Source organism: Protomyctophum parallelum (assembly GCF_964188405.1).
Source record: "Protomyctophum parallelum genome assembly, chromosome: 14".
In the NCBI taxonomy this organism is placed as follows: domain Eukaryota; kingdom Metazoa; phylum Chordata; class Actinopteri; order Myctophiformes; family Myctophidae; genus Protomyctophum; species Protomyctophum parallelum.
In genome coordinates this window covers 24,478,606-24,550,694 of record NC_139709.1, presented here as the reverse complement: position 1 = coordinate 24,550,694, position 72,089 = coordinate 24,478,606, and the positions used below count along the sequence as shown (strand labels likewise).

General features: G+C 39.2%; 2 protein-coding genes across 2 annotated transcripts in view; one reads left to right on the top strand and one right to left on the bottom strand.

Moving 5' to 3' along the window:
- Positions 1 to 25,892: 25,892 nt before the first annotated feature.
- On the bottom strand, positions 25,893 to 49,528 carry paxip1 (PAX interacting (with transcription-activation domain) protein 1). Its single transcript, XM_083782914.1, has 24 exons — positions 49,332 to 49,528; positions 47,395 to 47,529; positions 46,439 to 46,482; positions 45,482 to 45,545; positions 44,910 to 45,020; positions 44,703 to 44,778; positions 43,392 to 43,943; positions 42,671 to 42,786; positions 40,989 to 41,336; positions 39,124 to 39,691; positions 37,851 to 37,945; positions 37,277 to 37,372; positions 35,572 to 35,709; positions 34,690 to 34,811; positions 34,041 to 34,225; positions 32,681 to 32,724; positions 32,207 to 32,274; positions 31,974 to 32,076; positions 29,918 to 30,086; positions 29,663 to 29,763; positions 29,112 to 29,246; positions 28,606 to 28,681; positions 26,749 to 26,808; positions 25,893 to 26,272 (listed from the first exon to the last, which is right to left on the bottom strand). The coding sequence occupies exons 1-24, from the start codon at positions 49,410 to 49,412 to the stop codon at positions 26,256 to 26,258; spliced, it is 3,504 nt and encodes a 1,167-aa protein (XP_083639040.1). The 5' UTR covers positions 49,413 to 49,528; the 3' UTR covers positions 25,893 to 26,255.
- Positions 49,529 to 71,080: 21,552 nt separating this feature from the next.
- Positions 71,081 to 72,089, top strand: part of en2b (engrailed homeobox 2b) — a gene marked incomplete at both ends in the record, with an annotated part of 3,216 nt that continues 2,207 nt past the window's right edge. The window contains one exon of the mRNA XM_083782687.1: positions 71,081 to 71,633. Within this exon, the coding sequence (XP_083638813.1) occupies positions 71,081 to 71,633 (553 nt within the window). The remainder of the gene's footprint in view (positions 71,634 to 72,089) is intronic.

Genomic DNA, 72,089 nt, shown 5'->3' with positions numbered 1-72,089 from the left:
TTTTTCAAATCCTCAAAAATGATGAAAAACGGCGTGCTATAGTATGCCGTACGGTAGGGGCTATAGCCCATGTTCAAAAATGATGAAAAACGAGGATAACATTTTTTTCAAAAAATCAAAAAACGATGGGCTATAACCCATGTTTTTTTAATTTTTTTTTTTTTCAAATCCTCAAAGATGATGAAAAACGGCGTGCTATAGTATGCCGTACGGTAGGGGCTATAGCCCATGTTAAAAGATTATGAAAAACGAGGACAACATTTTTTTTTTTAATTCAAAAAACGATGGGCTATAACCCATGTTTTTGAATTTTTGATTTTTTTTCAAATCCTCAAAAATGATGAAAAACGGCGTGCTATAGTATTCCGTACGGTAGGGGCTATAGCCCATGTTCAAAAATGATGAAAAACGAGGATAACATTTTTTTCAAAATTTCAAAAAACGATGGGCTATAACCCATGTTTTTTTAATTTTTTAATTTTTTTCAAATCCCCAAAATGATGAAAAACGGCGTGCTATAGTATGCCGTACGGTAGGGGCTATAGCCCATGTTCAAAAATGATGAAAAACGAGCATAACACTTTTTTTCAAAAATAAAAAAAACGATGGGCTATAACCCATGTTTTTTTTATTTTTTTCAAATCCTCAAAAATGATGAAAAACGGCGTGCTATAGTATGCCGTACGGTAGGGGCTATAGCCCATGTTAAAAAATGATGAAAAACGAGGATAACATTTTTTTCAAAAATTAAAAAAACGATGGGCTATAACCCATGTTTTTTAATTTTTTAATTTTTTTCAAATCCCCAAAAATTATGAAAAACGGCGTGCTATAGTATGCCGTACGGTAGGGGCTATAGCCCATGTTCAAAAATGATGAAAAACGAGCATAACACTTTTTTTCAAAAATTAAAAAAACGATGGGCTATAACCCATGTTTTTTTAATTTTTTTCAAATCCTCAAAAATGATGAAAAACGGCGTGCTATAGTATGCCGTACGGTAGGGGCTATAGCCCATGTTCAAAAATGATTAAAAACGAGGATAACATTTTTTTCAAAAATTAAAAAAACGATGGGCTATAACCCATGTTTTTTAATTTTTTTATTTTTTTCAAATCCCCAAAAATTATGAAAAACGGCGTGCTATAGTATGTCGTACGGTAGGGGCTATAGCCCATGTTCAAAAATGATGAAAAACGAGCATAACACTTTTTTTCAAAAATTAAAAAAACGATGGGCTATAACCCATGTTTTTTTAATTTTTTTCAAATCCTCAAAAATGATGAAAAACGGCGTGCTATAGTATGCCGTACGGTAGGGGCTATAGCCCATGTTCAAAAATGATTAAAAACGAGGATAACATTTTTTTCAAAAATTAAAAAAACGATGGGCTATAACCCATGTTTTTGAATTTTTGTTTTTTTTTCAAATCCTCAAAAATGATGAAAAACGGCGTGCTATAGTATGCCGTACGGTAGGGGCTATAGCCCATGTTCAAAAATGATGAAAAACGAGGATAACATTTTTTTCAAAAATTCAAAAAACGATGGGCTATAACCCATGTTTTTGAATTTTTGAATTTTTTTCAAATCCTCAAAAATGATGAAAAACGGCGTGCTATAGTATGCCGTACGGTAGGGGCTATAGCCCATGTTCAAAAATGATGAAAAACGAGGATAACAATTTTTTCAAAAATTAAAAAAACGATGGGCTATAACCCATGTTTTTTGAATTTTAGATTTTTTTTCAAATCCTCAAAAATGATGAAAAACGGCGTGCTATAGTATGCCGTACGGTAGGGGCTATAGCCCATGTTAAAAAATGATGAAAAACGAGGATAACATTTTTTTCAAAAATTCAAAAAACGATGGGCTATAACCCATGTTTTTTTTATTTTAATTTTTTTTTCAAATCCTCAAAGATGATGAAAAACGGCGTGCTATAGTATGCCGTACGGTAGGGGCTATAGCCCATGTTAAAAGATTATGAAAAACGAGTACAACATTTTTTTTTTAAATTCAAAAAACGATGGGCTATAACCCATGTTTTTGAATTTTTGTTTTTTTTTCAAATCCTCAAAAATGATGAAAAACGGCGTGCTATAGTATTCCGTACGGTAGGGGCTATAGCCCATGTTCAAAAATGATGAAAAACGAGGATAACATTTTTTTCAAAATTTCAAAAAACGATGGGCTATAACCCATGTTTTTTTAATTTTTTAATTTTTTTCAAATCCCCAAAAATGATGAAAAACGGCGTGCTATAGTATGCCGTACGGTAGGGGCTATAGCCCATGTTCAAAAATGATGAAAAACGAGCATAACACTTTTTTTCAAAAATTAAAAAAACGATGGGCTATAACCCATGTTTTTTTAATTTTTTTCAAATCCTCAAAAATGATGAAAAACGGCGTGCTATAGTATGCCGTACGGTAGGGGCTATAGCCCATGTTAAAAAATGATGAAAAACGAGGATAACATTTTTTTACAAAAATTCAAAAAACGATGGGCTATAACCCATGTTTTTTAATTTTTTAATTTTTTTCAAATCCTCAAAAATGATGAAAAACGGCGTGCTATAGTATGCCGTACGGTAGGGGCTATAGCCCATGTTCAAAAATGATGAAAAACGAGGATAACATTTTTTTCAAAAATTCAAAAAACGATGGGCTATAACCCATGTTTTTTAATTTTTGATTTTTTTTTCAAATCCTCAAAAATGATGAAAAACGGCGTGCTATAGTATGCCGTACGGTAGGGGCTATAGCCCATGTTCAAAAATGATGAAAAACGAGGATAACATTTTTTTCAAAAATTCAAAAAACGATGGGCTATAACCCATGTTTTTTGAATTTTTGATTTTTTTTCAAATCCTCAAAAATGATGAAAAACGGCGTGCTATAGTATGCCGTACGGTAGGGGCTATAGCCCATGTTAAAAAATGATGAAAAACGAGGATAACATTTTTTTCAAAAATTTAAAAAACGATGGGCTATAACCCATGTTTTTTGATTTTTTTTTTTTTTTTCAAATCTTCAAAAATGATGAAAAACGGCGTGCTATAGTATGCCGTACGGTAGGGGCTATAGCCCATGTTCAAAGATGATGAAAAACGAGGATAACATTTTTTTCAAAATTTCAAAAAAACGATGGGCTATAACCCATGTTTTTTGAATTTTTTTAAAAATTTCAAATCTTCAAAAATGATGAAAAACGGCGTGCTATAGTATGCCGTACGGTAGGGGCTATAGCCCATGTTCAAAGATGATGAAAAACGAGGATAACATTTTTTTCAAAATTTCAAAAAAACGATGGGCTATAACCCATGTTTTTTGAATTTTTGAATTTTTTTCAAATCCTCAAAAATGATGAAAAACGGTGTGCTATAGTATGCCGTACGGTAGGGGCTATAGCCCATGTTCAAAAATGATGAAAAACGAGGATAACATTTTTTTCAAAAATTAAAAAAACGATGGGCTATAACCCATGTTTTTTGAATTTTTGATTTTTTTTCAAATCCTCAAAAATGATGAAAAACGGCGTGCTATAGTATGCCGTACGGTAGGGGCTATAGCCCATGTTCAAAAATGATGAAAAACGAGGATAACATTTTTTTCAAAAATTCAAAAAACGATGGGCTATAACCCATGTTTTTTTAATTTTAATTTTTTTTTCAAATCCTCAAAGATGATGAAAAACGGCGTGCTATAGTATGCCGTACGGTAGGGGCTATAGCCCATGTTAAAAGATTATGAAAAACGAGGACAACATTTTTTTTTTTTAATTCAAAAAACGATGGGCTATAACCCATGTTTTTTGATTTTTTTTTTTTTTTCAAATCTTCAAGAATGATGAAAAACGGCGTGCTATAGTATGCCGTACGGTAGGGGCTATAGCCCATGTTCAAAGATGATGAAAAACGAGGATAACATTTTTTTCAAAATTTCAAAAAAACGATGGGCTATAACCCATGTTTTTTGAATTTTTTTAAAAATTTCAAATCTTCAAAAATGATGAAAAACGGCGTGCTATAGTATGCCGTACGGTAGGGGCTATAGCCCATGTTCAAAGATGATGAAAAACGAGGATAACATTTTTTTCAAAATTTCAAAAAAACGATGGGCTATAACCCATGTTTTTTGAATTTTTGAATTTTTTTCAAATCCTCAAAAATGATGAAAAACGGTGTGCTATAGTATGCCGTACGGTAGGGGCTATAGCCCATGTTCAAAAATGATGAAAAACGAGGATAACATTTTTTTCAAAAATTAAAAAAACGATGGGCTATAACCCATGTTTTTTGAATTTTTGATTTTTTTTCAAATCCTCAAAAATGATGAAAAACGGCGTGCTATAGTATGCCGTACGGTAGGGGCTATAGCCCATGTTCAAAAATGATGAAAAACGAGGATAACATTTTTTTCAAAAATTCAAAAAACGATGGGCTATAACCCATGTTTTTTTAATTTTAATTTTTTTTTCAAATCCTCAAAGATGATGAAAAACGGCGTGCTATAGTATGCCGTACGGTAGGGGCTATAGCCCATGTTAAAAGATTATGAAAAACGAGGACAACATTTTTTTTTTTAAGTTCAAAAAACGATGGGCTATAACCCATGTTTTTGAATTTTTGATTTTTTTTCAAATCCTCAAAAATGATGAAAAACGGCGTGCTATAGTATTCCGTACGGTAGGGGCTATAGCCCATGTTCAAAAATGATGAAAAACGAGGATAACATTTTTTTCAAAATTTCAAAAAACGATGGGCTATAACCCATGTTTTTTTAATTTTTACATTTTTTTCAAATCCCCAAAAATGATGAAAAACGGCGTGCTATAGTATGCCGTACGGTAGGGGCTATAGCCCATGTTAAAAGATTATGAAAAACGAGGACAACATTTTTTTTTTAAATTCAAAAAACGATGGGCTATAACCCATGTTTTTGAATTTTTGATTTTTTTTCAAATCCTCAAAAATGATGAAAAACGGCGTGCTATAGTATTCCGTACGGTAGGGGCTATAGCCCATGTTCAAAAATGATGAAAAACGAGGATAACATTTTTTTCAAAATTTCAAAAAACGATGGGCTATAACCCATGTTTTTTTAATTTTTTATTTTTTTTCAAATCCCCAAAAATGATGAAAAACGGCGTGCTATAGTATGCCGTACGGTAGGGGCTATAGCCCATGTTCAAAAATGATGAAAAACGAGCATAACACTTTTTTTCAAAAATTAAAAAAACGATGGGCTATAACCCATGTTTTTTTTATTTTTTTCAAATCCTCAAAAATGATGAAAAACGGCGTGCTATAGTATGCCGTACGGTAGGGGCTATAGCCCATGTTAAAAAATGATGAAAAACGAGGATAACATTTTTTTCAAAAATTCAAAAAACGATGGGCTATAACCCATGTTTTTTTAATTTTTTTTTTTTTTCAAATCCTCAAAGATGATGAAAAACGGCGTGCTATAGTATGCCGTACGGTAGGGGCTATAGCCCATGTTAAAAGATTATGAAAAACGAGGACAACATTTTTTTTTTAAATTCAAAAAACGATGGGCTATAACCCATGTTTTTGAATTTTTGATTTTTTTTCAAATCCTCAAAAATGATGAAAAACGGCGTGCTATAGTATTCCGTACGGTAGGGGCTATAGCCCATGTTCAAAAATGATGAAAAACGAGGATAACATTTTTTTCAAAATTTCAAAAAACGATGGGCTATAACCCATGTTTTTTTAATTTTTTAATTTTTTTCAAATCCCCAAAAATGATGAAAAACGGCGTGCTATAGTATGCCGTACGGTAGGGGCTATAGCCCATGTTCAAAAATGATGAAAAACGAGCATAACACTTTTTTTCAAAAATTAAAAAAACGATGGGCTATAACCCATGTTTTTCTAATTTTTTTCAAATCCTCAAAAATGATGAAAAACGGCGTGCTATAGTATGCCGTACGGTAGGGGCTATAGCCCATGTTAAAAAATGATGAAAAACGAGGATAACATTTTTTTACAAAAATTCAAAAAACGATGGGCTATAACCCATGTTTTTTAATTTTTTAATTTTTTTCAAATCCTCAAAAATGATGAAAAACGGCGTGCTATAGTATGCCGTACGGTAGGGGCTATAGCCCATGTTCAAAAATGATGAAAAACGAGGATAACATTTTTTTCAAAAATTCAAAAAACGATGGGCTATAACCCATGTTTTTTAATTTTTTATTTTTTTTCAAATCCTCAAAAATGATGAAAAACGGCGTGCTATAGTATGCCGTACGGTAGGGGCTATAGCCCATGTTCAAAAATGATGAAAAACGAGGATAACATTTTTTTCAAAAATTCAAAAAACGATGGGCTATAACCCATGTTTTTTTCATTTTTTTCAAATCCTCAAAAATGATGAAAAACGACATGCTATAGTATAAAAAACGAAGGCACTGGTTGTGGTACTTCTGGTTTACCGGAACAGGGTTCAAGTCCCTGCAGTGCTCTGCTCAATGTGTTGTATTTACATGGTTCATTTTCATTTTCTGCTCATCGTGTTGCCTTCTTTTTTTTTTTACGTCTATTTTTAGACGTGTTTTAGACGTCTATTTTTAGACGTTTTTATCCTATTTTTAGACGCTCGTTTAATAGCCCCTATCATATGGCACGCCGTTTTTCATCATTTGAGGATTTGAAAATAATGAAAAAAGAACGATGGGTTATAGCCCATCGTTTTTTGAATTTTAGATTTTTTTTTTATCCTAACTTTTCATCATTTTTGACCATGGGCTATAGCCCACACCGTACGGCATACTATAGCACGCCGTTTTTCATCATTTTTGAGGATTTAAAAAAACGATGGGTTATCGCCCATCGTTTTTAGATTTTTTTATTATTCTTTTTATCCTCGTTTTTTGATTTTTTGACCATCCCACTGAGCAATAGCCAGCCGGTTATTAGACGTGCGTCTAAAAATGGGATAAAAATGTCTAAAAATAGACGTCTAAAACACGTCTAAAAATAGACGTGTTTTAGACTTCTATTTTTAGACGTTTTTTATCCCATTTTTGACCATGGGCTATAGCCCATACTGTACGGCATACTATAGCAAGCCGTTTTTCATCATTTTTGAGGATTTGAAAAAAAAATAAAAAAAAACGATGGGCTATAACCCATCGTTTTTTTCATTTTTTTCAAATCCTCAAAAATGATGAAAAACGGCATGCTATAGTATGCCGTACGGTAGGGGCTATAGCCCATGTAAAAAAATGATGAAAAACGAGGATAACATTCTTTTCAAAAATTCAAAAAACGATGGGCTATAACCCATGTTTTTTGAATTTTTGATTTTTTTTCAAATCCTCAAAAATGATGAAAAACGGCGTGCTATAGTATGCCGTACGGTAGGGGCTATAGCCCATGTTCAAAAATGATGAAAAACGAGGATAACATTTTTTTCAAAAATTCAAAAAACGATGGGCTATAACCCATGTTTTTTTTTTTTTTTAATTTTTTTCAAATCCTCAAAAATGATGAAAAACGGCGTGCTATAGTATGCCGTACGGTAGGGGCTATAGCCCATGTTAAAAGATTATGAAAAACGAGGACAACATTTTTTTCAAAAATTCAAAAAACGATGGGCTATAACCCATGTTTTTGAATTTTTGATTTTTTTTCAAATCCCCAAAAATGATGAAAAACGGCGTGCTATAGTATGCCGTACGGTAGGGGCTATAGCCCATGTTCAAAAATGATGAAAAACGAGCATAACACTTTTTTTCAAAAATTAAAAAAACGATGGGCTATAACCCATGTTTTTTTTTTTTTTTTTTTATCCTCAAAAATGATGAAAAACTGCGTGCTATAGTATGCCGTACGGTAGGGGCTATAGCCCATGTTAAAAAATGATGAAAAACGAGGATAACATTTTTTTCAAAAATTAAAAAAACGATGGGCTAAAACCCATGTTTTTGAATTTTTGATTTTTTTTCAAATCCTCAAAAATGATGAAAAACGGCATGCTATAGTATGCCGTACGGTAGGGGCTATAGCCCATGTTAAAAAATGATGAAAAACGAGGATAACATTCTTTTCAAAAATTCAAAAAACGATGGGCTAAAACCCATGTTTTTGAATTTTTTATTTTTTTTCAAATCCTCAAAAATGATGAAAAATGGCGTGCTATAGTATGCCGTACGGTAGGGGCTATAGCCCATGTTAAAAAATGATGAAAAACGAGGATAATTTTTTTTTCAAAAATTCAAAAAACGATGGGCTATAACCCATGTTTTTTAAATTTAAAAAAAAAATTCAAATCCTCAAAAATGATGGAAAACGGCGTGCTATAGTATGCCGTACGGTAGGGGCTATAGCCCATGTTCAAAGATGATGAAAAACGAGGATAACATTTTTTTCAAATTTTCAAAAAAACGATGGGCTATAACCAATGTTTAAAAAAAAAAATTCAAATCCTCAAAAATGATGAAAAACGGTGTGCTATAGTATGCCGTACGGTAGGGGCTATAGCCCATGTTCAAAAATGATGAAAAACGAGGATAACATTTTTTTCAAAAATTAAAAAAACGATGGGCTATAACCCATGTTTTTGAATTTTTTTTTTTTTTTCAAATCCTCAAAAATGATGAAAAACGGCATGCTATAGTATGCCGTACGATAGGGGCTATAGCCCATGTTCAAAAATGATAAAAAACGAGGATAACATTATTTTCAAAAATTCAAAAAACGATGGGCTATAACCCATGTTTTGTTTTTTTTTTTTTTTTTTTCAAATCCTCAAAAATGATGAAAAATGGCGTGCTATAGTATGCCGTACGGTAGGGGCTATAGCCCATGTTCAAAAATGATGAAAAACGAGGATAACATTTTTTTCAAAAATTCAAAAAACGATGGGCTATAACCCATGTTTTTGAATTTTTGAATTTTTTTCAAATCCTCAAAAATGATGAAAAACGGCGTGCTATAGTATGCCGTACGGTAGGGGCTATAGCCCATGTTCAAAAATGATGAAAAACGAGGATAACATTTTTTTCAAAAATTCAAAAAACGATGGGCTATAACCCATGTTTTTTAAATTTTTTAAAAATTTTCAAATCCTCAAAAATGATGAAAAACGGCGTGCTATAGTATGCCGTACGGTAGGGGCTATAGCCCATGTTCAAAGATGATGAAAAACGAGGATAACATTTTTTTCAAAAATTCAAAAAACGATGGGCTAAAACCCATGTTTTTGAATTTTTGATTTTTTTTCAAATCCTCAAAAATGATGAAAAACGGCATGCTATAGTATGCCGTACGGTAGGGGCTATAGCCCATGTTAAAAAATGATGAAAAACGAGGATAACATTCTTTTCAAAAATTCAAAAAACGATGGGCTAAAACCCATGTTTTTGAATTTTTTATTTTTTTTCAAATCCTCAAAAATGATGAAAAATGGCGTGCTATAGTATGCCGTACGGTAGGGGCTATAGCCCATGTTAAAAAATGATGAAAAACGAGGATAATTTTTTTTTCAAAAATTCAAAAAACGATGGGCTATAACCCATGTTTTTTAAATTTAAAAAAAAAATTCAAATCCTCAAAAATGATGGAAAACGGCGTGCTATAGTATGCCGTACGGTAGGGGCTATAGCCCATGTTCAAAGATGATGAAAAACGAGGATAACATTTTTTTCAAATTTTCAAAAAAACGATGGGCTATAACCAATGTTTAAAAAAAAAAATTCAAATCCTCAAAAATGATGAAAAACGGTGTGCTATAGTATGCCGTACGGTAGGGGCTATAGCCCATGTTCAAAAATGATGAAAAACGAGGATAACATTTTTTTCAAAAATTAAAAAAACGATGGGCTATAACCCATGTTTTTGAATTTTTTTTTTTTTTTCAAATCCTCAAAAATGATGAAAAACGGCATGCTATAGTATGCCGTACGATAGGGGCTATAGCCCATGTTCAAAAATGATAAAAAACGAGGATAACATTATTTTCAAAAATTCAAAAAACGATGGGCTATAACCCATGTTTTTTTTTTTTTTTTTTTTTTTCAAATCCTCAAAAATGATGAAAAATGGCGTGCTATAGTATGCCGTACGGTAGGGGCTATAGCCCATGTTCAAAAATGATGAAAAACGAGGATAACATTTTTTTCAAAAATTCAAAAAACGATGGGCTATAACCCATGTTTTTGAATTTTTGAATTTTTTTCAAATCCTCAAAAATGATGAAAAACGGCGTGCTATAGTATGCCGTACGGTAGGGGCTATAGCCCATGTTCAAAAATGATGAAAAACGAGGATAACATTTTTTTCAAAAATTCAAAAAACGATGGGCTATAACCCATGTTTTTTAAATTTTTTAAAAATTTTCAAATCCTCAAAAATGATGAAAAACGGCGTGCTATAGTATGCCGTACGGTAGGGGCTATAGCCCATGTTCAAAGATGATGAAAAACGAGGATAACATTTTTTTCAAATTTTCAAAAAAACGATGGGCTATAACCAATGTTTAAAAAAAAAAATTCAAATCCTCAAAAATGATGAAAAACGGTGTGCTATAGTATGCCGTACGGTAGGGGCTATAGCCCATGTTCAAAAATGATGAAAAACGAGGATAACATTTTTTTCAAAAATTAAAAAAACGATGGGCTATAACCCATGTTTTTGAATTTTTAATTTTTTTTCAAATCCTCAAAAATGATGAAAAACGGCATGCTATAGTATGCCGTACGATAGGGGCTATAGCCCATGTTCAAAAATGATAAAAAACGAGGATAACATTATTTTCAAAAATTCAAAAAACGATGGGCTATAACCCATGTTTTTTTTTTTTTTTTTTTTTTTTTCAAATCCTCAAAAATGATGAAAAATGGCGTGCTATAGTATGCCGTACGGTAGGGGCTATAGCCCATGTTCAAAAATGATGAAAAACGAGGATAACATTTTTTTCAAAAATTCAAAAAACGATGGGCTATAACCCATGTTTTTTGAATTTTTGATTTTTTTTCAAATCCTCAAAAATGATGAAAAACGGCGTGCTATAGTATGCCGTACGGTAGGGGCTATAGCCCATGTTAAAAAATGATGAAAAACGAGGATAACATTTTTTTCAAAAATTTAAAAAACGATGGGCTATAACCCATGTTTTTTTAATTTTTTTTTTTTTTTCAAATCTTCAAAAATGATGAAAAACGGCGTGCTATAGTATGCCGTACGGTAGGGGCTATAGCCCATGTTCAAAGATGATGAAAAACGAGGATAACATTTTTTTCAAAATTTCAAAAAAACGATGGGCTATAACCCATGTTTTTTTAATTTAAAAAAAAATTTCAAATCTTCAAAAATGATGAAAAACGGCGTGCTATAGTATGCCGTACGGTAGGGGCTATAGCCCATGTTCAAAGATGATGAAAAACGAGGATAACATTTTTTTCAAATTTTCAAAAAAACGATGGGCTATAACCCATGTTTTTTGAATTTTTGAATTTTTTTCAAATCCTCAAAAATGATGAAAAACGGTGTGCTATAGTATGCCGTACGGTAGGGGCTATAGCCCATGTTCAAAAATGATGAAAAACGAGGATAACATTTTTTTCAAAAATTCAAAAAACGATGGGCTATAACCCATGTTTTTTTAATTTAATTTTTTTTTTCAAATCCTCAAAGATGATGAAAAACGGCGTGCTATAGTATGCCGTACGGTAGGGGCTATAGCCCATGTTAAAAGATTATGAAAAACGAGGACAACATTTTTTTTTTAAATTCAAAAAACGATGGGCTATAACCCATGTTTTTGAATTTTTGATTTTTTTTCAAATCCTCAAAAATGATGAAAAACGGCGTGCTATAGTATTCCGTACGGTAGGGGCTATAGCCCATGTTCAAAAATGATGAAAAACGAGGATAACATTTTTTTCAAAATTTCAAAAAACGATGGGCCATGTTTTTTTAATTTTTTAATTTTTTTCAAATCCCCAAAAATGATGAAAAACGGCGTGCTATAGTATGCCGTACGGTAGGGGCTATAGCCCATGTTCAAAAATGATGAAAAACGAGCATAACACTTTTTTTCAAAAATTAAAAAAACGATGGGCTATAACCCATGTTTTTTTAATTTTTTTCAAATCCTCAAAAATGATGAAAAACGGCGTGCTATAGTATGCCGTACGGTAGGGGCTATAGCCCATGTTAAAAAATGATGAAAAACGAGGATAACATTTTTTTCAAAAATTCAAAAAACGATGGGCTATAACCCATGTTTTTTTATTTTTTTATTTTTTTCAAATCCCCAAAAATTATGAAAAACGGCGTGCTATAGTATGCCGTACGGTAGGGGCTATAGCCCATGTTCAAAAATGATGAAAAACGAGCATAACACTTTTTTTCAAAAATTAAAAAAACGATGGGCTATAACCCATGTTTTTTTTTTTTAATTTCAAATCCTCAAAAATGATGAAAAACGGCGTGCTATAGTATGCCGTACGGTAGGGGCTATAGCCCATGTTCAAAAATGATGAAAAACGAGGATAACATTTTTTTCAAAAATTCAAAAAACGATGGGCTATAACCCATGTTTTTGAATTTTTGAATTTTTTTCAAATCCTCAAAAATTATGAAAAACGGCGTGCTATAGTATGCCGTACGGTAGGGGCTATAGCCCATGTTCAAAAATGATGAAAAACGAGGATAACATTTTTTTCAAAAATAAAAAAAACGATGGGCTATAACCCATGTTTTTTGATTTTTTGATTTTTTTTCAAATCCTCAAAAATTATGAAAAACGGCGTGCTATAGTATGCCGTACGGCAGGGGCTATAGCCCATGTTCAAAAATGATGAAAAACGAGGATAACATTTTTTTCAAAAATTCAAAAAACGATGGGCTATAACCCATGTTTTTTTCATTTTAATTTTTTTTTCAAATCCTCAAAGATGATGAAAAACGGCGTGCTATAGTATGCCGTACGGTAGGGGCTATAGCCCATGTTAAAAGATTATGAAAAACGAGGACAACATTTTTTTTTTTAATTCAAAAAACGATGGGCTATAACCCATGTTTTTGAATTTTTGATTTTTTTTCAAATCCTCAAAAATTATGAAAAACGGCGTGCTATAGTATTCCGTACGGTAGGGGCTATAGCCCATGTTCAAAAATGATGAAAAACGAGGATAAATTTTTTTTCAAAATACGATGGGCTATAACCCATGTTTTTTTTATTTTTTTATTTTTTTCAAATCCCCAAAAATGATGAAAAACGGCGTGCTATAGTATGCCGTACGGTAGGGGCTATAGCCCATGTTCAAAAATGATGAAAAACGAGCATAACACTTTTTTTCAAAAATTAAAAAAACGATGGGCTATAACCCATGTTTTTTTAATTTTTTTCAAATCCTCAAAAATTATGAAAAACGGCGTGCTATAGTATGCCGTACGGTAGGGGCTATAGCCCATGTTAAAAAATGATGAAAAACGAGGATAACATTTTTTTCAAAAATTCAAAAAACGATGGGCTATAACCCATGTTTTTTAATTTTTGAATTTTTTTCAAATCCCCAAAAATTATGAAAAACGGCGTGCTATAGTATGCCGTACGGTAGGGGCTATAGCCCATGTTCAAAAATGATGAAAAACGAGCATAACACTTTTTTTCAAAAATTAAAAAAACGATGGGCTATAACCCATGTTTTTTTAATTTTTTTCAAATCCTCAAAAATGATGAAAAACGGCGTGCTATAGTATGCCGTACGGTAGGGGCTATAGCCCATGTTCAAAAATGATGAAAAACGAGGATAACATTTTTTTCAAAAATTAAAAAAACGATGGGTTATAACCCATGTTTTTGAATTTTTTTTTTTTTTTTCAAATCCTCAAAAATGATGAAAAACGGCGTGCTATAGTATGCCGTACGGTAGGGGCTATAGCCCATGTTAAAAAATGATGAAAAACGAGGATAACATTTTTTTCAAAAATTCAAAAAACGATGGGCTATAACCCATGTTTTTTTAATTTTTTTCAAATCCTCAAAAATGATGAAAAACGGCGTGCTATAGTATGCCGTACGGTAGGGGCTATAGCCCATGTTCAAAGATGATGAAAAACGAGGATAACATTTTCTTCAAAATTTCAAAAAAACGATGGGCTATAACCCATGTTTTTTTAATTTTAGATTTTTTTTCAAATCCTCAAAAATGATGAAAAACGGCGTGTTATAGTATGCCGTACGGTAGGGGCTATAGCCCATGTTCAAAAATGATGAAAAACGAGGATAACATTTTTTTCAAATAATTAAAAAACGATGGGCTATAACCCATGTTTTTTTAATTTTTAATTTTTTTTCAAATCCTCAAAAATGATTAAAAACGGCGTGCTATAGTATGCCGTACGGTAGGGGCTATAGCCCATGTTAAAAGATTATGAAAAACGAGGATAATTCTTTTTTTCAAAAATTCAAAAAACGATGGGCTATAACCCATGTTTTTGAATTTTGTATTATTTTTTAAATCCTCAAAAATGATGAAAAACGGCGTGCTATAGTATGCCGTACGGTAGGGGCTATAGCCCATGTTAAAAAATGATGAAAAACGAGGATAACATTTTTTTCAAAAATTCAAAAAACGATGGGCTATAACCCATGTTTTTTAATTTTTGAATTTTTTTCAAATCCCCAAAAATTATGAAAAACGGCGTGCTATAGTATGCCGTACGGTAGGGGCTATAGCCCATGTTCAAAAATGATGAAAAACGAGCATAACACTTTTTTTCAAAAATTAAAAAAACGATGGGCTATAACCCATGTTTTTTTAATTTTTTTCAAATCCTCAAAAATGATGAAAAACGGCGTGCTATAGTATGCCGTACGGTAGGGGCTATAGCCCATGTTCAAAAATGATGAAAAACGAGGATAACATTTTTTTCAAAAATTAAAAAAACGATGGGCTATAACCCATGTTTTTGAATTTTTGTTTTTTTTTCAAATCCTCAAAAATGATGAAAAACGGCGTGCTATAGTATGCCGTACGGTAGGGGCTATAGCCCATGTTCAAAGATGATGAAAAACGAGGATAACATTTTTTTCAAAAATTCAAAAAACGATGGGCTATAACCCATGTTTTTTGAATTTTTGAAAAAATTTCAAATCCTCAAAAATGATGAAAAACGGCGTGCTATAGTATGCCGTACGGTAGGGGCTATAGCCCATGTTCAAAGATGATGAAAAACGAGGATAACATTTTTTTCAAAATTTCAAAAAAACGATGGGCTATAACCCATGTTTTTTGAATTTTAGATTTTTTTTCAAATCCTCAAAAATGATGAAAAACGGCGTGTTATAGTATGCCGTACGGTAGGGGCTATAGCCCATGTTCAAAAATGATGAAAAACGAGGATAACATTTTTTTCAAAAATTTAAAAAACGATGGGCTATAACCCATGTTTTTTTAATTTTTAATTTTTTTTCAAATCCTCAAAAATGATTAAAAACGGCGTGCTATAGTATGCCGTACGGTAGGGGCTATAGCCCATGTTAAAAGATTATGAAAAACGAGGATAACATTTTTTTCAAAAATTCAAAAAACGATGGGCTATAACCCATGTTTTTGAATTTTGTATTATTTTTTAAATCCTCAAAAATGATGAAAAACGGCGTGCTATAGTATGCCGTACGGTAGGGGCTATAGCCCATGTTCAAAAATGATGAAAAACGAGGATAACATTTTTTTCAAAAATTTAAAAAACGATGGGCTATAACCCATGTTTTTGAATTTTTGATTTTTTTTCAATTCCTCAAAAATGATGAAAAACGGCATGCTATAGTATGCCGTACGGTAGGGGCTATAGCCCATGTTCAAAAATGATGAAAAACGAGGATAACATTTTTTTCAAAAATTCAAAAAACGATGGGCTATAACCCATGTTTTTTAATTTTTGATTTTTTTTCAAATCCTCAAAAATGATGAAAAACGGCGTGCTATAGTATGCCGTACGGTAGGGGCTATAGCCCATGTTCAAAAATGATGAAAAACGAGGATAACATTTTTTTCAAAAATTCAAAAAACGATGGGCTATAACCCATGTTTTTTGAATTTTTGATTTTTTTTCAAATCCTCAAAAATGATGAAAAACGGCATGCTATAGTATGCCGTACGGTAGGGGCTATAGCCCATGTTCAAAAATGATGAAAAACGAGGATAACATTTTTTTCAAAAATTCAAAAAACGATGGGCTATAACCCATGTTTTTTAATTTTTGATTTTTTTTTCAAATCCTCAAAAATGATGAAAAACGGCGTGCTATAGTATGCCGTACGGTAGGGGCTATAGCCCATGTTCAAAAATGATGAAAAACGAGGATAACATTTTTTTCAAAAATTCAAAAAACGATGGGCTATAACCCATGTTTTTTGAATTTTTGATTTTTTTTCAAATCCTCAAAAATGATGAAAAACGGCATGCTATAGTATGCCGTACGGTAGGGGCTATAGCCCATGTTAAAAAATGATGAAAAACGAGGATAACATTCTTTTCAAAAATTCAAAAAACGATGGGCTATAACCCATGTTTTTTTTATTTTTTATTTTTTTTCAAATCCTCAAAAATGATGAAAAATGGCGTGCTATAGTATGCCGTACGGTAGGGGCTATAGCCCATGTTAAAAAATGATGAAAAACGAGGATAACATTTTTTTCAAAAATTCAAAAAACGATGGGCTATAACCCATGTTTTTTTAATTTTTTAAATTTTTTCAAATCCTCAAAAATGATGAAAAATGGCGTGCTATAGTATGCCGTACGGTAGGGGCTATATCCCATGTTCAAAGATGATGAAAAACGAGTATAACATTTTTTTCAAATTTTCAAAAAAACGATGGGCTATAACCCATGTTTTAAAAAAAAAATTCAAATCCTCAAAAATGATGAAAAACGGTGTGCTATAGTATGCCGTACGGTAGGGGCTATAGCCCATGTTCAAAAATGATGAAAAACGAGGATAACATTTTTTTCAAAAATTAAAAAAACGATGGGCTATAACCCATGTTTTTGAATTTTTTTTTCTTTTTTCAAATCCTCAAAAATGATGAAAAATGGCGTGCTATAGTATGCCGTACGGTAGGGGCTATAGCCCATGTTCAAAAATTATGAAAAACGAGGATAACATTTTTTTCAAAAATTCAAAAAACGATGAGCTATAACCCATCGTTTTTTTTTATTTTCAATTTTTTTTTAATTCTCAAAAATTATGAAAAACAGCGTGCTATAGTATGCCGTACGATATGGGCTATAGCCCATGGTCCAAAATGATGAAAAACGAGGATTAAAAAAAAATTCAAAAATTCAAAAAACGATGGGCTATAACCCATCGTTTTTTTCATTTTTTTCAAATCCTCAAAAATGATGAAAAACGGCGTGCGATAGTATGCCGTACGATATGGGCTATAGCCCATGGTCAAAAATTATGAAAAACGAGGATAAATTCTTTTTTTTTTAATTCAAAAAACGATGGGCTATAACCCATCGTTTTTATTTTTTTTTCATTTTTTTTAAATCCTCAAAAATGATGAAAAACGGCGTGCTATAGTATGCCGTACGATATGGGCTATAGCCCATGGTCAAAAATGATGAAAAACGAGGATTTCTTTTTTTCTTCAAAAATTCAAAAAACGATGGGCTATAACTCATCGTTTTTTTTCATTTTTTCATTTTTTTCAAATCCTCAAAAATGATGAAAAACGGCGTGCTATAGTATGCCGTACGATATGGGCTATAGCCCATGGTCCAAAATGATGAAAAACGAGGATTTTTATTTTTTCAAAATAAAAAAAACGATGGGCTATAACCCATCGTTTTTATTATTTTTTCATTTTTTTTAAATCCTCAAAAATGATGAAAAACGGCGTGCTATAGTATGCCGTACGATATGGGCTATAGCCCATGGTCAAAAATGATGAAAAACGAGGATTTCTTTTTTTCTTCAAAAATTCAAAAAACGATGGGCTATAACTCATCGTTTTTTTTCATTTTTTCATTTTTTTCAAATCCTCAAAAATGATGAAAAACGGCGTGCTATAGTATGCCGTACGATATGGGCTATAGCCCATGGTCCAAAATGATGAAAAACGAGGATTTTTATTTTTTCAAAATAAAAAAAACGATGGGCTATAACCCATCGTTTTTTTAATTTTTTAATTTTTTTCAAATCCTCAAAAATTATGAAAAACGGCGTGCTATAGTATGCCGTACGATAAATGATGAAAAACGAGGATTTCTTTTTTCAAAATTCAAAAAACGATGGGCTATAACCCATCGTTTTTTTAATTTTTTAATTTTTAAAAAATCCTCAAAAATGATGAAAAACGGCGTGCTATAGTATGCCGTACGATATGGGCTATAGCCCATGGTCCAAAATGATGAAAAACGAGGATAATTTTTTTTTCAAAAATTCAAAAAACGTTTTTTTCATTTTTTCATTTTTTTTCAAATCCTCAAAAATGATTAAAAACGGCGTGCTATAGTATGCCGTACGATATGGGCTATAGCCCATGGTCCAAAATGATGAAAAACGAGGATTTTTATTTTTTCAAAATTAAAAAAACGATGGGCTATAACCCATCGTTTTTTTAATTTTTTAATTTTTTTCAAATCCTCAAAAATTATGAAAAACGGCGTGCTATAGTATGCCGTACGATAAATGATGAAAAACGAGGATTTTTTTTTTCAAAATTCAAAAAACGATGGGCTATAACCCATCGTTTTTTTAATTTTTTAATTTTTAGAAAATCCTCAAAAATGATGAAAAACGGCGTGCTATAGTATGCCGTACGATATGGGCTATAGCCCATGGTCCAAAATGATGAAAAACGAGGATAATTTTTTTTTCAAAAATTCAAAAAACGTTTTTTTCATTTTTTCATTTTTTTTCAAATCCTCAAAAATGATTAAAAACGGCGTGCGATAGTATGCCGTACGATATGGGCTATAGCCCATGGTCAAAATTGATGAAAAACGAGGATATTCTTATTTTCAAAAATTCAAAAAACTATGGGCTATAACCCATTGTTTTCTTCATTTTTTTCAAATCCTCAAAAATGATGAAAAACAGCGTGCTATAGTATGCCGTACGATATGGGCTATAGCCCATGGTCAAAAATGATGAAAAACGAGGATTAAAAAAAATAATCAAAAATTCAAAAAACGATGGGCTATAACCCATCGTTTTTTTTATTTTTATTTTTATTTTTTATTCTCAAAAATTATGAAAAACAGCGTGCTATAGTATGCCGTACGATATGGGCTATAGCCCATGGTCCAAAATGATGAAAAACGAGGATAAAAAAAAATAATCAAAAATTCAAAAAACGATGGGTTATAACCCATCGTTTTTTTCATTTTTTTCAAATCCTCAAAAATGATGAAAAACGGCGTGCTATAGTATGCCGTACGATATGGGCTATAGCCCATGGTCCAAAATGATGAAAAACGAGGATTAAAAAAAAAAATCAAAAATTCAAAAAACGATGGGTTATAACCCATCGTTTTTTTCATTTTTTTCAAATCCTCAAAAATGATTAAAAACGGCGTGCTATAGTATGCCGTACGATATGGGCTATAGCCCATGCAAGACGTTCTCTCTACCGCAACATACTTAAAAGTATAGCGGTGCATGCTACTAGTCCTACATACTTAAACCTACCAACCCCATTCTAGCCTACTTAGGTTCATCTTACAGTGGACATGTTTGCCTGAAAAGGAATCTTTGAAATGTTTCATAGTTTTAGAAATATAGTGCTTTCAAATTTGAGACATTTAACATGGGGCACAATGGCAGCTCTATAGAGCACCGAAGTCCTGACGTAACTCGCTCATCCCTTCGATTCCCCTGGTTCACGGAAGTAATTTCTCTATGGAGAATAACATGGGGTGATCTTAATATCGTCTACTATAAGCGTTGTGGTCCAAAAATAAACAAGCTGTCTCGGCGTTATTGTCAGGGAGGTGTCTCTGTATCGTTTGCAACAGTCAGTCACTCATATATGATACAGTCTGCTTCTAGCGAAAATGTAACTAATTCAGTAGCAGTAACATTAGCGTTTTCTCTCAGTCAGTTGATTCTTCATATCCATATGAGTGAAGCGGCCGGGATGACATGTTCATTTTTCAAACACAGTTCTTATATGAAGCAATCTAAAAATCCTCCTATGGTGATTTCAATGCAACTAAACAAATACATGAACCTGGGGACTGACGCCCTCTACTGAAAGTGACGTCAGACTTCGGTGCTCTATAGGCACGTCAAAAGTCACTTTCACCTAGAAACTCCATTCACACTTTTTATTATTCAGCTTACTGTGGAGACACATGCTGGAACTTTTTACTTTGAAATGTTTTATAGTTTCTGAGTTATTTAACTTAAACGCCCAATGCATTCTAGTCTGTGGCAATAGCACAAACCTTGGCATGCTACTAGTCCTACATACTTACACCTAGCAACCCCATTCTAGCCTACATAGGTTCATCTTACGGTGGACATGTTTGCCTGAAAAGGAATCTTTGAAATGTTTCATAGTTTTAGAAATATAGTGCTTTCAAATTTGAGACATTTAACATGGGGCTCAATGGCAGCTCTATAGGCACGTCAAAAGTCACTTTCACCTAGAAACTCCATTCACACTTTTTACTATTCAGCTTACTGTGGAGACACATGCTGGAACTTTTTTACTTTGAAATGTTTTATAGTTTCTGAGTTATTTAACTTAAACGCCCAATGCATTCTCTATGGCAATAGCACAAACTTTCGCATGCTACTAGTCCTACATACTTACACCTATCAACCCCATTCTAGCCTACTTAGGTTCATCTTACGGTGGACATGTTTGCCTGAAAAGGAATCTTTGAAATGTTTCATAGTTTTAGAAATATAGTGCTTTCAAATTTGAGACATTTAACATGGGGCTCAATGGCAGCTCTATAGGCACGTCAAAAGTCACTTTCACCTAGAAACTCCATTCACACTTTTTATTATTCAGCTTACTGTGGAGACACATGCTGGAACGTTTTACTTTGAAATGTTTTGTAGTTTCTGAGTTATTTAACTTAAACGCCCAATGCATTCTCTATGGCAATAGCACAAACCTTGGCATGCTACTAGTCCTACATACTTAAACCTACCAACCCCATTCTAGCCTACTTAGGTTCATCTTACATGTACATGTTTGCCTGAAAAGGAATCTTTGAAAGGTGTCATATTTTTTGAAATATAGTGCTTTCAAATTTGAGACTTTTAACATGGGGCTCAATTTGGCAGGTTTTGGCACGTCAAAAAATCACTTTCACCTAGAAACTCCATTCACACTTTTTATTATTCAGCTTACTGTGGAGACACATGCTGGAACGTTTTACTTTGAAATGTTTTGTAGTTTCTGAGTTATTTAACTTAAACGCCCAATGCATTCTCTATGGCAATAGCACAAACCTTGGCATGCTACTAGTCCTACATACTTAAACCTACCAACCCCATTCTAGCCTACTTAGGTTCATCTTACATGTACATGTTTGCCTGAAAAGGAATCTTTGAAAGGTGTCATAGTTTTAGAAATAATAGTAAATTTGAAAGCACTATATTTCTAAAACTATGACACCTTTCAAAGATTCCTTTTCAGGCAAACATGTCCACCGTAAGATGAACCTAAGTAGGCACTAGGCTAGAATGGGGTTGGTAGGTTTAAGTATGTAGGACTAGTAGCATGCCAAAGTTTGTGCTATTGCCATAGAGAATGCATTGGGCGTTTAAGTTAAATAACTCAGCAACTACAAAACATTTCAAAGTAAAAAGTTCCAGCATGTGTTTCTAGGTGTTTACTCTCCTCCTGCCTGGGGCCCCCTTGCCTACTCTCCTCCTGCCTGACCCTCCCTCACCTACTCTCCTCCTGCCTGAGCCCCCCTCGCCTACTCTCCTCCTGCCTGGGGCCCCCTCGCCTACTCTCCTCCTGCCTGGGGCCCCCTCGCCTACTCTCCTCCTGCCTGAGCCCCCCTCGCCTACTCTCCTCCTGCCTGGGGCCCCCTCGCCTACTCTCCTCCTTCCTGGGGCCACCTTGCCTACTCTCCTCCTGCCTGACCCCCCATCGCCTATACTCTCCTCCTGCCTGACCCCCCATCGCCTATACTCTCCTCCTGCCTGACCCCCCCCCCCCCCCCCTCGCCTACTCTCCTCCTGCCTGACCCCCCCCCCCCCTCGCCTACTCTCCTCCTGCCTGACCCCCCCCCCCCCTCGCCTCCTGCCTGACCCCCCCCCCCCCCCCCCCCCCCCTCGCCTACTCTCCTCCTGTCGTCCCACTAAGTATTCTATGGATATTATCTGATTTATCCACCAGGGCTCTTAACTGCACACACTCCTACCTACTCAGCATCCTACTAGGAGTATGTGGCCGGCATACTTCTACTAGGTATACTACGGATAACATTTGACTTACCCGTTGGGCCACTGAGGCACACAATCATGGGGAATTTCTGTGCTGCTTTAAAGTTGTCCTTCTGAAAGTCAGTGTGCAAAGCAAAGTGTCACAGAGCCACATGACTAATGTGGGATTTGAACCCTGGACCTGTGGATCACAAGCACAGCCACTCATCACACTGAGCTAACTGCTAGTTACTACAACACAGCTTTTCTGTGCTACTTGATGTTAGTGTGGAGTGTGAAGTGTCACAGTTTCTTTGTTTGAACTTGAGTGGGGTTTGAACCCACCATCTCCCGATCTCCTTGCCTACTCTCCTCCTGCCTGACCCTCCCTCACCTACTCTCCTCCTGCCTGAGCCCCCCTCGCCTACTCTCCTCCTGCCTGGGGCCCCCTCGCCTACTCTCCTCCTGCCTGAGCCCCCCTCGCCTACTCTCCTCCTGCCTGGGGCCCCCTCGCCTACTCTCCTCCTTCCTGGGGCCACCTTGCCTACTCTCCTCCTGCCTGACCCCCCATCGCCTATACTCTCCTCCTGCCTGACCCCCCCCCCCCTCGCCTACTCTCCTCCTGCCTGACCCCCCCCCCCCTCGCCTACTCTCCTCCTGCCTGACCCCCCCCCCCCCCCCCCCCTCGCCTACTCTCCTCCTGCCTGACCCCCCCCCCCCTCGCCTACTCTCCTCCTGTCGTCCCACTAAGTATTCTATGGATATTATCTGATTTATCCACCAGGGCTCTTAACTGCACACACTCCTACCTACTCAGCATCCTACTAGGAGTATGTGGCCGGCATACTTCTACTAGGTATACTACGGATAACATTTGACTTACCCGTTGGGCCACTGAGGCACACAATCATGGGGAATTTCTGTGCTGCTTTAAAGTTGTCCTTCTGAAAGTCAGTGTGCAAAGCAAAGTGTCACAGAGCCACATGACTAATGTGGGATTTGAACCCTGGACCTGTGGATCACAAGCAAAGCCACTCATCACACTGAGCTAACTGCTAGTTACTACAACACAGCTTTTCTGTGCTACTTGATGTTAGTGTGGAGTGTGAAGTGTCACAGTTTCTTTGTTTGAACTTGAGTGGGGTTTGAACCCACCATCTCCCGATCATGTGGCAGCGTTCTAACACACTGAGCCACTGGTTCCAGACAATTCACACTGCTTTTTTGTTTGTTTTGTTCTTCTGTAAATCGGTCTTGAAAGTAAAGACTTGAGTGTGGTTTGAACTCACCATCTCCCGATCATGTGGCAGCGTTCTAACACACTGAGCCACTGGCTCCAGACAATTCACACTGCTTTTTTGTTTATTTTATTCTTCTGAAATTGGTCTTGAAAGTAAAGAATTTAGTGGGGCTTGAACTCACCATCTCCCGATCATGTGGCCAATGTTCTAACACACTGAGCCACTGGTTCCAGACAATTCACACTGCTTTTTTGTTTGTTTTGTTCTCCTGAAATTGGTCTTGTTCATCTAGTTTTTCACCCATCATAGGATTTTCTGTACCTCATTTCAACTGCCGAAAGCCTGGATTGAACCAGGGACCTTTAGATAGATATTCAGTCTAATGCTCTACCAACTGCTCTATTTCGGCTTGTAAGTGTCACATCCAGAATATATTTTTCAATGTATTGTTAGTTCTTTAACAAATAAACTCATAGTTTTCCCCCAGTGAGATCAGCCTGGGAGTCATACGGTTTTCTGTACCTCATTTGACCTGCTGAAAACCGGTTCCATTTGTACACTGTCAAAGTCACTAACTTAATAATACTATCAACATCTATCTATTCTATAGACCCTCTACAACAGTGGTTCCCAAACCTTTTCTTGTCAAGGACCCCCGAATTTACACTTTATTAGCCCGTGGAACCTAACCCTAACCCGGCTATAATCCATGGTCAAAAACGATGAAAAACGAGGATTTGAAAAAAGACAAAATCACTTCCAGACCATGGGCTATAGTCCATGGTGTCGGAGTGATTTTCGTCCTCAAAAATGATGAAAAACGGCATGCTACAGTACCCTAACCCTAACCCTTGATCGTAGGAGATAGTAATGTAGGACTCTACAGATCGAGTGCTATCCAGTCATAACATTTGATCACTTGAAGAAACTACTACAGAAAACTGGAAACACCGCCAATGTGGCGCACTGCATCCTATCCGTAGGAATGAACAATCGACAGCAGGTGACAACAGAAACAGGGCGGACACGAGTGTGGCCTACATGGGTCACATATAATTCGCCCAGCTGGTACCCACTTAATCAGATCCCAGTTCAAACCCATATAGGCAAACACAGGTGGCGCACACATGGTTCTGAAATAAAATGGCCCATTTGGATACAAACCTAAGATCCAGTTAGAAACCCACGTAAGCCCATATGGGCTAACACGGGTGGGCCCTTTGTGAAAACTGGGTGCACGGCCCACTTGGAACCCATGTCAAAACCCAATTGGGCCCAGATGGAAATGTTAGCTGGGTTAGAGAACATATCTAATGTCTCCCAATATCAGCACTTGTCAAGCAAATTACACCATATTGGCATCACAAAAATGACAAACTGTTGTCAAGTCATATGTCCATGGACGTACAGTATGAAAAGCAAGCACACAGACATTTAAACAAAGACCAGATATTTATTCCAAAAGCAGTGGGTATTCTTGCTTAATAAAGTACCTACCTACAAATATCTGGTGCCATGTAAATACAGTATATGACAAACCGGCCCTTCCTTGCAGCAAACGCACATAGATAACTGGCACACGACCTTGGCTGAGGCGTTGCCTAATTCAGGCTGCTGTAGTTTTGAGGGCACCACCGGAGGCAACGTTGTACGCCACGCTACCCACCCACCGCCGGTGCCAAGAGATGACCCCAGGCAATCTGTCTGACAGCTAGCAATTAGAACTTCACCAGTAACTACCCCGGCCCCTCCTCATTAACAATTAATTAAATCAACTCTATCAGGAATTAGTCTTGGTGGGGGAATCGGGATTCATTCTTCCTGGATCTTAAAAAGTGAGATTAAGCGAGAGGCAGCAAAGACAGATCAAGCTTCTCTTTTGTTCAAACCGGTTAATCGTTTACTATGCTTAAGCCACATTGCATTTGACCAGGGAACATGGATCATGTTTTACTTGTGAACATGGCATGCATTAAACTGAGTCTTAAAATAAGATACTTTATAAATAATTCAGAATAAAAGATGCCACTGGTATGGTAACCGATTACACAAGTAAAGGAAGTTGATGTAACACTCATGCTCAAATATGGCAATTTATAATTAAGACCTGATTCTATAAATGTCTTCTAAACCAGTAGTTCAGTAGATTAAAAAAAAAACCCACTGTAGTGTGAGTTTGTATATCTGCCATTTTTTTTTAATAGCCAAAACAAAAATGGAATCCTAAAAACATCAGAAAAGCAGCCACACAAAGCCTTCACAAAGATAGTTTTATTCCAAAAGCAGCAGTGAGTTTTGCTGGAACCTTTACACATTCATTTTTTTTAAAATAAACAACAAAAAAAAGCAGGTTAAATCATTCCATATAATTTAAACATTCATTTCCCAAAAATAACATCGATTTATGTATCATCAAACATGTTACAAAAAGCTACAAAAATTACAGCTCGTCTATCCACAGGGTACAAAAAAAAGAAAAGGAAAAACTGTCAAAACAGAGCATACTGTACATTGCAACAATGTCTCTCTTTCTAGTCTTAAAAGCTTCATCTAGGGCTGAGCCTCAGTAGACAGCAAAACATCTCAGTTCCTCTTCTCTCGTCATGCCTGATCAGGTCACCAACCATCAAGTAAATTTAAATGTGAAGATTGTCAAGGTAAGCAACTGGTTGGTCATAACAAATCAGTCTCACGTCAGTTAGGTTTCCTTTTTGTTGTCCTCCAAATATTCAGACGTTGGTCATATTTTTTATGACCATTAATATCTAGATTAAAACCTAACTCCACAAGTTGGAGTTAGGTGGTGTGTCTGACAGAATCCAATGGAGTTAGGTTTAGTCAGAATTTTTTTAATACTTTTCATTGGTTCAATATTTGTAAAACCCACACACAGACGTAGCCGTTTTCTGCCCGACAGCAACAATATTATCTTTGTTCTACAAGGAAATAAACCTATTCCCAAATCTTACAACAATTTATTAGACAGAAATACCTTCAAGAGGACTACTTATAATCTAGGCGTGTGTGTGTGTGTGTGTGTGTCATAAAGTATAAAGTTCAGTGTTAAGTATGAGTGTTTTCCTTTATTTGTTTTGCTTTTCATTCATTTAAAGGATATGAATCATAGTCCAACTTCTGGGTGAGAACTCCAGTTAGGATGAACTCTGCATTGTGCACATCTACAAAACAGAGAAGAAGGGTTGGAAAGAAACAACATACGTAGTGAGTGAATTGCAGTATTAAACAGAAGCAACTTTTCACAGGTGGTCAGCCGGAGAATTGGACATCTAATAAGGATGCCTCCCGAGCGTCCCAAGCTGGCCTTGGAACGCCTCGGATCCCAACACAGTACATATGGGCTTGCAACTGTCATTTGGCTTTCCGTGTTCATCGGATTCAAATCAAAGTATTTCCAAACTACCCTGGTTTCCAGCCTGATTCACCACGTTCCGTGGATTTGTTTTGTCACTTCGAAGTGACTAAACAAATTCACAGAACGCAGAGAAACGAGGCCATTTCCAAAAAGCACTTTTTTTCTTTATCTATCAAAACAGGCTGGGAAGGTTCCGCACATGCCATCTTGACGAGCTAGCTTACATAAATAGAAATACGAGTGACGATAAGAATGCAGTGGAGAATAGGAGAAAAGACACCGGCGTGTGAGCAACAGAGAGCGAGTGTCTCTACGAGGCAGAAGGGGAGGGGCTGCACCGTGCACGTGGGCACTCCTGTGCGTGCGGGCGTGCAGGGCTGCAGGCGCTGGCGCATGTGTCAACCAACGAGAGGGGTACTATGGAAAAGTCATATTCAAGATTCAAGATTCAATAATGTATTTGCCATGTCAACAAGTTGATAGGAATTTGTCTTGGTTCATACTCAACATATACAGACAACCATAGATACAAAAACAAGGACAATACAATACAAAACCAGCAGCATAGGAAATTACATTCAGTTATTTAAAGTGCTATATGCATATTGCTACATACATACATCAGCCTGTGCTTAATGAGTCAAGTTCAGATGTCTAATGGCTACGAGGTAAGTGCTATCTCTGAAGCGAGATGTTGAGCTCTAGATACTTCTATATCTCCTGCCTGATGGGAGGAGATTGAAGATGTGCAGGATGGGAATGATTTTTTTGGCCTTCCTAATTATTCTGGTGTAATAGAGTGAGGGAAGTGTAGGGAGGCTACATCCATTGGTTTTTGATGCACGACGTACTACTCTTTCCAGCTTTGATTTGTCTTGAGAGGTTATGTGACCAAACCAGACAAGCATGGAGAAGGTGAGAACACTTTCAATAGTGGCCCTGTAGAAGTGAGTCATGGCTGCTTGGCTGACTCTAAACTTCTTAAGCTGCCGCAGGAAATAGAGACGCTGGTGTGATTTACTCTCATTTGCTCTGTAGGCAAATTGGTGAGGATCTAGTGCTATACTGGACAGGTGCTTACAGAACAGTCGCTCAAAGACTTTCATAATGACAGATGTTAGGGCAACAGGCCTATAGTCATTAAGACAGGCGATATTATTTTTCTTTGGGACAGGAATGATAACGGCAGAAATAAAACAAGCAGGCACAGTACAGAGTTCAAGTGACCAGTTGAAAATGGAAGTGAGGACAGGTGCAAGTTGGTCAGCACAGTGCTTTAATGTGGCAGACGACACGCTATCAGGCCCTGCCGCCTTTCTGGGGTTTTGTTGACGGAGCAACAGTCTGACATCATGTTCATATATGTTGGGTGGAGAGTCACTCTGCTCTCTTGGAAAAGAGGGGGACTGATGGTTTTCACTATCGAACAGACAATAAAAATCATTAAGCCTCCCAGGAAGGGAGGGGTCCCTGTCTGGAACATGGTGCTTGGAACTGAACTGGTGCTTGGAACTGAACTGCTTGAACTGTTTTTATTTTTCAAAATCAATATATATCGAAAACCCGATATATTTTTTAACACTAGTGTGTGTGTGTGTCTTACCAATGTTCTTGAGGAAGTATTCTCTACAGAGGTGGAGGTCATTTTCGCAGGAAATCAGGATAATCTCTGGAAGGTTCTACAACAAAACCACAACATTAATTCAATAAACTGGTCAGAACTTATTTGGGCAGGTTACTGTGACTGCATTTACATGCATGCGTTTCTAAATATATCGATATATCCTGATATGAGCCTAGATATTGTCCTGGATTTTGCGTATGGGAATATTGTGCAGTATGTGATTATGAAATATATCGTGATATGGCTTAAATGCTGTCTTTTCCTGGTTTTAATCAATTAAGCGTTTATACTACACAAGTATCAGAAATAGTTAGCCCTAACCCTAAAATAGCCGATCATACAAGCTCACATTATGTGACGCGTTGTGACTGAGGTCTGAGGCGTTTTTGGTTGAATCTACACTTTTAACTTTTTTGTCTATAAAGACAGATAGTAGTTAATACAAATGATTTATTAATAATCTAACTGTTGCACCCCTACAGTACCTTGTTCTGTTTGTGCTCCATGATCTTGCGGTAGGACGGCTGCTTGGCCAGTAGCTTGCCTCCAGCGCTCTCCAGGATGGTCTTCATGGTGCTTAGGCTGGGACAGATCCCTGGGCTGATGTAGAAGAACTTCCCCTGCACACAGAACATGTTGTTAAACATACTGTTGGGTTGATGTAAAAGAACTTGAAAATTACGTCATATGGCAGCCAAGTCTATGGACCTTTAATGTTTGTTTTGGGCAGCAGTTAAACGACGATGATTCACCACAAACAGAACTTTGGGTTCCTTTGCTTTCCCTGCTTCTCCTTTTTTTGAGGGGCACTAGCCCCTCCTATGCACAGCTTGGTGTAGGTGTGTTTGAGCACGTGTTTGTAGCATGTGTTTGTAGCATGGAATGTGATAATTTCATTGGCTGATATATGATGATAAGAGCGCCCCTCACCTCACACAAGTGCGATTTTTTTTATTAAAAAAAGGAAGTAAACTTTATAAAGCACCTTCAAAACATAGTAACAAAGTGACACAAAATAAGTTAAAAACAAACCAACCTTGAAGAGAGGTGCATTATGGGCCCTCTTGAGTGACTCCTCTAGACTGAAGCTAAACAACACCTCCTGCTCAGCATCCCTCAGTGTGTAACTCTGTTCATCTAGAAGACACACACACACACACACACACGTTGAAGGTACTTTCAGACAGGCTTCGATTAACGCAGACGTTGTCACCTGGATCAACGACAGGTCTGCCCCAGGTCTGCTCATGAGGGGTAAGTGCAAATAAGTACAGAAATATCACACACTCACCAACAAACTTCTGGCTCCTCCAGCTGTCTTCCAGCCACTCTGGAGTGACGATGTGTTTGACCGCAGACATGGCCGTCAGGAACTTGACCGTCCTGGTCACCTTGGCTGCCACCAGGTGGCTGCTCTTCTTGGCACTGTCCGCCACCTCCCCGCCCAGAGCATGGAGCCTCTGCAACACGGGGTCGAGACATTAGAACCCATTCTGAGCGGGAACCCCTTTTGGTGTTTTACCCCCTCAGGCCGGGAACCCATTTTTGGGTTCTGTACAGCATGTACAGTATTCAAAAAATACAAAAGATTGATGCTGCTATATAAATATTTGAAGTTTTTCAGAAAACTTCAGGCTTTAGAAGGCATTTTAGAATCGGCCTTAGGCCTAAATGGGTTAAAGCTGCCCTGATGTCTGTCTTTTTATTTTTATTTTTTCAATTTGTATTTTTCTCATTTTGTTTGGAAAAATGACTGTGACTTTGGTCACGATTGAAACTTGAGAATTACATCTGTAATCTTATGCACACCTGATATGCTCTGATGTAAACCATATGTAAAACAGTTTATTATGCTTGCACACAATGACAACAAAAAAAACCAATGTAAAAAAAAAAGAGAAGAAATTGACGTGTTCTGCACCTATTTCCGAGCACGTGATTGGATTGGGACAACCCTGGAAACAAGCATTCTTGGATAAATCCCTTTAGCAGACCTTGTATTGTACTGCACTTCCCTGTGCTTGTCCATACAAACCGTTAACGTATTCATTCAATCAATCAAAGTGCTAAAGGACAACTTTAGTTTTTTTCAACCAAGGCTCATGTTTTAGGTTGTTATTAGAGAAAGTAAAAGATAAGTGTTTGAAAACAAGGTCAACATCCAGCAAGAGATACAAATAAAAGTAGTAAGAAGGAATGGAAAATAAAAAATTTAAATAGAGAGAAGCATAAAAATGAGCAATAGCAACAAAATATTTTAGCTTGGGTTTTTTTTCCTTATTCAGCAAAAGTCTGATCAAAATGGTTTGACATATTCGGTCCATTTAGTCCAAATTCTGAAGAATTTGTCTTCCCGAGTTCTGGGAGTAAGTGAGTTTTTCCATTTTGATAATGAGCTATCTCGATCCATTCACTGTAGGTGGTTGTGTTTGCAGCCACTTTCTCGTGATAGCCTTCTTGCTAGCCACCAGGAGGGTCAGAATTATATTTTTATCATTACTATACAGTAAGTCATATGGGAGGTTTCCTAGTTATAAGGTATCAAACTGAAAGGGGATGTTGATCCCAAACACGTCATTTTCAAATGATCAGAATTGGATCGGGAGATATAAAACGTGATCGGAAGATCCATCAATATTATATCCATATCATGATATTAGACTGGATATCTTCTGTGATTTTGGATACTGAAGTATTATGAAATGGCATAAGTATTCTATAAAGATCAGGAAAACAAATCGGTATCGGCAGATACTCAAAATCAAATGATCAGAATCGGGAGCAAAACATTTGATCGGGACATCCCTGCTCGTTTCCATTGGGGTCCTTTAGTACTCAATTCATTAGGCTTGACTTTTTACAGGGGTACAAGTCTTTTCTCCTGCAGCCAAAGTGCTCTTTTTTGTTTAAGAGTAGGGATTCACTATAGTAGGGAATTCCACATTTGTTGTAGCATAGCAGAACAAATTTAAAACCTTGTTCATGCCAAATCTAGGTTGAATGTGATTTGTGGAGCTCCCTCCCCGATTGTGGACTTGATTGAGGTTTTTTTTGTAGTTGGACAGGACATGAGGTCATGTCAAGGTTTCGTCAAGACTTTAGGCCGCTTAAATATAGCGGTGCCAATAGCCATGTACGTACAGTATGGACCTGCACAAATTAATGTCTCTTCACAAACCTCCGTTTATGAAGTCTTCTTCAGAATTCTGAAGAAGACTACGTGTCGAAACGTTAATCTATAATAGAGCCTTGACTGGGAGCTTTTGCAAAGTGCAGACTTTTCAGGTTTAAAATATTCAAAAGCAGCAAAAGCTCTGCTACTTTTGATGGGTTTCTTTTTGCATTACCTTGATGTATTGCTGCTGCTGTGTGGGTTCAAACCCTGTGAAGATGACATGAGGGGTGGACTCTGGTGGAAGCTTTTTATTGGTTGACTGGAGCTCTTCAAGTCTACGTGCGCGCACACGCAAGCGCACACACACACACACGACAAAAATCAAACGTTTGAAATCTAAAAGAAAATACTTTTTGAGAGTGAAGAGATCAAAAGTTGTAATGCCATTGGAGGTCAAACACTGACCTGGCCTTCTTGTTGGGAGGCTGGTTAGTGGTGTCGGACAACCTCTGTTTGTGAAGCAACTGGAGACCCTGAACAGAGAGAGAAAGAGAGGGAGAGAGAGAGAAACGATAAATCAAATGCGTGTCTTGGTAAATAAATCCTGTTGAGGACACGTTAACCACACGTTGCAAGTGTGAATTCTGTACTGGCCATATATGGAGCGTGTCCTGAGTGTACAGGGTTTGATAAGGTCACTGGTACACTGACGAAAACGTACGATTTCATAGTAAATGCGACCTGTGGTCGCAAATACAAATGCTTCAGCCCTATTTTCTATTTTCTAAATATGTTTTTTATAGATTTTATACATTTGACAACTTGTGAAACGGGACTTTTAACTTGTAACAGAGTATTTCTATATTGTGTTATTGATACGTTTACTCGAGTAAAGAATGTGAGTACTTGTTCCATCAGTGTGTTTCTAGGACAACTCACCGCCAACGCCTCGGGAGACACTTTGACTGGTGCTCGCCACGCACCTGGAACACACACACACACACACACACACACACACACACGATTATTACGTTTAATCCACCTCAATTACAACAATGCAAGATTATATCTGAATTCGACTAAGTGTCAGACTTATTAAGGAAATAAATTAACTTGGACAACTTTGGGTTTTTTTTTCAACCAAGGTTCATGTTTTAGGTCGTTATTAGAGAAAGTAAAGATGAGTGTTAATTTCTTTCATTTGCTGCTTTCTTTTGTTTAAAAGGCATTCAAACAAGTGGCTAAATGCGGATTGTTTCTTACAGAATGTTACGGCAATTTATTTCATTTGTATTCATTTCTAATTATTATTTACCTTAGGCCTATTAGACCCCAGGAAATTATATCTAGCCACAAAAGATCACGGGATCTACTGAATGTACAATTTAGGCATTTAGCATTTAAGCAAGAACAAAAAAGCATGGGAATACATCACATAAAAAGCATTTATCATGAAACATGCGTAAGCTAAGAAAGTAACAGTGGAATATCTATATAATGAAACTATACATATAAACTATACATATAGTCATATATACTATATGTACTATGACGTGCTATGACTACATACAATGCAATGCAATTATAGTGCTGTCTGTCTACATAACATGCTATAAGTCTGTATCAAATGCTATCCAAGTCTACAGAAATGCTATCTAAGGGGGTAGGGTAAGTGCTATGGGCCATGATGGAGTCTGAAAAGGTGGGTTTTCAGACTACGGCGGAAGATTGGGAGTGATGCTGCAGTTCTGACTGCAATGGGAAGTGCATTCCACAGTTTTGGAGCCAGAAGAAGGGAGAAGAGTTTGGGACGTGTGGAGCGTTGTCCCGGCGTTTTTAGTGAGGGTACTTCCAGCTTCCCTGCGTTGGCTGATCTGATCTACTTGCAAGATATGGGGGAGCCATATCTTTGGTTGCTTTGAATGCCAGCATCAGAGTTTTGTATTCTGTGCGGGCAGCGACCGGGAGCCAGTGGAGGGAGATACTAGGGGAATGCCATACTGTGTGTCGCAGGCTGTCATATGCTCAGGCATATATCAGTTTGTCACCTCCCCCTTCACATTCAGTAGATCCTGTGACCAGATTTGTGGCCAGATGTAATTTCCTGGGGTCTAGTAGGACTATATTAAATAATAATAAAGAAATCGCTGTAGAAAAATACATATTTAGCCACTTGTACTCCGTTTGTGCTAAACATTAGATATCATTAGATATCTAATGTTTAGCACAAACAGATGGTACTAGTGCTGAGGGACTCTGTGTACAGGGTTTTATGCACAAAAACACATCGTGTCCATACCCAGTAGATTGAGCACCAGCTGCGGGTTAGGGACCAGTGGTTCGGGGTGATTGTAGTTGGAGTAGCGGCTGTGCTGAATCTGTCTCAGAGCCTCAAAGTGACCTAGCATGATGTCACACAGCCACTGGGCGTTCACACAGGGAACCTTCCACTCTTTGGCCTTCTCATACTTCATGCCACTGGCTCTGATAGGAGACGAGGGACACAAGAGAAAGAACAGTAACATCAGACACTCTCACCAAGATGAAAAGTACCATTTGTTGCGATTATACTGTATTGTATTGGGCGGTGTGATACTCCAGAACAACCTGTGCAAGCACGACATAAATATCTCTGAAATTAACCCATTAATCCGTGTCATTTTATACTTTGGATATTCAAAAATGGCTCAAGTGACGCATTATGAGTTTGTAGATCTGCCATTTTTGAATAATCGTTAACACATTTAACTCAAATCTGTGCTTCTAGGTATCCCTGGAACAACATATTTTGAGATGGGGATCCGGACTGTGGCCAAATGCATATATCATTCTGGGGAGTCCTTGACATGAGAAAGTTTTTTCCCCGAAAACAGTTTGACTACATTTACAGTACACCCCAAAATACCGTACATCTCCTCCTACACTTATCTACTTATGCTTATTCTTACTGTTTGCAGATGAGCACGGTGTTACTGCGACAGAGGTAGCCAGTGTATCTGGCTCCAGCCAGGTAGGCCATGAGCTTCAAGTCATCTCTGTCTGTGTCCACAAAGCCTGTCACACAAATTATCTGGGAGGGAGGGAGAGGGAGAGAGAGAGAGTCAACAGTCAGCCACAAGAACAAAATATAACCTTTTGCTTTCAGCTGCACCAACTGAGTAGGGGTGCAACAGTCAGTCAACGTTGAGTTATATTTTACTATACATTTTCCTTGTGGATAAAAAAAATGTCAGTTTTACTCAACAGGACACAAATGTTACAAATACGAACCCTTTTATAAGCAGCAAATGTGCAACTCAAGTGTTCACAGCCCTGTATCAAAACCATGCCAGGATGAATTTCTGAATTTTAACCCATTCTGACCTGAGATCAGATTCATACGAGGTTTCCGCCGGACACACACTGGTCTGATGAACCCATTCTGACCTGAGATCAGATTCTAAAAATGTCAGTCGCTCTTCGATTTTTCAAAAATAGCAGACCTACAAGCTCGTATCGCGCCACTCGGTGGCGCGATATGAGCTTGTAGATCTGCTATTTTTAAATAGCTAAAGCATAACATGATGCTGACACCAAAATGGGTGCCCGGTCAGAATGGGTTAAAGGTCGCTCAAAACGAGAGCGAATTCCAACAGAGGGATTCTGGAAAATTGGGGGGCTACCCACACATTTAGCTGTGTTGCTCACACACACACAGTATATATGCTTTTCAATTAATCAAAATAAATAATCGCTAAGAATACAATAGTTGCAGCCCACATTTTCACTGTTTACAAAACCCCCAAATAAGCCAACTCGGCTTGGGAAATGTGTTGAACGGTTGAACCTACATGCTGCGAGCAGGGCTTGGCTCCGGGCGGGAAGGCAAAGGGCAGGTGTAGAGTTCTGTGGGGGGGAACCATCTTCTTCTTCTTCAGAACAGTGTTGAGCCAGTGAGCCGTTACACACCGCTTCCCTTCTCTTAGAGCCTGACACAAGGAAACAAACAACATTGATCCTTGGCTGAAGGTGTACTGTACATGCACACAGTACTAGGAGTTAATCCGCTGTCACGATCATGAGATTTTATTTACGATGAATAGTCGATCAAATAATTGCGATGAATGATTTAATGGTTTCTGTACTTAATACTGAATAGTGGAGCATGGCATCACCATGGTGTTTGGTACAGGTCACGAGGCCTCATTTTACTATTCTAACATCTTCATTGAAAACGCCAGGTTACCTGGCGTGTCAAAAACTGTGTGGGAGAGGGATTTGAATATTGATATTGAAGAGGAGGAGTGGGATGAAATCTGCAGAAATTCAACAAAAATGTCTAAAGATACTAGAATCAAATTGATTCAATTTAAAATTCTCAACCGCTTCTATTGGACACCCTCACGGTTGCACAGACTTGGTCTTAAGGACACAGCTGAGTGCTGGAAGTGCAAGGATCCATCTTCGGTGGGCACTCTGGTTCACGCTTTGTGGGACTGTCCTGTAATTGAGTTATTGGAAACAAATTCATAATTGTATCTTAGAAATGACAACGGTTGATTTTCCCTTCTGCCCTAGGCTTTACATACTGGGTGACCCAAAGCAGGTTGCTCACTGTGATTATGTCGATTTCATCCTCACGGCTATCATGATTGGTAGACAGGTGCTAATGAGGGGTTGGAAAGCGTCAGGGAGTCCCTCGTTTCATGACTGGTTTGTGGAATTAGGCAAGGTTGCAGCATACGAAGAAATGGCATATAGGAGGTCCGACAGACTGGACAAATATATACGGAAATGGGGAGGATACATAATGCATATTGCTGTCAATCCCACTGTGGTGTGAGCGCAACGTCTGTTTTTCTTTCTTTTTTTCCGTGAAAGTGTAAATTGATATTACCCAGGTGTAATGGCATTTATTTATTTTTATTTTTCCCCCTTTTTTTTAATTATTAATTTGTTTTATTATTATTTTATTGTATTGTATTGTATTGTCTGTATTGTTTTATCTTTTCTGTAAAGATTTCGGTGTGTGATGTATTTATAATTTTATTGTCTAGTTTTGTTTCGTTTGTTGTCTTAATTGTTTGTGAAACTAATTTGAAAAAGCAATACAATTTTTAATCATAAAAAAAAAAATACTGAATAGTGGATATACGCGTTTTGAGCTTGTAGATCTTATGTTAAAAACATATGAACATTTTCAACATTATGGCAATTATGGCAACCTCAAATAATTGTGATTGGGCCATTATGTAATTACTATGACAGGCCTACCAACTAAGTGATTGAATAGATTAAAAAAATAAATTATGATAAAATTTCACACATTTAACAGCTCATCTACAAGTCAGGACAAGTAGATGGCTGTTGTATAAAATAGTGCCATGGTTAATCGGACTAATGTATTTATTCAATAATTACCCGAATGGGTCATTGAAATTAAATAGTTTGAGAACCACTGTTGTAGCCATCATTATAAAGTGGGCAGTGGGCAGTCAGCCATCATAAGGTTAAGGAGCAGATATTTTGAACATGAATGACAGTCACTGTTCTTACCTGGACGTACAAGCTGCTGACCTGACTCTCACAGAGCAGATGTGTGCACCGGCTGTTCAACGCCGGGTCCACTGTGCCCCCGTAGGCCTGGATGACCTGGCAGGACGAACAAGACACGTTGCATTTAACCACGCCTCCATTCCTGGCCTGACAGAGAAAGTCGTGGGTTCGATTCACAAGCCCGACACGACGACCTATGCTGCGTCAGCGTGTCACTCCATGTCTTTCTCTCCCAGTTTCCTGTCTCTCTCGGTCTTCAATAAATAAAAAGGGTACTCAATTGCCCCAAAATATCGTATGCAAAAAACCTATGCAGCTCCATTGCTGAGGTTAAGGAATAAGGATATGCCACAACATTAATTATTCCCTTTGAGTGCGCTTACAAACTTTGAATTGGGCTTATATCTAGTCTTCGGACCAAAATAAATGCATCTCAGTCCTTCCTTGCACTAAGACATGTCAGTTTCTTCCACTGACTTTCCCTTCTTTATATTTTGACTTGAGCATGCAGCAAAAGCAGTAAGCACATGATTTTCACAATGTTTTCTGCCTGTTGATCACATGCCTGACTTACCCTCTTCCACTGTGCTAGCAGCTGTTTGTCAGCCATCTGCTCAGGGTAGTCAGCGATAGCGAAAACACAACCAACCAGGAAACCATCCTCAGGGACTGAGAAACACACAGATGAAGGCAGTTATAGAATAGGTAAACTTTAGGATTTATAAGCTTGGATTCCTACACATTATTTGACAACATGACAGTCTCTTAGGGCTTAGATCATATCACAAAATGAGGGTGGGTTTACAATTGGTAGCCAATATGACAGATTATGATACGTTTTTGAAATAACAACATTGGCTGAAAAAATAAGTCACTGTTAACATGTGATTCTGCTCTGCAAATAAAGCCCAAGATCATTTAGGAGCCACACCTGAGTTTTGGAGTATCTGTAAATTGTTGTTATTTTGTGGTATTTTGTCATGCTTTATCACAGAAGAGCTCATGTTTTTCCTTTGTATGAAGCCGGAATGCTTAGAACACTTCTATTAGTCAGTCGACTACAATGTCTGAACTAATTGTCGGCACCAAATGTCTGAACATGCGGCTCCTCTCGTACTGAGCGGGATTACTATTGCAACAACACATCATCAGTAGGGTAAAACTAACCCGTCTCACGACGGTCTAAACCCAGCTCACGTTCCCCATTAGTGAGTGGTTGAACAATCCGACCAACAATTGGTGAATTCTGCTTCACTGATGATAGGAAGAGCCGACATCGAAGGAACAAAATGCTTGGCCACCACAAGCCAGTTATCCCTGTGGTAACTTTTCTAACACCTTCCGCTTAAAACCCAAAAAGCCAGAAGCTTTCACGGTCTGTATTGAAAGTCTAGATCAAGTGGGCTTTTGACAAACATTTGATTATTCGATCATGCATGCAGTCGTAATGCAGTCGTCAATTAAGATAAGCTGTCTGCAGTCATAATGTAGTCGTGTTCATGGATGCATTGATTTTAAATGCTCACAACATTCATGACTGCTGCACAAAATCAGCACTGAACAGTTTGCAAATGTAAAAACTCTCAGAAAGTCTCATAGACCTTTAAAAGGAATCATTGAATATTCGCATTAAAATCGCGAATCCGATTCGATGAATAACATTTTTATTTGGGTACAGCTCTACTTATATTAGGCCCCTAGTTCTACTTAGGCTAACATGTAACACGCATTGTGATCTTGTGTTTTTTGGTGAATGTTCTAATTTATCTATTAAGACTTGCCCAGAAGAGGGACGCCAAGGTTCATGTGGTTATAAAAAAACCAGGTTATTTTGTCTCCTTTCTTACCATCTTGTCCTGGCTCATGGCCAAAGAGCTGAGCTATCTGTGGAGGTTGCTGGACTTGAGGCGGTAACGACTGCTGTTGCTGTTGTTGCAGGACCTGTTGATTCTGATGCTGCAGCGCTTGCTGCTGCTGCAACTGCTGCATGTGCTGCTGCTGAAGGAAATGTTGCTGCTGCTGCTGCTGTTGCTGCTGCTGCAGGTGTTGCTGGTGTAACTGCTGCTGTTGTTGGTTTTGTTGCTGCTGTTGCTGCTGCTGTTGCTGCTGTAACATCTGCAAGCGTTGCTGCTGCTGGAACTGTTGCAGTTGTTGCTGCAGCGCTTGCTGCTGTTGCAGCTGCTGCAATCCCGGCCGCAGCAGCTGCTGAGGAGGACGTAGCTGCTGCTGCTGTTGGGAGAATCCATGCTGTTGTTGTTGTTGTTGTTGCTGCTGCTGCTGTTGTGTAATAAATTGTTGTTGATGCATCTGTTGCTGCTGTTGTTGCTGCTGCTGTTGTTGCTGCTGCTGCTGTTGTTGTTGTTGCAGGAACTGTTGCTGTTGTTGGGGCAACTGTGGAAAGCCCTGTTGTGCAACCTAAGAGAAAAAGAACAAGATAATAGATTAAACCTTGATGATATAATCTAGTTTTGTGTTCAAATGCTTGTTCACCGCACGCACTATTGTTTTGTTAGGGACTCCTGCTGGTGAGAGTCGTTTTTGATCTGGTGGCGAAGCAAGTCTGCCCGTAGACTCTCACATTCAGCTCAAACCACCGCTGGCTCTCCACCAGCTGAGTAGGGGTGTAACAGTCAGTCGAACTTAATCATTTAATAAAATAATCGATTATACCTTGCAAAGCTACGCTTTGTGCCCTACTGACTAGGGATGTGTAAATGTGTCCAAAATGAAAATCGATTTGTATAATTCAATATTAACGATTAATCGATTTTTTGGGGGGGGGGGGGCTTTTTTTTTTTTAAATAATTTATTTATTTTTATTTTTTTAATGAACCCTACAAAAAAAAAAAATCTTCCCCCCAAGGGGTACCTAAGTCAAAAAAGTTTGGGAACCCCTAGCCTCGATACCCAGGCTTTCATTTCGTCTGCGCGAAAGATGACAGCCTGGAAAAAGCCGTGGGCTGAACCAGTCTAAAAGTGGGAGTCAACCCTTCCGCGTAGGCGTCGCTCTAAATAATGTGACGTAGCGCTGCACTAGGGGGGAGAGGAGGGGCCGGGGGTGACGGACAGATCGATGAGATCCAATCAGGGTGCGCGCTTTTCTGAGACGCGACCCTCCCATCTAGGCCAGAAATGTCTCTGCTTAGGTCAGGCTAGGGAACCCCTGATGTAGTTGATTAATAATAATTGTAACTCTTGAGAGTTAAATAGGGTCCATTTGGTTACTAACTCCATCTTTTAAATGAGGACCACTGGTGGTCCCTGGACCACTGTTGATCCAATTGATCACCATAGCAACCCCAGCCTAGGCCTGATTAGGTAAATTCCCAAAACCTGCTAAATCCTCCAAACCTGTATCTTGATTGGAATCAATCTCCACTCACACTCCTCTCAGTCATGCAGCTACACAGACACATCCCAGGCACACTTTGGTAGGTCTATAGCCCTGTCCTGTTTGGATGACAATATTGCCTTTCCAACAGATTTTCATTTAAAAAAAAAAGAAGAAAAAAAAAAAAAGAAAAAAAAAAAAACGATTATCGATTATTAATTTTCATAATCGATTTCGGGTCCTATCAACGATAATCGATTAATCGGACCCATCCCTACTACTGACCTTGTAGACCCTCTGCTATTTCTTTATTTGCAGACCTACAGCTGAGCAACAGAAGGTAAATACAAAGGTCTGCAAAACCTGAAAATATGTCTGTACCTGTGGCTGTTGTGGATGCTGTTGTTGTTGATGATGTAACTGCATCATCTGATGCTGCTGCAGGTGCATCATGGGATGTTGTTGTTGCTGCGGCAACTGTTGGTGGTGCTGCTGCTGCTGTTGCTGTTGTTGTTGTCCAACTTGTTGTTGTTGTCCAACTTGTTGGTGCGACTGCTGCTGCTGTTGTTGTAGCAACTGTTGCTGCTGTTCAGGTGTGAGGGCCTGGCCAGGCAGTTTCGATTGGTTGAAGAGGAGGGGATTGGTGCTGTTGGGGGTGGGAGGAGCCTGGCTCTGATTGGTCTGCTGGTCAGATGGCTTGGTCTGATTGGCCGTCAGGCTCTGGAGGATCTGAGGGGTTAAGGAGAAAAACTGGCCATGACTAGAAGAAATCACTGACGCATTGGAAATTAATCCATTACAAAACGATTACACATTTTGTATGTTAATATATTTATTTCTATACATTTCATCTACAATGTATGTGTCTTTTTTCACTGAGCTGTAAAACACATTAACAACTTGAGGGCCACCTGGTGGACGAAAGTGGTGGTTCTTGGGTGTCACCAGATTAGAATCTGTTTTAGTATGACACATGTCCGGTTTTGGGTTCCATCTTGGATGCTAAATTATTAGTGTTAATGCGAGCGAGCTAAAATAGGCCAATCCTTGCTAGTTTCTGAGAAAAGAGCGTGCAAAGGCCACGGCTAATACAGAAGCAGTGCTGGCGAGGCCTTAGCAAGCCTCCGTAGCAACCGGAGCTATTCCAAAGATGAAACAGAGCGGGGCTTTCTTATAGCGATATCAAGCACCTTAAGACGAGCCTAGTCGTCATAAACACCCCACGTAATTACTTTATAGGACGAGTATACCCGTCCTTAGGATCCAATGTGTTTACAGCCCTGTCTCAATGGTACAATCTACAATAAGTCAGTGTCTTTGGATACTTAGAAAACTGCTACAAATTTGAGATATGATTATTGCAATAGTATATGAATAGGTATTTGTATTATACTTGTTTATTAAACATTTTACTGACACAATGATGGCAAGTTTCCGAGAGTGTGCAGGTCATTGTCTTTGTTTTTAAAGATACCCTTTTAATATATGCACTTTTGTCCTAGGCACCTGTCACCAACCTTTTGAGGTGTGCACTGCATGGGCCTTTTTCTATAAAGACTGACACAATAAGGAGAAACACAGTGAAACACCAAAACACTGCAGAGCCCTGTCTCTGTTGTCTGATAAACGCTTGACATCTGGTCTACTTATTTGATGGGCCATTACTTTAATTGCATTTAGAAGCCAGAAAAATATTAAATATCGAAGCAAAATGGAACTGTATGCCTTTTTGTGAGTTTGACAAGTAAATGACATAATATATGTGCTACCACTGGGTGTAGTACATGTGTGTACTGTATATCAACAGTTACCCACATTCACTAATCTAGGATGGGGGGCAGAAGCAAAGATGTGCATTAAACATATATTTATATTCAAAGATTTTGTTTTTGAATAGCAGATATACAGGTACAAGCTTGTAGCAGGTCACTTCGTGCCATGCCATCTGCTATTTTTGAATAGCCAAAGTATTAAATAATGGTTAAAGTAGTTCAAATGATTGTAAAGCTATATTAAATAAAATGACATGCGTTCCCGTTAAACAACTCCTGGCGGTTTCTTACATGTGCAACGTTGGCGGGCCGGTTGGTCTGCTGAATGTCAGAGTTGTTGGTGATGTTCCGCAGCGTTCTGGCCGCGGGGCTCCACCCAGGAACGCCGTCTGGCCCCAATACGCCTCCTACAGGACGATGACAGCAGGAACAGTGAGGAGGAGTAAACATAATAATGGTTTGTGGAATAATAGGTTGATGATACAAGAATATCTATAGGATCCGTTGCTCCACCGTAGCATCTTACTATGGTGCTATACTTAGAGCCCTGTCACAATTATTACATAATTGCCTAATTGCAATTATTTTTGATATTCGCATTATTTTACATAATCGTTTTTTCCAAAAATATAACGTTATTAAATATGTCAGTAATTTCTTATTGGTCTTAGTTATTTGTCATATCTGCCTTGTGCAACTTTTGTTCACGAACCCTAAACACCAAATGGAAATAAAAACACGTCTGAAATGAGCGGCACAACTATACGTGTGTGTCTCCCCCAATCAGGTTGATGACCTGCAGCTGCAGGTCAATAGGTCATGGTACAAACAGACATTCCGTGCTCAGTCAGACCTACACACAAAGCCGTTCCTTGGAGCGGCTAGCACCGCTCATCGTAAATCCTTTGAACATATTTTCAAAGATTTGCACAATTATGTGTGACAATGAATCGTCAACTGAAAAGGTGTAATGGTGACAGCTCTATAGGCCCTAGCTAGTAGCTATACTGACCTTGCTGTGCAGTTTGTACTACGGCAACAGCAGCAGCAGCAACAGCAGCAGCAGCAGCAGCAGGCCGGCCATCAGCCGGCACGGGCACACCGCTGCCCGGCGCAGGCGGCACGGTGGCACACAGGTTGATCAGCCCGGCGGCGGCCGGAGGCGGAGCGGGCTCTTTGTGGCCTCCAGGAGGCCCTCCTCGCCTCCTGGCTGTGTTGGCGGCCGGGGCGCCGGGGACTGCAGTCGTGACCTCGGCCGGCGTCCAGTTAAGGTTGCGTCCCTCCTTCTCCGCCGAGGAGGAGTCGTCGTCGGAGTCGTCAAACATGCGCTCGCTGCGGCGGTCCGACTTGCGCGACGACGTGGGCGAGAAGGAGTTGAGCTTCTTGGGACCCGGCCGGCGGTGGGGGCTGGCGGCTGGGGAGTCGTCGCGGGATGAGGCCCCGCTGGAGCCATGCCGCGGGCTGTAGCTGCCGTCCCGCGAGTAGTCGTCCTCGCTCTCCTCTTCGTCCAGCTCCTCGTAGGTGAGTCGCGGGTGATACAGTGTCTCGTCTCTCTTGGATTTTTCTTTTTCCAATGAGGAAAGAAAAAGAGTGTCATGTTTAATCTGTTGAGACCTGAAGCCGATTATACGAGTGCCTTTTAAAGTAGTTCTCAAATATTTTTCAAATACTTTCCAGATTTTTCACAAATGTTCAACAATAGCAGATGTACAAGCTCGCAGCGTGGCACAAAGTGAGGCACTGTGAGCTTGTATGTGCTATTTTTTTAATAGCCAACACTAAAATCTAGAATGACACACATGCTTTCCCACTTTTACTAAGAGCTGACTGAATCCCTCTATGATTGACCTGTACTGTAGAAGGCAGCATCAGAACTGTACAGGATCACAGGGCAAAATGCCTCCTGATATTTCCTAGTAGAACATTTAATCTCAACAGTTAATTGAAAGTATAAAATTTTTAAAGACCCATTTCAATAAAATAATCAATTTTACATGCTTATTATGAAAAAATGCAATAGTTAGTTGTATAGATATTTAGTACTTCTCCTTTATATCATTAATTGAAATAAGTAATCGATACAATAGTCACTGATAAAATATATTCCCAGTGGCGCCAAGATCTGACTTCATCTGAGGTATGATTTGCTGGAACGCCATGTCATACACCAAGAACTTTTTGAGTTGTCCCGGAATTTGATGAAATGCCAGCACATTTTAGGCAGATTGGACTAAATCTATCCTAATAAAACATTTTTCAATTTCTATTGGTAGAAATGGGAACATTCTCTTTTATAGAAATGTAATGTTTGACTGTAATGTACCTTTAACTGAGTCAAGTATCCAGTCTGGGGTGACAATCCGAATGTTAGGATGCTTCAAGGCACACTCGAACTTAGCCTAGAGTGGGTAAAAACATACACTTTATTGAACCACTTTCACTAAATCAAACATCTCTTCATCCAAGAGAGAAGTAGCAAAGAAGGCAAAATAACATTCATAACAACAATATTCAATCTGCATCAACTCACCCCCTTTGGTTCCTTCACCACTAGATGTGTGACGTTCTTGTTTAGGTTGAGCTGACAGTTCCCTCCATAGAAGGTTATATAGGCCCACAGGGCAGTGAGGTCCTCTGGGAGCTACACACACACACACACACACACACACACACACACACACACACAGGGTTAGCTTGTGGGAACAAACTATGTTTAACCACTTGAACCAAAGCATCCCTATTCTGAGGGGGACATTCACCCAAAAAATAGCAGATCTACAAGCTCACAGGACTGAGATATGGTGTAGATACTGTAGAAGGGAAAAGAAGACAGGGGCTCAAGTACAGAGCTGACGCCGGTTAAATAATTATTAGTTTACTAAGTACAGAGTGGTTAAACTCACAATTGGTAAATTAAAGCTGGGATTTCAGACAAACCCACATACAGTAGGTGGGTAAACACACAAACAATAAAAAATACTTTTCAGTTTCAGTTTTTGTAAAAACACAAATTACACATTAAACGAAGGGATTTCCGAAGGCATGTGCGCCTTCGGAACGCACATAACACACAACCTGCAAAAAGTACACTCACACACTTACCCTGGGCAGACACACCGTCACCCCAAAGAATACCTGCCCCGGCTCAGGGGAGAAGCCAGTAACTCTGCATATTTCATCAGTTAAGGAGGGGAAGCAATATGATAAGCATGAGCACAAATCCAACAGTGGTGATATTCAGCATTCATTTTCAATTTCAATACACCCTGGCTGGGATGGAGACCTTGATTAAAGCTGCTATAAGCAATAATATGTAAAAAAAGAAATTGGTATTCAGACAGCCAGCAATGGGTAGAACGCTCCCAAATAAAGTTGTGTCTCTGTGACAATTTAATCTCTGTGATCAATTGAATCCTTTGTAAACCTAACCTATGTAAAGCCACTGCTACTCCCGGGTGCTGTTTGGGTGTAAGGAAATGCATCTAGTAGCGTGAAGATGGACCTCTACGGGGGCCTCCTGCGAGTCACGGACAAGGTCAGGGAGAGAAGGTTGGGGCTGATTGGGCATTGTGCCAGGCAGACCGACCGGATGGCCGCCGGCAAACTGGCACTGTGGGATCCAACCCACAGCTGGGAGTGGGAGGGCACACCGCTTATATATATCGAGGGCAGTGCGGTTTGACAGCGGAGCTATCGACGCAGAGCTTCAGACCCGGATGCTGGATAAGCGGGAGTAGAAGCCGGTGGTAAGGCGTCCTGCTCTCTCCAAAATGTCTTCTGGTAATATGGGTTTACTTTATTGGAATTAGTAGAATACATATACACAGACTGGTTAAAGGGTCATTGAAATTCATCAATCCATTATGTTCCATTTCTTACTCTTGAATAAGTAATTAAGGATTTTGTTCGATTTAATCAGATTTACATGCAGCTCAATTTCAAATCTGACTTTTCTTGTCACCCGTTATGATTAATTGAATGGATGAATAGTCATTAGTTCAGACACAAAACATGTCAGCTTTTTTGCATGTTTAACTTTAAATCACGATGAAAGGATACGGTAACAGGTCTCCACATCGCACTGACAGCAGCACCCACGATGGCTGGGGGGAGAAAGAACAAGAGGACAAGCTGTTAATGTCAATATGCTCCTTCTATGCTGTACTGTCTACCATGTCTACTAGTTATTTATGGTTTACTGTGTTCAGCAAGAGCAAGATAAATGCAAACAGAATATTTCAGCATTGTATTCAGGTTCTTTCAGGAAGATCACTGCTCATCAATCAATACGATGATCGATCGATAATGTGAATCAACTATCGATTAACCCATTATTAACCCATTAAGACATGGAACGCATCTGTGTCACTTTAGCGATTAACCACATTAACCATTATTTTATACTTTAGCTATTGAAAAATAGCAGATCTCCAAGCTCATATCGCAGCACTCGGTGCCGCGCTATGAGCTTGTAGAAAGATCTTGTAGAATTTTGAGAAATTGTGAAAACGTGTGCAAATCTTTGAATATTTATTCTTTCACAGCGAACATTACTTTTAAACTAATATCTTTGTTTCTGGGGGTCCCTGGAACAAAATATTCTGAGATGGGGGTCGGTGGCCAAATACATATAATTTCGGGGGTCCTTGACATAAAAAGGTATGAGAACCACTGATATAGAAACATACGTTTTTTGTAGAATCAGGTCTCAATGGGTTTTGTATTTCACAATCTGCATTAGGCTTGTAGGCAAATTATAGTTGTTTAAAATGAAATACTTGTAAATTCATCACACAGACACACACATACAGTAATGTAGATGTTTATTTAAAAGAAAATCCATATTTACATGACGGTAAAATTACGATATTGGGTATTATCGGTATTCGATATTATTTATATACTCCACGATATTACCGATATTGATTTCAAATATCGCGATAAACGGTAATATCGATATATTGCCCAAGCCTAATCTGCATGCATCCATATACAGTAAATCTACGGCCTCTCACCTTGACAACTGGCAGGTCAAAGACCTCTCTGGACTCGCTGACCTCCGGGTTGTCCCCATCCTCTGAGATGACGTGTGTGGCCAGTGCATTGTAGGAGACCTCCTTGCCTTTCCCTGCTTTCAACAGCTGCACCACCTGTCCAGAGTCACACCACGATTATTAGACCACAGCAGATACCATGATGACACTGCGTCGATAACAGAATCTGAATTACTTTTGTTTGCCAAGTACAGTGTTTCACACGGGGGTGCATACTTAGTTTAGACTAGTCATTGGTTAGACATGGGTTAAGGTTAGGTTTAGATGTGCTGCCACGTGGGAGGTTAGGTTTAGGGTGAGGGTTTGAGATAGGTTGTAGACTAGTCTAAACCAAAAATTGTCTAAACTAAGTACTGCACCCGTTTCACGACCTTCACAACCCAAAATAATAAAAAATAATAACAACAAAGACTTACAGGACTAACCACAAACACTGCACAACGTTCTGTAAGTGGACTAGACATTAGTCCGCCTGTCACCTAGCTGCAATTATTTGAGATAATCGCAATTATTTTTGCATTATCTTCAGTATTGATCCATTCATATACCAATTGATCTGTAGAAGATTGACAAGTTCACAAAGCATTCCGAGGCAATGCGTTGTGAACTTGTAGATCTGCCTTTTCTGCTATTGTCGAACATATTTGAAAGCATAAAATGACTAAACGCACAGCCTATTCTGGGCCATTTTGATTATGGGTACCTGTCACTGTCAGTCATTTATTTATTTCACATTCACAATAGGTTGTATTCCAGACTCTAGAAGTAGGCCTACAAATTATACAGACCAAGCTCAGTCAAACTGTTAAATATACAGAGACCCTACAGGAGCCAACAAGTGTGATTATATGGACGTCACGTAACATGACTAACAACACAGATTACCTGTAGAACTTTTAGACCAAAGTGCTTTAACTGTACCATGCACTGTTTTGCATTTTATATTGTCTAATAAAATAATCAAAAGATCATCAACATTATAATAAAGAAAGAAAGAATACTAATATATGGCATAAATGCCAGTAGGGGTAGGCTTTATATAGTATTTGTGTCCTTGTCCGACTCCGAGCTGTAATTGTTTTGTTGGTCATATAGACTCAGCAGAAGATCAATTAAGATGGAATAGAATACATGTTCAGTGTATGTTTAGATTGTGCACAAAACAACAACAAACGAAATGTCAGCTCAAGAGGAAAACACAAGGTCACGTGTCCTCTCTATCAGCTGACAATGTTGTAACATGGGTGGCTTAGATTAGAAGATCACTGTTTAATAATTATGAAAACAAATGTGATGTGTGAGACTACTGTACTGGGATCACTATCTGGCAGGAAGTACACTGATGTGCCACAGGTCCGCGAGTACCATTCAGTCAAATAGCGGCGACGCATGCGCACAAGCAGGCGCCAAATTAAGCAAGACATTGCTGGGTGCAAAAGAAAACTGTTGTTATTTCTGTGTAATAATGTTTCACAAAACAGTCTGTCTGCAAACGGGCATTTTATAATGTCCAAAGGACAAGACAGAAATCTAAATGGATATATGTATTAATGGGCTAAGATAACATGCAAGCTATCAGAGCTACCAGTTAGCACATCATCTGTCAACTGCGAAACTTCACTAATGCTAGCTCGCTTTATGACCACCACCATTCACGTTTAACTGCAGGATGTGCTTCGTTGCAAAAAAAACTGAAGAGACATGTCCCATCATCTCCTGCAAGCCAAATAAAACGCCAGGGATGCCCAGACCACAAAGTTAGCGTCTCTCACCACTTTAGCAAGGTTAGCCCAACAAGTCAGCTAGCTGCTCTGTCCATAGACTTCCTATGGGGATCGTGCTAACTAACGCTAAGCTAAGCTTTACAACACAGTACAGTGGTGGTGGACTGGGCTCACCTTCTGGTCAATGTCCCCGACCATATAGAATTTGACGTCTTTGAAAAGCTCATCGGGGACTTTGGGTTCGTCGTCAGACATGATGATTGTCCATGAACGTTCGTATTGCTGCAGTGTTGTTTAAAAAACGTGTTAAAAGCACAATAAAAACATTGAGGCTGTCTGTCTGTATGACCACTGGAGTTGAGCCTTTCACTCAGCCCGCCCCACTCTAGCGCCAAAATCGGCTGAGCGCGCCTTGGACCGCAGCATTTTTAAAACACACAGGGGGGTTCACAATACCTACATTATATTATGTCCATTTCGCCAGCTATATATTCTTCCATAATGTATGTTCTATTTTAAATAATACTTGAAACTAATCATATTCTAACTGTTTAAATCCTCAGACAGATGTTTGTAATAATACCCTTTTATTATGGAAATGAGCCACCCCCGGATAGTTAAACCGGATGTTTGGATGGGAAGATTGTAGATATGCATAGCATAGATTTTAGCACCATAAGTCAACGTTAGTAGTACTTTACTTGTCATTGTACATCTAAGTCTCAAAAAGCTATACACACATAGCATACATTTGACATGCTTTGCATGGCAAAGTGTTATATTTCTTCTTTCCATATTGATACTCCATATGTGGCAAGGTCACTGAAAGTTAAAACATTTTAGTAGTGGACAGCAAGGAAGTACATTCACTATTTGAGATTATTATATACTTTTGATATCTGTCAGTCCGTCTGTCCATCACGCTCCATATGTCCGTCAGTCCGTCACACCTTGTGGCACACTCCATATATGGCTGTCAGTCCGTCATGCCTCGTGACATGGTCCATATATGGCTGTCTCCATCCATATATGAAGATCACAACACTGACCTCATCAAACCCTGGATAGCCATACATTGAGACGACAGGATCATCCGGCCAGCAACTCTATACATCTGACCTCAAACCCTTAGATCTCCATATATGGAGCTGACCTGACATGATTCCATATGTTAATTCTTCCGGGTTTTCCCCACCCGTCCTTCCTGTTCGATGTCTCCCTTGGCCTTTTGACTGATACCTGTCCATTCAAACTCTAGACCGGCCCGCACCCAAAGTTATTAGCGCCGCAGCCGGGCCGGCAGCCCGTGAAAACTAGAGTTCTCAACAGGCCCGAAATTTAAGGCCCAGCCCTAACTGGACCCTAACTGGTCTTACTAATTAGCACACATTTTACGCCCGGCCCGAAAACGTAAACAAAAGGGCATTCCCAGACCTGTTGTTTCAGCTTCTCGCCCTCAGGGTGTCTAAGGCCTCACTCACACTGTTGCAACATGATGGCTGTGTTGTGCCGTCTTCCCCGCATCAAACAAAAATGTTTGGTCAAACCATGTGACTTTCATTGGAAATGCATTGGACAAACACGGACAAGACACAAGACAAATGTTGTATGCATGTTGCAAAGGTGTGAGTCAGTAGGCCTTAGTGGCATCAGTACATTTCTATAGGAAGGGGGAAAAGTATGTATTTTAACATGTATTAAGCCTATTTGAAATATAGTGAAAATAGCATTTACAAGCTCACAATAAACAATACATCTCAATGTGACGTGTTGTATGTAACTTGTGAGCTTGTACAGTATGTCTGCTATTTTCACTTTTTTATGTCTAAATTCTAATATGGCAATGAATGTACAGTAGGCTATTGATATTAAAAAGAAAATGTAGGCCTACTTTATCATTTGTACTTTTGGCTACTTAAGTATTTTAAAAAGCACATACTTCAGTATTTAACTTAAGTACAAATTTGACTGAGCAACTTTTACTTGTAGTTGAGTGTATCTCTATAGCATATTTTCACTCAAGTATGGGGTTGAGTACTTTTAGTCAGGGAATATTATCACATTTGTGATGACGGCTATGGCCATTTTTAGCCCAAGGAGTGTTTTCTGTGCAAAACTAATGCTTGGAATGGATTCAGAATCATGAAAACCCCCTAGTTTGACATGCTACATAAAGCATAATGAAATTCAGAACATTTTGCCTTTGGTTGTTGATGGTATAGGGCAGGCTACTCCAACTACCCCAGCAGCTGTGAGAAATTCCCCTAGGGTAGTTTAATATAAACCAATGTGGGATATGCTAGTAGACAGTAGACACCCTTACAAACACATTGGTGAAGAAAAGTCTTGGTAAGAAATGTATTCCCAGATTTTATACAATTCCTGCCAGGATTAATGTATTTATTTATTGCGCATTGCCAAGGTTTTTCCCCTTTCAACCCTTGAAGAGCCAAATATCTGTAACCGGATGTTACGATGACGTAGTGTGTGTGTGTGTGTGTGTGTGTGTGTGTGTGTGTGTGTGTGTGGTGTCTTGACCAGTTGTTGTTCTCTCGCTGGGTGTTTTGACCAGAAACGACATTCATTGCGCCGATTTGGAGATAAAGGCCATTGAAAGCAGCACATAGAGCGTACGTGGATGCGTGCGCATCTTACGGGAGACCATCGACTCGATCCAATCAAAACATGGATTAATGAATATAAAGACATTTTTCACGTAGGCTACGGTTTTGGCGGGCGGCAAGACTAAAGCTTATCTACGTGATCTACGGTTCTGGCGGGCTTCGTGAAATATCCCCTGACTATCATCATTATCATCAGCAATATGATGATTTATGTTTTTTCATTCTCCTTATTATCATTGTATTATAAAATAAATTATTTTCTCTTCTTATCCTTTGTTGTTGTGTCTTGATTATCTTCACCAAACTAAGTTTTCCATCCTCCTCCTTCTCTTCCTCCTCATCACGTGAAAATGACCACCACCTTCCCTCTCATCATCAGTGTCATATAATGGCATACTGTATACAGTAGGTTTTCATCATCACTGAAGGCTTGTTGAAAAATGTTGTAATATAATTTAACTGTTTTCTTTATCGTATCTTGCTCAGGGATATGTGTAGTATAGGCTACCTGTCATTTTTATAAGATGTAATTTCCTCTGCAGTCCAATCTTCGGGTATTCATAGATAATTGCAATAATTACTTCATTCATTAGAAGGTGTCAACTGTCAGATTATGTGCACTGCACTCTCTCTCTCTCACGCACGCACGCACGCACGCACGCACGCACGCACGCACGCACGCACGCACGCACGCACACACACACACACACACACACACACACACACACACACACACACACACACACACACACACACACACACACGTGAAGGAGTGTTGAATCACGGAGGAGGCATCAGCTCTAAAAGACCTTGACAAACTGGGATGCGGCCAATTAGGACCAGTAATTGGGATCCTCTCTTTGACAGCTACATTAATGATGTAGCTGGTAACCGCCTGACCCTGCAGGTAGGAAATTTAAACATCCACATTTAAACCCTACATACTTTGTCAACGCTGTCACATGCCAAAAATAGCCGATCTATAGTATAGTATAGGCCAAGCAAGTGAAGCAACAACTCACAACTCATAGCAGATTGACTTGTTGTGAATGGTGTTAGATCTGCTATTTTCAGTGCTTCACACAACACAACATACCCGCTAAATTAAGCATTATCTATGATTTAGACACTTTCTGTCACCATGCAGGCACCACCTTTGGTCTTTCGCTTCCTTTTGTCTTTTCTACCTTGTGTCGCTCGACCTCCACAACTCTCCTGTCCTCTGCTCTGCATCTGTCTGCTCTCATTCCTCTATCTAAATGCTTTAGTTTGAAAGAGGTTATGCATCAGACTGAGAGAATTGAGAGCAGTAATTGGATCCGGGTGGTTGACAGCTACATTAATGAGGCAGACGTCACCTGATGGCCATACAGGTATGATGGTCAGATTTAGACATCTTCTCCTCAGACGCATTATGATGTGACTTGGCACATTGATTAAAACCATTTACCTATGTGGTGTTTCCCCCCTTCACTGGTGTAAAGTTGTATCTTTATAAGAGGATTGCGAGAATGACATGATCATCTAACCTTATACTTTACTGGATAAATGCTTAATAATAATAATAAACTTTATTTGTATAGCACTTTTCATACATAAATGCAGCTCAGAGTGCTTCACAGGGCAGGACACAAAAATAAAATACAATAAAACACAAGTAGTTAAAATGATAAAACAATAGCAGAGAACAAAACTGAATATAAGAACATAAAATAAATAAAAACACATAAAAAAATAAAAATAAAACTCAACTAAAAGCAAGGGTGAAGAGGTGAGTCTTGAGTTGAGATTTAAAAATGTCTACAGAGGGTGCGTGTCTGAGCTCGAATGGAAGTATATTCCAGGCTGAAGCAAAAGGCTGCCTCACCATACTTTTTTGTGCACTTTTTTTTAGGCACTTCAAGTAGGCCAGCATTGGAGGACCTGAGGGGGCGGCTAGGGACATATCTAGGTAGGCAGTCACGGAGGTACGGAGGTGCGAGACCATTGAGAGCTTTATAGACAAGTAACAGAATTTTAAAGTCAATCCTAAAAACAACCGGAAGCCAGTGCAGTGATGCCAAAACTGGAGTAATATGTTCTCTCATCTTAGTTCTAGTTAAGACTCTAGCTGCTGCATTTTGGACAAGTTGTAATCTGTCAGTCGTTTTCTTAGGGAGTCCTGAAAAAAGTGCATTGCAATAGTCAAGCCGAGAAAAAACAAAGGCATGGATTAGCGTTTTTGCATCATCCAAGGACAGATAGGCTCTGATTTGTGCAATATTTCTAAGGTGAAAAAAGGCAATCTTGGTAACATGATTAATGTGTGAATTAAAATTCAATTCAGAATCAATAATAACCCCCAGGTTCTTTACTGTACTGTTACTTTCTACAGTCAGGTTGCCAAGTCTGCTAATTATTGATTATTTTTGCTCGCTAGAACCGATTATGAGAACTTCTGTCTTATCCTCATTTAGCTTGAGAAAGTTCTCACTCATCCAACATTTGATGCTGGACAGACAGGTCAACAGCGGGTCTAAAGCACAGGGATCATCTGGGGCCACAGAAAGATATAGCTGGGTATCATCAGCATAGAAATGAAAATTGACTCCGTGATTGGAAATTAGTTCACCCAATGGCAAAATGTATAAGGAGAACAGCAGAGGACCAAGAATCGAGCCTTGTGGGACACCAGAGCTGATGTTGTGTTTGTCTGAGTCAAACTCGGCTAGTTTGACAAAGTAACTTCTGTTTGAGAGGTAGGAGGAGAACCAGGACAGGGCCGTACCAGACAGGCCTACCCAGTGCTCCAGGCGCTGTATTAAAATTGAATGATCAATCGTGTCAAATGCAGCCGTTAAATCTAGGAGTAAGAGAACCGATACATGTTTCTTGTCAGCAGACACCTTAAGATCATTCATTACTTTTACCAGTGCAGTTTCAGTGCTGTGACTTTTCCTGAATCCAGATTGGAATTTGTTGTGCACATTATTGTTCTGTATAAATATATCCAATTGATGAGAGATGCATTTTTCTAAAACCTTGCCCAGAAAGGGTAGATTTGAAATGGGTCGATAGTTACCCAAAACAGAGGGATCCAGGTTGTGTTTTTTGAGTAGGGGCCTAACTACGGCCGTCTTCAATGAGTCTGGGAAGACGCCAGATTGGAGAGAGCTGTTTACAATTTTTAGGATATCTCCAATCACACTGTCTAAGACCTCTTTGAGAAAGGTGGTGGGAATTGTATCCAATGAACAGGAGGAAGATGTCATCTGTGATATGGTTTTGCGGAGTTCGTCTTCATCAATTGCGCAAAACGATAATAGGCTCCCCCTGGAGAGATCTACCCTGGGACCATGAGCTGCTGTTTGAAGGTTTGCGGCAGCACCATTCATAATATCAGCTCTAATGTTAAGGATTTTGTTATCAAAAAAGCATGCAAACTCATTACACTTAGCTTTAGAGGCCGGGAATGACTGTTTGTAGGACTGGGGGGGGTTTAAAAGTCGATCAATGGTAGAGAAAAGGACTCTGGCATTATTCTTGTTCTCATTAATAATGCCAGAGAAATATGCCTGCCTTGCTAGACGCAAGGCTTTGTTATAGGCGACTGTTGACTTTTTAAGAATCTCTAAGTGGATGGTGAGTTTATATTTTCTCCAAGTTCGCTCAGCTCTACGACATTCTTGCTTCAGTGAGCGTGTATGCTCATTTAACCAGGGCGTTACTCTGGTGTTATGTTTCTTTTTTGTTTTAAAAGGAGCCACTATATCAAGAGCTGACTCTAGTTTAAGATTAAAAATTTTAAGATGTTTGTTTTTTTGTTTTTTTGTAGCCCCAGTGCATTATATGTTCTTGTTAACATTGCTCACCTATATTTCACCTTAAAACCGGAAAATTGTGTTATTTGTTGTTTTGTATGTGTGATCATGTTGTGCTCAGGGCGTCCTTGCGAAAGAGAGCATGCTCTCAATGGTCTTCCCTGATTAAATTGGTCAATTAAAACTTGTCTGACGTGCATTTTGCGCTTCTGTCCATGGTGCTGAGGGCACAGGGATAGGATCTACAGTACACAGTACACACTGATTATGTATATCAGCGATGTGTCTCTGAAGTTGCTTCGCAGAGTCTAGAACATCAAAAGAGGAAGTGGACAGGATTATAAATTCAGCTGGGGAGGTGTCTTCTCAGCCAGCGTGATTTCTGGTCTAGAGAGTTGGGTGCCGCTGGGATCACGGCGTTGGATTCTATTGGTTCACCGATCTGAGCGCCCGCCCCTGCCCCCGGCCCCCGGCCCCTCATACCTCTCCCCTCCCCGGTATAGAAAACAGCAGAGAACACTGACGTCACTACATTTGGAGTGACGTTATAGTTCACTCCCACTCCTAGACCAGGAAATGTGGCTCGTTTTGCCCAGGCTTTTCTTTTTCTTGTGAAAATGAAAAGCCCTGCAGTCTCTGGGGCTACTGACCTGATGACACAGAAAGGTGTGAGTGTCCCCGCTCGGTGGCTGCACTGAACCAGACCGTGATGGAGAAGGTGAGGACAGACTCGATACAAGTAGAACTGGGATGTCAGTCCATTTATTCAGGCGACGCAAGTACATCAACCATCAACCCAAGTATGGAGTTATGTAGAATGGAGATGGTACTGTGTATAGGTCCAAGCAGCTTGAATGTCTCACTCAGCAATCAAGACTGTTGTGTTGTTGATGGCCAGTGGAGGGAGCAGTGGGGGTCTCTCATATCAGGTAGTCTATCATTGGCCAGTGGAGCCGCATGTCAACACATTATAGGTGGGGAATAAATATGTTGTATAGAACTAATGGAAGACAAGTACCTGAGACTAACGTCTTTCCTGTTTCATAACCATTACACCTATGCAAGATAAGCTGTGTGGGTATGAAAACGCCCACCACCTAAAAGGATCCTGAATAATTAAGTAATGTAAAGTAGTCTCCCTCTGTAACTCAGCCCTGCCCAGATACAGCAGAGCCCCTGCTGTGTCCGTCAGCCTGTGTCTTCCCAGTCAGAGCAGGCGGCCTCCAGTGTGGAGCTGGTAGGAGACCTGACAGTCAACCTGCCCTGCTGACTTGGACTGCTCTGGGAACTGGGCCAGCATTCACTTCCCATATAGATGCCAAGTGGTGCTGCTGTCTCAAGAGAATTCCTTACTTTTTGTTGGTAGCCTTACATGGATGCACAACAGAACGTGAAAATTATTAAAGCATGATTATTATCAAGAACAGGGGTTTGATTTGTTAAGCAAACAGCTGGTGGCATTTTCTTATCCACTTATACGTGTATATTATACACTTATATATTGTCAAATAACTGATCTGCAAGCTCACAGTGCATGTGTTGTATCACAACACATGAGCTTGTAGATCTGGTATTTGTGCTTTTTGGGGGGGAAGAATTTAATATGAAGATTTTTACCATCTGCTTGCTCAGGGGATACATCAGATCCTGTATCTATAAGTGAGACATGGCCTTTGACACAGTCAAAATGTCTCAATAGAAGAGCAGGGAGACAAAATACAACCAACCTATATTGTATTAACAAACTCTACCATAGGCTACAGATTAGATTTTATTTTTTTCATTAAAAACAAAAGTTATAGTGCCGCTTTTACATACATTTTTCATTAAATTGTTCAATTGTGATATTATCAAACATAATATTCCTAAAAGATTAGAAGATTAGAAGATAAAAATTTGATGTCATTATAAAAAATGTAAGACCATAACTGGCTAAAGAAGGGGAGGAAAGATTGAAAAATCTACGTCAGTTTGAGTGTGCTTCAGCATCAGAGACAAACTCAAACTCAAACCAACGATCAAATGTTTTCTTCTTGTCTTGTCTTCTTGTCATAAAGCGATCAAATGTTTTCTTCTTGTCTTGTCTTCTTGTCATAAAGCGATCAAATGTTTTCTTCTTGTCTTGCTTCCCGGAGGTGGGTTGGTGAGACCGATTACAATCGATACTGTAGCCTACAGTATAATGGCTCCCAGCTTCTGCTCAGTGGAGCGATGCGTCAACTGGGCCACCACATTGGTGAGAGCAAGTCGTGCCTCCTGTAAGTAGTAGTCTGTGTGTGTGTGTGTGTGTGTGTGTGTGTGTGTGTGTGTGTGTGTGTGTGTGTGTGTGTGTGTGTGTGTGTGTGTGTGTGTGTGTGTGTGTGTGTGTGTGTGTGTGTGTGTGTGTGTGTGTGTGTGTGTGTGTGTGTGTGTGAGTGTGTGAGTGTGAGTGTGTGTCTGTGAACAGCTAATCTCCGGCACTGTTGGCCTGAAACTTTAAACGCACACTCTGAGTACGCCAAAGAAGAACTTCTAGTTTGCAGGCCTGGTGGAGACCTGCGCTCCGGGTGCACATTTTAACCAATCAAATAGCCTTGGACAGGGCAGGTGTGAGTCAAATAGCCTTGGACAGGGGCAGGTGTGAGTCAAATGAGAGTCTAATCAACAAAGACAGGAGATAAACAAGGAATTATATTCACGTGTCATGTCTAAAGAATGGGGGCATTTACAAACTTGTTTAAAAGCATACATACATTTGAATTTCAATATGAAATAACCCCAGTTTAAAGGAGCATTCAGTGATTTGGGTGATTTGGATAACCCCCTGGTCCGGCCCGGTAACAAGATGTGCACATGCACACGCTCTACAGTGGGGGGCAACACATCAGGCCAACAAATAAATAAATATGATATTTGAATTAAGAAATCACTGAATATACCTTTAAAATGGCAGGGTGTAAAAGTAGAAGAAGGTGGTTGGCTCTTTCCATCCTGAAAACTCAAAACCCAAATCCCAACCCAAGCAGGTTGTTCATCTTTCAGATGATTGAGCCTTGAAGGTTTACTCAATCAGAGTTTTGCCATACATTTTCTTCTGTCAACCCAGCTGGTTGACAACACCGTTTGATTATAGCTTTTCAAAGTTACTAATTTGTTCTAGCCTGATCAGACTGAAGCTTCCTGAAGAGTGGGCAGGGTCTATGTTGTGGAGCTGTGACCCGCCAGGCTAAATTCCTTCTACGGTATACTTTTGTGCTTCTACGGTATACTTTTGTAATATAATGTTTCCTATTCATTTGGCATTTTCCAATGCAATTTAACTCGTGGTTTTAGCTTTTCCACTAGTAGTCATTTCAACAATTCAAGTATATTTGCTCATTGATTTTTGCATTAACTCATGCAATTGCATTGGAATTCTAATGTTGTTGTACATGATCCCAATAGATATGTCCCACAACCCAAATTTGGGTCATGGCCCACAGTTTGTGCACCAGAAGGGAATGTTGGCTACTAGATTTAGTTGTCTCTTAGATTCAACCACAGGACTGAATCCATGAAATTGAAAAACTAATCATGTAGATCCATTTGCATTTCTAATCATTTTATTGAGGCTGGGAGGGCTGTTTTATAAGAGGCACCACACTGAGAACTCATTAGGGGCCTAAAAGATATTCAGCATAGAAATTGGTATTGTGTAATATCCAAAAGCCCAGCCACAAAAGAAAGACAATATAATGAATTGCCCAGTACTGCTGGTATGTGTGTGTGTGTGTGTGTGTGTGTGTGTGTGTGTGTGTGTGTGTGTGTGTGTGTGTGTGTGTGTGTGTGTGTGTGTGTGTGTGTGTGTGTGTGTGTGTGTGTGTGTGTGTGTGTGTGTGTGTGTGTGTGTGTGCGTGCGTGCGTGCGTGCGTGCGTGCGTGTACAAAAACCTTCTTGTGCTAGAGAGGACACTCTTTCCTAGAGTGAAAAAAACACATTGATTCAGTAGAATTCCTTCTCACCGAAATGCAGTGCATTCCTTACTGTTTCTTTGCACTATACGTGTAAGGCATACAGACAGGACTGGATCTGCCAGATCGGTGTTGAAAATGGTATGCAGTATGCACATATGTAATTTCGGTAAAATGCTGAATTGTAATAAAAACAAATGTAATACTGAAACTGGGGTAACAAAGTGACTGTGCATACTAGAAAACTGTGCTCCTTGGAGCACAGGTCTCTGCCAGGCCAGGTTGCCTAAACAGGGCCTGCAAACAAATGAATATCTTGATCACATGACCCCAGAGATACTGTGTACCGATCACCCTCCTAGTGGTGCTATATAACCATTATATTGGTGAGTATAGTATTACAAGCCAATTTTTGGCTCCCGACTCCCTTGTTGTCTCTGCGAGGTCGAGTAGACCCTGACTGATACATGGTGAGGCTGGGCGGCCAAAGGCTGTACAAGAGCGTTACAAGGCAGTATATGATGGATGGAAGGCCAGTGAGTGACTGTGCTTCTGTCACACATTCTTGACGTTTCATGCTTGTTATTGTATTGTTATTATTTACAGGACCACAGTAGAAACAAGCCCCAGGGCTTTGCCTTTTTGTGTTATTCTTTTAACAATCTTTTGTAAACCATACCTCTGTACAATCTGCAAACTGTTAAGTATTCAATCAATCAATCAATCAACGAACCAACCAATCAATGGCAGCTTTAATGAACCACTTGAACCCCAACGTCCCATATTAGGCCAGACAGACGTACGAGCTCACAATGCATCACGCACCCATTGTGAGCTTTTAGATCTGCATTTTCTTTTTTCTGCATGGTGAAGAGATTCAGATTCAGTCAACAGAGGACTGACTACTACATCCCATAGCCTGGAGGGATGATTGCTCTTTGATTGGCTAGTCCGTTGGTAGGCCAACCGGCTGACCAATGGGCATGGCATAACGTTTCACTCAGTCAAATACACTCAAAGATCTAAGGCTGTGTCCATTCAAGGTCCAGCCAAAAACGGTGTATGCATAGACCTGCAGTAATGTGGGAATTATCATGTCCCCTTTAAACAAACCACAAGAGGGAACCGTTGAGGCTACATTTGACCCACACTCTTGGCCAGTGTTGCCATGTGTGCTTATTATAAGCGACCATGGGCTTGTTTTTCTGTAAAGTTGCTTGTACATAATATGTATTATTGGTAGTTGTGGATTGTGTTTTTTTCTTTTTGGCCTGTTTCTTATATTGTTTAAACCAGTGGTTCTCAAACATTTGCATGTCAAGGAGCCACCAAATGAATATGTAATTGTCTGTATATGCCCATCTGAAAACATTTGAAAACACAAAGACTAGATTTTTTGTTAAAATATTTCAAAGATATTTCAAATTGTTCACATTTTCCCCAAGATTCTTTCCAAAAATAGAAGATCTAAAAGATGACACATTGTGAGCTTGTAGATGCTTGTAGATGTTGTGTACAGCAAGTGCTCATGTGGCCTATAGTCGCTTCTTTTGGACTTGTTTTCATAGAACTGGTTGCTTATTTTCTCGCACAATCTTGGAACACTGCCTTTTATCATTGACTGTCTGTACCTACACCTACAGTAGCCTATGCATGGTTACTTACTACAGGTAGTTTTCCTGACCAAGCAATTGGTTGAAATAGGCTATCCAGACGTGCTGAAATGGGCATGACAGCATGACAGACACATTTGAGAACGGATAAATCACATTAGAAATATCATCAGTTGTGCTGATATGATCAGTTGTGCAGTGCAGCTATACACTCCTTATACTAAATAAATATTTTTTTATACTGGTACTTTAGTATAAAAAGGTTGGGAACCTCTGGATTTAAGCACTCTGTTTTCTCTGTGAATACTATGGGCTCTCTGCCCCAACTCACTGCAGACACTGCAACATACAGTCTTCAAGCACATGTTCACATATACAATATATTGTCACTGTATTCACTATACTGTTCATTGACTCCACTCTCCACCAGGCCGAAAGGTGTGGCCCGTCTGCAGACAGCTAATCTCTGGTGCTGTTAAATCACTCCTACAATTTTTTTCCAAAGTTCCAAACATCACGCAAATCGGTGCACATTCAAGTCAAGTAATCAAGACAGATCTATCCGGTTTTTCATATTCCATCCTGATTGGTGAATTCCGAACATTGCTGGCCCACAAAAACCTATACTTGACCTGGCAGACACCTGTGTGCTCAGAGGAGCATTTTTTCTGGTTTGATATCCAAATGTCCTTGTTTAATATGTGATTCACATTTTCTCTCTTGTAGGCCTATGCCTGGCTGCAATGCACAATGCAGTTAATTTCTGCACTAAAAGGCCATGCAGCTTAAAGGATAACCTCAGTGTTGATCCACATTTGGTTCGATCATGAAGCAATTTATTAAGAAACAATCCTTAAAGTGATACTGATATATAGTGATATACTGTACTTAGTGCAGTACAGTAAAATCCTCATTGTTCATCCATACGTTTATAATGTTTACTGTGGGGTGGGGTTAATTTTATGAATACAGATAAGAAAGGCTTTAATGTAAGGTGCTCGTTAAAGGAATGAGGAAGCTCTGTTTCTCTTGTTGCCTTGGCAACAAACATGCATGGCCACCATTGCATTGAGTGCAGATGGCACACTAAAATTGTGTCAAACTCACAAAGTGTCAAAATAGGTGTTATAGGCCAAATATGAATCAAGAGTTGGCATCTGTTTAGCTTATTTTTCACCTCAAATGTTTTCAGAAAATAATTTTGTGGACTGATAGTGGGTTATATAATGGGTTTGTTACCCCTTGCTGGACACACACAAACATACAGTGTGCACTGGATGAATGAATGAATGAATGAATGAATGAATGAATGAATGAATGAATGAATACCATGCTCTGATGCAGCCTGACTGAGTCCTGGGTTCAATTCCTGCTGAACCTTTGCAGAATGTCACTCCTGCATGGAAAGCAAACGGAATAATGAGAGAGATTCTGGATATGCCCAATGTTGCCCTGTGAGGAATGTTTACAGTACACATGTGTGCGTATGGCTACAGGTATACACACACACACACACACACACACACACACACACACACACACACACACACACACACACACACACACACACACACACACACACACACACACTATAGAAATAAGCATCAGGTCAGCCACATCAGGTGGCATGTGAACACAGAAGTGGGGGCTTAAAATACAGTATAATATAAGAATGTAACTCAAACTGAACTAAAAGATGTGGAAGCCTTTAGACAAATATAAGCCATGAGACCCAGTTATTCCGTCGCAACTAAGTTGCTCACATTATTGGCAAGCATTATGCTTAAAAAATTAAGGACAACACATATTTCAGTAAAAGAAAGGGGTCAAGGTTCTGCCATGGTGTAAACAGGTTCGTATAGCTAAAGGAAAGGAGAACACTGGAAACAAACATAAAAGTTTGTGTTGTTGACTAACTTGTGTTCTGGAGAAAATGAAAACATTTGTCTTTGTTATACGAAAGATTTTCATTCTCGACAGCCCTAAGCTGTATTCTCTGTAGATTGAATATTGTCATCAGATCATTAAAAGGCATGATTACATTTTTATAACAGGGGTATTAATTGAAAAACTGAGACTGACCTGCAGAAGCCAAAGTGGAGAGAGAGAAGCCAGAGAGCGACTAATAGAAAACTTCCCCAGGGTTTTGCAGACACTGTACTTACTTAACAACCAGATTCAATCAGCAAGATAAGATTAAAAAAGAGGAAGAATTAATTAGGGCATTTTAAACTATGATATTTTAGTGAAATAATAATATATGGCCTGATGGCTGAATGATTGTATGGGGGAGAAGCATAAAGGAACAGGGAAATGGTCTTCCGCATTAGGTCAAGGTCATGCCTTTGGAAAACCATTATTAAAGTTACTTGGTTCAACACTTTCTTGACCCAAGTTATTTTTCAAGCATGTTTTGGGAAATTACGGATTTAACAATTTACCATGAGCCTTCTCTCTCTGTGTGTGTGTGTGTGTGTGTGTGTGTGTGTGTGTGTGTGTGTGTGTGTGTGTGTGTGTGTGTGTGTGTGTGTGTGTGTGTGTGTGTGTGTGTGTGTGTGTGTGTGTGTGGCCTATATGAAATTATTATTTGAGAGGATATTGTGGCCTGTGGATAATATTGTTAGACACCATTGTTTAGAACTTTTTTTAAGAATAAATACATATATATGAAATGAAAGTGGTTGAGCCAGTTTCATACATTTTTAATCAATGCATCTAAACCTACACACTTATTTGTTTGTCTTTCTTCTACACAAATATAAACACTTAAAAAACAACTGTATATAAAGGCTGTTAGACCCATGTGGTTTGTCTCAGTTAGACTGGGTGAGAGAGAGAAAAAAAGTTATCCTTTCAAAATTAAAAAGCAATCGACCAAAACCTTTTCTTTGTCGTCTGGAGCTGGTAACTCATGCAAGACCAGCCATGGGCCCAGGCGGACAAAACCAGGCCGCAAAGCACGACTGGAGCTGAAGGAGTGAGCCGGCTCACTCCCCGGGCCGGCCTGCATGCCTGCTGGCTTTTCACGGGGGTTTTATCCACGGCAGGGCGATCATGGGGATTAAAGCAGTAATTGATACCCGTCAACAAGTCTCCGGACGGAGCCCTTTGAAGTAACGTCCCGTCACAGGCCAGGGAAGGAGAAAGTGTCGGGAGACTCTTTAGGGACAGTTGTGGAACTGAAGTGAACTGAGACGAAGAAGAGAGAGAGAGAGGCCTGCAGCAGGTAGGCTGAGGACTGAAATTATTTATTAAATTAATTTAGTCTATATCTTTTAAACCACGAACCTGGGGGTGGGGGGTAATTCATTAAACTATATAAAAAGAAAGCTAGACAATTTAGCCAACTATAGATCATTTCATTGTAGGCTTCACTACTACTTTAGGCGTTTTTAAAGCTCCTATTCAACTACCGATACATAACTACATAACTTGTTAAAGGACCAAACGAGATGTCCGGGAGGAGTCATAATTAGCCGGAATGCATGACATGACTCTGGAAACTTTTTTATGTTGTAGCTAACTGACTGAGTCATATATTGATATTATATTCAAAGACAAAAAAAACTCAAAAAGTTTGCCAAGTGTAGATATCATTGTGTTCGGTTCGTTTCGCACACAACACATAAGTTATCCAGACAGAGAGAAAATAGGAAGTGTCCCCTAACCTCTGCCTCTCATCCTCGGCGACCCCCTCGTGTTTCTTTTCCTCCAGTTTGTTGTTCAAAAGGCGGACAGGAAGCGGAGGGGTCCACGGTGACCCCGGCTTTGTCTCCGGTCCGGGCTGATATCACCACGGACCTATATCTCCTGAGACCACGGCGATAGACATCTTTGAAATGTGTAAGAGAGACTAGTTATTATGCAAACAAAACATATATATTTGGGGTTTTGGCACTTTTGGGATTCGTTGGCGAGCGAGTTGGTTTTTATGTTTTATTTTATCTAGTGACTTGTGCTGTGCATGTCACCATATCGCGGTTTTACACCTGTTTTATCATGTTGTATTATGTTTCTCGTTGACGGAAGCTGTCTCAGACAAAAATATACAAATTTGTTTGTTTGTTAGTTTGGAATTTGCCAATTCAATTGCAATTGTCACAAGTCGGCCTAACGTCAAATATATAGCTTGTGCTTGTGCAAGAAGTTATATAGACTTAAAACATTAAACAAAGTAGGCCTATAGGCCTAGTTTTGTTCTTCAGCAATGTAGCCTACACGTGTGATGATAAATAAAGAAAACTAAACAAGATTAGGTTAATCAACACCTGCTATAGCTATAATATTACTTCACTTAACCAGAAAAACAACGGAATTGAGAGTAGGCCTAAACAAGTTTGCAAAACCACTGAAAGTATATGTGTATAGTGTAGGCAATGAAAATTATAATATCGAAAACGGGTTGGTTAGTAGGCCTACACACATGGACTATATAATAATGGATGTGGCCTGTATACGAACTCTGTGCGTGCCACATCTTTTTTGGCATATAGCCAATAGACTCACGAACAAATAGTGTTTTATAGGAGTAATAAGACTTGCAAAAAAGGGTAAGAATATAGGCCTGCAACCGGATCATTTCTACACGTCAGACAATATGAATTAAGTCACTTTTCTGTGAATTATAGGCAATTGTGTTTTTGTTTCATGCAAAATATTGGAGCTGATGATAATTAGCTGCAAGTGAACGGATTAGTCGAAATGTTTAAGATTTCATTCATCCATGCAGGCAGCTTGATTTTTCAAGTTCACGTGGTTTAGAGATATATAACCCAGAATAATTATAACCAGGATTTTCAGGTTTTCAATGAGTTTTAAAGTTTATTCTATTCATGGTTATTCGAAATCCATGCTATAATGTTTGACAAACTATACTATAACACTATACAGTCCGTGCACTGAGAAGGCTATAGCCTATACAAAAAGAGAAATATAAGTCCTATACTGTATATGTGTCCAATCGTTGTCAAGGCTTATGCCAATATGTTTGTTTGCCATATACTTTTATTGATTGATTCATTAATTGAAAGACAGAAATGTACACGAGGTACATTCAGACATTTGAGCTAAAGGGATAACACAAAAAGTCCTGTAACTTGTTTGTTTCCATTGTGGTCCTATATTCAATTCATCAATAAATAACACCAAAATACATCAACAAATAATATAGACAATCGATGACTAATACTATAGTATAGTAGGGCCTACACTTCTCTGTCTGATTTGCCTATATAGCCTACACTGTAGGCTATAGACAAATCAGACATGAGATTCCAGTGCAAACATGCTCAGAGAAATGTGAAAAAACAAAACAAAAAACACAAGTGACAGACGCCGGGACCCCTGACAACTGAAGCTGTCTCTTCGATTTCAAGCTCCGGGCCTGACCAAGGCGTCCTGTCCAAACAGACCGTATCACACGGCGTCAAATAAATGGCCTGCCCTGTATGGCTATAGGCCGATAGCTTCTTTGGCCAGCGGCTCTGCAAGTGCATGGGATGATGGGCCCCGGGAAACACACAGTAAAAACCTGGGTGTTTATTTAACTTCGAGAGTGCATGTGTAAAACATGTCACAGTCTCTTGGAAGTTGTGCACTTCCACAGTCTAATAATTAACACGCAGAAGACGTGGCCTGCGGAGATGTGAAGTTATCAAAACAGATAGGCTACTTTGAATTACACTAATTGTTGATCAGAAAATAGTGGGGAATATTATAAAACCCACCGCTCATCTTCAGTATAGACTTGGGCGAGGTGCTGGAGTTAAAATGAAGCCAGATGAACAATTAAAGGGAGACTCCGCATGCACACTCAAAACTGTGCAAAATCTAAAAGAAAGCTTTATAGTTTACACTATCCTATATTTAAGGATATATCTTAACACAACATCAAACACAAGAGATGTAGTCAATCACTATAGGCCTATATAGACCTGCATGCAGCCCGTTGGAGGTCTGACAGAGACTATGGCGTAAAATAACCTATGTCCAACGTTTTGGTATTTGTTTGTACCTATATATATATAGTGACAAATGTATACAATAATATTGAAAAATGTGGAATATGAAATGTAGGTGACTCGCATGCACAAGCATGTTTTCTAACATCTTGCAATTCACTGAATAAAGGCTCAAATTAACCACTAAAACCCTGTATGGTTGTGCCGAGTCCCTCAGCGCTTTACAGTGACTTTTCACTCTGAAAAGATAAAATATCTTCGCTGAAAATAGCCGATTGACATGAAGCTCACATAATAGCATGCAGTTGCAATTCAATGTGATGCATTGCGAGCTTGTCGATCTGCTATTTTCTACAAAAGTTTTCGCCAGAATATGGATCCTGGGGTTTGGCATAACAGGATAAGCAAGAAGAAACCAATGTTTCGTCAACCCATCCATTCTTTAATTGAATGTTGTTTGTTTGTCGTTATTGGCCAAGTTCACTTGCACTGTTGCACCTGCTGAAATGTGCTTTTGAAGAGCATGCAGTGAACAGAGCCGTGCGAGCAGTGGCGGGGTTCAGTGTCTTGCTCAAGGGCACAGCACTATATATGTCTTCAGTATAGCCTAGAAACAGGGTATCATGCATTTATTTTTCCTAATCTATTATATTAGATTATTATGCCTATAATCTATAATGAAGTAGCCTACGAGGAATGTTGAGAAATGTAAAAATAAAAGTATCCTATACGCATCTATCCATCCTCATTCAATGCGAGAATTGTCTAAGAGAAATGCAGATAATTTGTTATAGCCCAAGTGCGTATACAGTTCATTCTAACATAATATCATGCCTTGCCATGAATATTATATTCAATGGCCTAAAAGACTAGACGTAAGATATTTAGCTTCGCTTACGTGATAGCCTATATAGCTAATCCGGCTGTGACTGATTGGGAAAATTGATAACGACAATCTATAAATTTAACAACTGTAACAGTCTATATCAAATAGGCTAACTTTCCTGCATGCGTAATGGATAAAATGGCATGCATGCGTCACAATGTATGTGTTTCCTATGTTTATCATGATATGTAGGACCTAAGATTCTAAGAATATCTGTTTTAATGATCATACCGGCTTTAATTCATGCTTACATTTGTCTGCCGCAGACCTGCAACTAAACACAGTTCAAAGGTTGCAGTTCATTTCTACAGAGCAGCTAATTTCCATGCACATGCGGAAAACAGAGAAGGGTGACATGAGTGTGTGCATGTCACAGTGTGTGTGTGTGTGTGTGTGTGTGTGTGTGTGTGTGTGTGTGTGTGTGTGTGTGTGTGTGTGTGTGTGTGTGTGTGTGTGTGTGTGTGTGTGTGTGTGTGTGTGTGTGTGTGTGTGTGTGTGTGCGTGCGTGCGTGCATGCGAGCGAGAGAGAGAGAGAGGGGGGACCGGGGGTAGAACGTATAGGTTTCAATGGTTATGGACCATTATTATTTAATGCATGTTGCTTTTCTTCTCCTATAAGGGACCAGCAGTCTGACAACTGGTAGGCCTATCTGCCAAGTGGCCTCGCCTCGGAGCTGTTTAGCCTATTCCTTGTTCCGTGCATGGAGACAAATTCACATGCAGTTTTAGGAAATAAATTATCGTTATTCATGATAATAATAGGCTATACTGGCTATGGTCTCATGGCTAGATGTGGGCATTTGTCCAAATAGGCTGATGGTGAAATACGTCGATCAGTAGGAACACAACAGACATAGCTTATGACATGCGGTTAGACATATAGGTCAATTATGTCAATTCTGGCCGGGAAGCAGATTTTAATAAAGATACCGGTAGCCATTATGATGAATAAATGAGAACTGATTTAATACAGAATGGCTTTTTCCTTTTGCTTTTAATTATTGCAATATAAGCGGATTTTACCGTGAATGATAAAACCTGCTTAGCCTATAGCCCTATAGACTGGCAGTCTGTCATCCTCCACATGCCAACTCCCCCAAGCAGCGTTTGGGCATTTCCATGTCTATACTCCTATACTCTAACTCCCCCCAAATGGCTTTATTTATAATGTGTCGTGCTGTCTCAGAAAGCAGCATCGTTTGCTGATTGCACACAGGGATTCAGGGTGTCATTCTGTCACATGCTAGTGTTACATCAGCGCCAGTTGGCGTTGTGTTGTGTGTCATATTTTCTCGCTCTCTCTCGCTCTCTTACGCCTGGCCTGCGTTCTCATTCTGACCCGAGGCATCATGGGTTGGGTGGGAGCAGAGGGGTGTCCGTTCATTCAGCCCACTGATCTAACACAGTTTCTCTTGGCATCGCTTGGTATTGGTATTGCGTTAACACGCAGAAAGGCAAGAATTAAGGCATATAGGCTATTGTAGGCATATAGGGCCTATGGCTATACAGATAAGACGTTATAGCCTTATTAGCCTTGATGAACTGAAGTCGATTATTTCGGCTAAATCTCCCAATAAGGTATACCTTGCATCCACTTTAACACAACACAACCATGCATCGAGTATGCCATGGCATCAAATGCAGGGGATCATTTTCAAATAAACAAATAAATAAACAAACATGACCTTCGGATGCCGCCTACATGCAGCAGGTTATAGCGTCTTCTGATTATTATCCTTTCATTATTATTATTATTATTGTTTCTTATAGCATTTTCTCTGTTGTTGCTTTATAAAGTTAATTGCTGTATGCTACTGCAGAAGGCTTCCCCTTGCCATAGATTTGAGACCAAGGCTAAATCATTGTATATTATACTGAATGCCAATATGGTCTCTTTCTCTTCCCTTCATTGCTGCTTGTCCCTGCCACCTGCTATAGGAAACGCTGAGTATTAAAGGGAAGCGTTAATTGCACGTTTGAGTGGATATGTCCTTTACTCTACACACCTTAGAAACAGCCTATCCTAGAACCACTTGGTTACTAGTGGTTGAATCCACATCCTAGATCGGGGGAAGAACACACTAATTTGTAGTAAACTGCATGAGTAGAAGCTGGGAACGAGGCTATAGTTAAACTGTGTGGTTTTAAACCATGCAGTCTAATATGTATTGTTATTTTACCTGTATAGTCGCAAGGACAGTTCGATTATATGCTCGAACTATATAGTCTCTATTAACTTGTAATAGGCTACATTTACAACAATATTTATGAATTATGACCAGATGTTACTATAGCTAATATTGGATATATTATATATATTTACCTCTTCCAACATGGTATCCCAGGGAAACAGAGAGTCTAAAACAAACAGTAACAGGGTACCCTCTCTCTCTTCCTCCACAACGCGGTCTCCGCTGACAACCAACTAACCAATCACAGCACGACAAACCGCCCCTCCGGGCAATGGGACACGGACTGTCCCCTTCAGGGGATAGATGCGCCCTCAGGAGAATGCCGGGAACGTCACGTGACACCTCTTCGTCAACTTGACTGGTCCGAGGCACGTGTCTATTTGGCGCGTCACCGGGGAGCCTGGCATCCAATCAGAAATGAGAACCAAAAATCCGTAGTGAAAGTATTTGAGCAGCACTTAGCGCCTCTTTAGCCATCGTAGTTTTTAGTGCGCTGTTGGAAGCATCAACCAGTGTGTGTGTTGTGTGTATGTATGTGTGTGTGTGTGTATGTGTTTGGAGATTTAAAAAAGAGGGCATTCAACAATTATTTTTTCATGAATGGAATGGTATATATAGGCGGCATGTATTTTACTTTCTTTTTCTTTTTATAAAAAAACAGAGAAGTTATATAGCCATGCGGAATAATAACAACAGCCTGATTTGAAGTATGATTTGTGACACCTATAAGAGGCGGATTTTCAAAGCAAAAACAATATAGTTTATTCTGATTTATTATCGAAAACACAACGGGGGAGAACAAAATAATTAAAAATTTCGAGAAACAGCGGATTTATATACTACGCTGGAGCAGCACAGCGAGGTGTTGTGAAAAGTGCAAGACAGACTTGAGTCCTTTAAAAGGCTGCATCATCCAAGTATGGAAGAAAATGATCGCCGAAGCCGAGAGCGACCAGAGGACTCCTCCGGGGAGGACCACGAGTCCAACCGGGCCATCCTGCCTCTCCTCCAGGTACCTGGGAACCACCAGCAGCCCCACCACCACCACCGCATCACCAACTTTTACATCGACAACATCCTGAGGCCCGACTTCGGCCGCTGCAGGAGGAAAGATGGGACTCTGGCCCGAGAGGAGGAGCGCCTCGGAGTGCTGAGGACGGAGAGGAGTCTCCAGAGCAGGGCCTCCTCCAAGACCTCCGGCGTCCTGCAGCCGCGAGGCGGCGGCGGGGGAGCAGGTGGAGGAGGAGAGGGAGGGTCCGAGGAGGACTCCCCCCGGTCCGACAGACGGGAGGCCAAAAAAGCAGAAATTGTAGCCGGCGACGACGTGCCTCTCAAGCCCCTGGAAGGAGGAGATGGTGGTGGGGATCAGTGCCTAAGCTCCGACACGGACTCTTCTCAAGCCGGCTCGAACAAGTCGATGCTGTGGCCTGCCTGGGTGTATTGTACACGATATTCAGATCGACCGTCATCAGGTAGGATGTTCAAAAAAGCCGCTAAATGGTTATTTGTTTCTGAGAGGGGAGTCTATTATATTATTATTCCTCTTGATGAGAGGAAGAGAGAGAGAGAGAGAGAGAGAGAGAGAAAGAGAGAGAGAGAGAGAGAGAGAGAGAGAGAGAGAGAGAGAGAGAGAGAGAGAGAAACACGGTTCCAATCTATTGAAACAACCTCAAACTATACCTCCCATACATCATCGACAGTTTAAAAAAGCTAAGAAATGGGGGGGGGGGGGGGGGGGGGGGGAAGTAAAATGCAGGCTATATTTCACTCATTTTCAAACTGACGTTATAAATCTGCATTTATCGAAATTAATTAAAACTAATTATTAAACATAATATTTGGGGGACATGCTTGCATTCTGTTCATATGCACATGGGCCATTCTTTCATTCATGGTCTACCCCCATTTCTATTTGATATAGATTAATA

Bases quoted from the DNA above. Each gene is read 5' to 3' on its own strand.
- paxip1 (XM_083782914.1), bottom strand. From the start codon at position 49,412: ATGTCTGACGACGAACCCAAAGTCCCCGATGAGCTTTTCAAAGACGTC. The intron at 45,546-46,438 runs GTATCCTTTCAT...TGAAATATGCAG, and splicing joins CGATGTGGAGACCTGTTACC to AGTTACTGGCTTCTCCCCTG. The intron at 26,809-28,605 runs GTAAGACACACA...TCTGTTTTGTAG, and splicing joins ATACTTCCTCAAGAACATTG to ATGTGCACAATGCAGAGTTC.